General features: G+C 32.7%; 2 protein-coding genes across 3 annotated transcripts; one reads left to right on the top strand and one right to left on the bottom strand.

The window, feature by feature from the left end:
• Positions 1 to 481: 481 nt before the first annotated feature.
• Positions 482 to 46,781, top strand: LOC124540736. Of its 2 annotated transcripts, none has more exons than XM_047118423.1 (6): positions 482 to 810; positions 39,436 to 39,592; positions 40,246 to 40,783; positions 41,605 to 41,667; positions 43,688 to 43,846; positions 45,056 to 46,781. In XM_047118423.1, the coding sequence occupies exons 1-6, from the start codon at positions 615 to 617 to the stop codon at positions 45,170 to 45,172; spliced, it is 1,230 nt and encodes a 409-aa protein (XP_046974379.1). In that variant the 5' UTR covers positions 482 to 614; the 3' UTR covers positions 45,173 to 46,781. The 2 variants fall into 2 exon arrangements, with proteins under 2 accessions (XP_046974379.1, XP_046974380.1); XM_047118424.1 differs by lacking the exon at positions 482 to 810 and adding an exon at positions 9,768 to 10,401.
• Positions 46,782 to 47,375: 594 nt separating this feature from the next.
• On the bottom strand, positions 47,376 to 49,685 carry LOC124540740 (regulation of enolase protein 1-like). The gene is made up of 3 exons (XM_047118434.1): positions 49,441 to 49,685; positions 48,368 to 48,524; positions 47,376 to 47,630 (listed from the first exon to the last, which is right to left on the bottom strand). The coding sequence occupies exons 1-3, from the start codon at positions 49,657 to 49,659 to the stop codon at positions 47,389 to 47,391; spliced, it is 618 nt and encodes a 205-aa protein (XP_046974390.1). The 5' UTR covers positions 49,660 to 49,685; the 3' UTR covers positions 47,376 to 47,388.
• Positions 49,686 to 51,121: the final 1,436 nt, after the last annotated feature.

Consider the following 51,121-nt stretch of genomic DNA (forward strand, 5'->3'; position numbering starts at 1 on the left):
TAATATTCAATGCGTTTTAGAATATTTATTTTTGTGAAAATTGTAACGTCCATCATTTAACAGCTCAGCGCTATCAGCCAAGATTACATTCTATGTGATTGTGCGCTTATTGCGTAATACTTAAATAATCACGAACTAAAACTACCAAATCTAACGAATAAGTAATAAAAATAAAATATAAAAACTTCTTAAAATTCAATACTTTTTTAGTATATATATTTTTTTTTAATTTACAGTGCTTATGTACAAGGTATGATGGTATCAAGACGTCGTATTACGCTAACTTGCACTGGTTACAAGTGCGTCTAAACAATATTCCTCTTGACTAAAATGTTATATATTAAAGCCATGGGACTCTGGTCTTTTAAATTGGATACATGCATGCATCTTATTTATTTATTAGCGCGAGGAAGATATCGCAACGAGCTAACACCTATACGTTTCCCCGCCGACGGGCGGCCATGTTGCGCCGCACCGCGCTCAACCCGCCAGTTTCACGCGGGCATTCGGACGCGTGTCGCGTACCGCGCTCGCGGTCAACTATACGCACGAAATTCGAAATTTGAATAATTTTTTTTAAATTTAAACTTTTATTTTCTTTTAATTTTCTAACAATGGTCCGCAATAAGGTCAGCGACGGGATCAAGAGTGATCAGATCGTCTCTGAAGTTCAGAAACGACCATGTCTCTACGACACGAACCACATGAATTACGGTGATCGAGCGGAGAAGATGAGGAGTTGGGAAGAAGTCTGCGAGAGCGTAGTTCCCGGCTGGTACACGCTCGGGCTGACGGAGAAGTTTGCGGCCGGTATGTTCAGATTACCTTACCGTTTTGCGGAGACGGCGATGAAGGCGGGCGCGTGCGGCGCTCAGTCACTCTACAACCGGTCGGATTGCAATTGTCGCGTTCGACTTGCGTGCTCTTTGTTCGGTCGGTCGGATGCTTTCGAAATGTACCCGGTTCGAAATAACGTTTGCGTTAACATACCAAGGCACGTGGTATTTGATATTATTGAAAATTATTCGTAATTACAAATTTCTATTTAATTAAAATCAAAGTTAACACTTTTATAAGAAATACGGAAGGAGACGGTGCGTTCGTGCGGAAATTTTCGTTCCCAGACGTATATTTCTCACAGCTCACGACTTTAACGAGTTTCAATAAAATATTTTTTTTTTTCAATTAACTCGGTAATCTAATATGTACATTACATTGTTAGATATATCTAATAGGGTTCGTTATTATATGTCAATGGCGTTGGTAGCCATTAATCTGGCGATAAGAACATAATAACAGTCCGCTATACGTATATGTATATATCCTTGCGTTTGTAACAGGGCGTCATCTTGCAGTGATAATGTAATTTGACTCTATTTAATTATTTTGCTATCATCTTAATATTTAATTTCAAGTAGGTACCTATCTGCAGTGACGTCATCTTTGTATGCAGATGATTTAAGTAGTTACCAAGTTTATGTAACTAAATATGTACATTGTTTTGTTAAGTTATTTTTTTTTTTATAATACAAATTTATTTTTTAAACATGGCCGCTAACGACACGTAAGTATGGAAATTGAGCGATAATTATTATCTTTTAAAATGAAAATTGTTTTAAAAATTTACGATGTGATATTATTTCTGTAAAACAATACTAATTTCGGTTCGAGTAATTAACGTAGACTGTTTAAAGAATTGTTTTGTGTTCAAGGACGAAAAAAATATCTATTTGCAGATCACGTTGAACTTCAGATAAGTTTAGATTTTAGAATGTATTCATTATGTAGCTTCATCGCTATATATTTCATAATCAATAATTATTCGTTTTCATACAATATTTATCAGGTTCAGGTAAAGGGAAATTTGAAATATTATTCTTTAATTAATAATTACGCAATACCACAATTATTTGTACGTTCGACGCTAAATTACAAGTAATTTAAAAATAAATTAACTTAAATTCTTTTTTTGCATCGTTCGCTCTGGCTTATAAGTCAATAATAAAAAAAACGAGGCTTAATTGAATAAAGAACATAAGTATCTGCGTCATTTGTGCTGCTTATAAACGTATCTAAATATCACTGATTCCATTTTTGAATTTAAAAAAAAATCACTAATTTCGATTTCCCAGGAAAATATTGCTTCATCATCACAAATACTTATTTTCATATCAATAATCTGCGCTCTGACAAAAACTCGACCAAGTGTAGTTACGTGTCGCGTCAACCGCTTCGCGAACAAAGTTAGCGAGTGCACTATTTACAAAGTGTACATTACTCGCTCGACTCCTTACCTTTCGAGACTTTTGTAAAGTAATCGAGCGTTGTATATTGTTAATAATGAAAATACCGCGTTTTGAATTATCGTCGAAGAATGCAGTGGTGGGTACGGTGCGGCGTTCGTGACTCAATCGACGCGAGGGGCCGGCCCATTGCCGTCCGTAGCCTCTCTTACACTTGTGCTCGACTGTATTATACATTGCAGATACAATACGAGCTGTAGCTAGAAATCCACTACAATAAGCGCCAATGTAAGATATAAATTAATTAACATCTCTTTAAATTATCATTCGCGAACCCGTTTCGTTGTCTTGTTACAAAGCAATATGGATGCCGTTGAAATTGATAATCATTTGTTTTTATGAACTATATTAATGTGTCTAAATTTTATTATTTTAGTTTTTAGCGAAATTCCGTTAACTTTGAAATTATTATGTATTTTCTATTTTGAATCTTAATTTATCTAAGCCGGATAATTTATTTTAGTTTGTAAATACATTTAGTTTAAGGTGCGGTCCGTCATTGCTATTATAAATAAAGTTAATCAAACGGCTGCAAACAGCACGCTATTACTTCCACAAAATGGCCGCAAGTCCGCAACTCACTTTACTTATCTAATAGGCGCGGATATTTGACATTTAATATTAATTTAAAATAAGAATTTACAATTATTTTTTTAAATTATTGTTATTGTAAATTAAGTTAAGGTACAAATATCAATTGCCGCATTTTTAAACGTTTGTGGTTTAAGTAATATTTTAAAGTACATTGCTAAATTATATTTTCTCTTGGAAAAAAACAAGTATTACGAAAATTTCTGACTTTTTCTTTGTTTACGTACGTAACGTACGTGCTTTAGAAACAAAGGTCTTTATTAAAAATAGGCAATTAAATAAATTAGCTTTGTTCTGTTGAATGGGATAATTTAAATGAATGTGTTATTTATTTAATTTTGATCATTATTATAACTAATTTTGCAGAAACATAGACAAATGGATTTTTCTAAATATGGTTTTGATTCACACTCGTCATAGCGATTTTTCTTTTTTTTTGTAATAGGCAAATAACAAGCGTCTTCAGTTTTTTTTTTTGCCTTGTGTTTGCTTTTGTTTTTTAATTTAATAATTTATTTATTAATTATTTATCTTTACATATCCCCCTATGCATGTTTTAATGTCTAGTTTGACATAATATTGTTTACCTAATAACTGTATATAACCTAATAACCTTAATGACATCGTTGTGGTAATTTCAACCATAATTTCAAATTTAGAACAACTTCTTTCGATCGTTTAATTTTTTTCGTCATTTGAACTACTAATAGAACTATTAGTAATTACCTGTTCGAACATAATTTTAAATTTCGAATAACTTTAACGATCGAATTGTTATTATTATTTTTTTAAATAAAAATTCGTCTTGGCAAAAGTTTTTCGAATAATGCCAATTTTTCAGTTATATTATAACGTAATTTTTTAAAAGAAGTTTGTTTTTTTTTATATTCCGCACCTATCCGATACATATATATATAGTCATACAGTCGCGAGAACGTGCGGAGGTACGCGTAGCTTGACGCACACATAAACACAAACACATCTTAGTTATATCAGTAGTGTGTGTATGAGTGTATTGTTTGAGTATCAATTAATATATAAACTAGTATCATAAATATTAGATTTTTGATGTAAAGTAAGTGTAATATTCTGAGGTCGTTGGTGCAACGTTTTTGATGCAAATATGTTTTGTTTGCGTTACGACTCACACCTGCTACACGCTGTTGTCGCATAAAGTCAATAAACACTTAATTTTTTTGCATTAATATTTTAACGTACTTATTCTGTTTTATTTATTTCTTTTTCTTGTATTGAAAATAGTTTAAGGTACAGATACACTATTTCATTAAATTAATATAATTAAATATATATCCCTTCTCACTCTTCAACTTGTTACTCAAAATCTTTTACAATTAACGCAGCACGCTTATGGAACTCCTTGCCCTTAGCGGTACGTCGAGCTAAATCGCTTGAAATATTTAAACGTCGCATTTTCGAATATTATATTGATACTTGAAATCGTATTTTCATCCCTTACCTTTCTCCTCCTCCAATCCTCATTTATTTTAAAATTGTGTGTATGTTTTTCTTACTAGTTATGTGTGTATTTTCTCAGTATATATGTATGTATTATTTTTACTACTTTATTATGTTTGTATTATAGTACACCTCCACCCTAAATTTATTTATTTATTATAATGTCCTATGCCAACCGGTTGCCTGGAAGAGATCGCTCTTCTAGCGATAAGGCCGCCGATTGTATACTGTATAACATTGTTTATTTTATTCTGTTTTAAAATTTTATGTACTTTGCTTGGTGTACAATAAAGTATATTTCATTCATTTCATTCATTCATTAAATCATTCAGAATATCAGTGTATACTTTGTTTTTCTAGTTTATTTTTTAATTCTTATTATATGTAATTTGGTAAAGGTATAATAAAAAGTATAATTTTATTATTAAATAATCGGTATTTCGTATTCTGATGCAATTGTCACTTTAACTTTTGTAATCCGTTACACTCCGATTCTTATAGCTTTTATGACGAAATATCATAGTTTTTTTATATATAGTATTATATTATAATCAATTGTGAATTACATAGTATTAAACAAAGTCGCTTACCGCAGTCTGTCCATATGTATGCTTAGATCTTTAAAATTACGCAACGGATTTTGATACGGTTTTTTTAATAGATAAAGTGAATCGAGAGGAAGGTTTTTGTATAGTACATGGAAAATATAGTAAATAAACAAATTCTGTAGTATATTTTGTATCAGCATTACACCCGTGCAAAGCTCGGTCGGGTCGCTAGTTTAACAATAAATGTTGCCAGTTACAATCATACAACAACAACAACAACAGCCTGTAAATCCCACTGCTGGGCTAAAGGCCTCCTCTTCCTTTGAGGAGAATGTTTGGAACATATTCCACCACGCTGTTCCAATGCGAGTTGGTGAAATACACATGGCAGAATTTCTATGAAATTTGTCACATGCAGGTTTCCTCACGATGTTTTCCTTCACCACTGAGCACGAGATGAATTATAGAGACAAATTAAGCACATGAATCAGCGGTGCTTGCCTGGGTTTGAATCCGCAATTATCGGTTAAGATGCACGCGTTCTAACAACTGGGCCATTTCGACTCAATCGTACAGATAAAAAAAACACAGATTTGATAGCTCTGCTATATTAGTACTTGATTCATATATTACTTATAGCTACACTGTTCCACTTAACTACTTATATCCACTTTTAATTTTACTTCCGAAGTTCCGATAACAACTTCGACAATATTATGAAGGGATTTTCTTGGATATATAATTAGTATAATAGATAATTCAAGATCTCGACCGATGATACCATGTCAAATCAATGTCTGAGTTTCTCATTTGTCTATAATCTTGTGATTGAAATAAGCTATTTGACAATGCGAAAAATAAATTGTGAATTATTGTAATCAATGTATATTATGAGTTTAAAAATGGTTATTTACTAACGAAAGTTGAAAATAATACTTAATATATTCAAAAATCCATAAAAAAAATGCAAATTTTCAAACGTTTTGTCACGTGACACAAAACGGTCTTGATTAGCCGGTCTTATGATGAAGTCACTTTCTTGTAAATTTTGCTTTTCTCCTATATATACCACAGATTAAAATACAGGAAAGTGACGTCCAAAACCTTCTCAAAGTTTTTAACATTTTTATTTATAATATTAAGCTAAGTTTACACCCATTGCACATTATCAACTCAAGTATTCCTTTGTTTGAAGTTATTTGTTTATTAATATTGTATAATTTATTAACAAAGAACATTGTATAACTAGGACAAAAGAGTCGATACGAAAACGCGTAGATTTCTCGGCGTTTCGTCATAATGGGATATGAGCTATGACTAATACGGCTTGGTCGTCGTAAGTTAACATTTTGATGTGAAATATCCATTGGGGCCCCTTGGCGGTATACTGACTTTTATAGTCTGCTGGATAGACTGAGAAAGAGGTGGAATGACCATCACATTCCACCACACTGTTCGAATTTAGGGTGGATACACATGTGGAATTTTCATTGAATGAACTTAATCGCTGAGCTCGAGATGAATTCTAAATACAAATTAAGCACATTTATTATTTTTGTTACTTGGATTTGAACCAGCAATCACAGGTTACAATGCACGCGGTTTAACCACTGGGCAATCTCGGTTTTTATATCATGACGCTAACGCCGCCTCTCTCTACATTGTGCGTGGCTCGTATACTTTGTTGCTTAATATTATTTTTAGTTTATAAAAACTAGCCAGATGGATAGTAGGTCCATATAGTAGACAACTATTTTTTTTTTTTTCGTACGCATCGGACCTTCAGAAAGGTATTCCGGGCCTTTAGGGAGGGATCTTGCTCCGCTGGTGGTGGTAATGTGAATCTTTACCGTTAAAATATTTACGATGGCCGATTTTCTGTAGCTCGAATGCTGGATTGTATTGACATTACACATCCACGGAACCTCTCGTGCTACTCTCTATTAGTGGCGGAGTGGAGTACTACAGGGGCAAAGGTGATCTCGTCCCACACTTAGACTGAGATCATCTCAGCTATTCTCAAATACATAGTTTAATTAGTCAAACAGTTATATATTCCCTGTAGCTGTTCTTACACTGGCTCACTCACCCTTCAAATCCCGACACAATGACAACACGGGAAACCATAGTGCTGCCGTCATTTAAGGTATTGATATATTAATAAAAAACCGATCAAGTGCGAGTCGGATTCGTGTGGAGTTTTTTTTCAACCGACTTCAAAAATAACAATAATTATAACTACATTATATAATCGTAAAACGACTTTTAAGTAGTCTAATATTTTTCATGTCATTTTACCTAGGAGGACTTTAAAAAATATTTTATGCAATTATTTTTATTACTTTTTAGTGCATTTTTATTTGTTTTAAAATAGTGTTTTGTTTGAAGTCGGTTTTTCTTTTTGTTAAAATTTTTATTTATTTTTGTTTCGGTATTATGTTTCTCTAAGTAGTTCTAACTAAGGTTTCTAAAAATAATATATAAAATAAATTATTTTACAGCGTACTAGTCGACGCTCGCGGTCGCTCGTGTCCTTAGCAACAGAGAGACACGAGTTACTTTCGCGTTTATAATATTTTATAGATTAAATTGGTAAATTTGAATATTTTTATGGTATAGGTAGATGGACGAGTATATGGGCCACCCGATGGTTATTGGTCATCAATGGTTATAGATATTGATAACAAAAAAAAATGTCCATCACTGATAGTGCCAGTATGCTAAGGAGCTGATAGGTATGAGGTGTTATGTGCCGTGTGCCAGACTCATTGACTCATTCGAACAAAACAAGTGTTTATATAAACGTCAACTAGATAATACAAGATAGTAACCGTAAAACGAAACGTTTTTTGAATAAGCAGCGTTGCTTAAGTTAATGACTTTTCGTATTACTTAATTATACGTTTATTAGTAATAAAAATGTATGATTTATATTATGAACAATTAGGAATATCATATTCTATATTTAAAGTTAGTTTTGATGACCAATCATGGAACATAAATGATTTTTTTTCCTTATTAGAAAATAAAATTGCAACGCAAAATATTGTTTTTTTTTATTATCTGATGGGATTTTGTCTCGGTTCTAGTAATACTTGTCTTTGGTAGATTTTTTTTTTTATATTGTTAAAATAGGCAAGAGTATTTGCACATACAGTCGAGTTCTTTATAATATATTAAATGCTGGATGATGTTTATCTCGTATGAGGCACGAGATATAAGCTTATTTCATTAAAAAATCATTGGGTGCTTTCCATGTGATGCATTACATAAATAGATTTTCCCTCTTTTAAATATGCGTATTTATGTATGTGTAATTTTATTTAATATTTTATTATATGCAATTAGTTCTAAACTCACTTAAAATTTATATTAAAATATATTAGGCATTAAATAATCTTCCTTTTGCTTAATTACAAATCATTAAGAAAAAAAAATTACCTCATTAAGTGTTGTCGTCTATATAAGATTGCTAAATTAAATTAAATGTAAAATAATTAAGCGATTTATATTATGTACTAATTGCTGCGAGTGTTGATTTCGTCGCTTTCGATCGCAGCGATTGCTTCGATCTTACAACCTATACCTAACCTGTGGGAACAATTCAAATACTACTTGAATCTAGTGCAAGGAGTTTTTATATACAAAAAAAATAAGAGAAAGTTACGTTTTTTGTCTGTGTACATATAGAAAATTAAAGGATATGATTATTAACATATAAATAATGAGGAGTTGACATAAACTCGTTATCAGATATGATGATATTCAAAATATAAGTCTTGTCGTTCACGATCGTAACACCTTTCCTTCGATATGACGTATGATCTTTCCCTGAAATATGACGTTTTAGCTATCATGTATTCTACGTCATACTGACGTCGCAAACATGTACGATCAAAAAATATATAAATCCTAACCAAACATTTTGATGCTTCGATATACATATATGTACACGATAATTGAATAGTTTTCGTCCGCGTTTGGTTTAGTAATAGGGGTGGGTCCGGTGGGGAGGGGTGCGATCATATTTTAAGATTTAAAAGGATTTATCCTTAGGGTTCAAGATTGCTTCAGAGGTAAAGCGTAGCAAACAGACGGACAAAAATACAGATAGATTTACTTTACCGTATATAATATGTTTTTTTTTTATGAATAAATTCATCGAGTTATTTCAATCATGGCTTAATGCTCGTTAATAATTAAATTGTATGTAAAATAATCAGGTTGTGTAAGTGAGCAAAATATATTTAACCCAGAAATAAATGTCGTTTTACCTTCGAATATGTTTGTATCGTGTTCGAGATTATATTTTAATTTCATATAATTTACTGAGGTATAATTTTTTTTAATAAATTTACTAAAAGTTAAAATTATAGTCTGCAAATGTCTCACTGTTGGGTTTTAGGTCTGTCTCCTTTTGCGAAGTAGCGTGTACTCTATTCCACCACGCTGCTCTAAATTGGCTCGGTGGTGGATTTTTGTCTGATAAATTCCATGAGTTTAATTTAATTATAAAACACAGTCGGTCTAATAAAGTTGGTTGCCCGGACTTGAACCTCCAACCATCAGTAAATATTTACGTATTCTAACCACTGAGTCGTCGCGACTTAGTAACAGATATACAAAAATTAATGAGTTGCATATTTTTTGTAAAAAGATAAAATTATTGTAAAAAGACAAAATTATTATTAATAAAATAAACAAATACAAATTAAACGAAAATAACAAAGCTGTTTTCAAAACAAAATTATTAAAAGCTTATTTATTAGACGACGCGTTTCGCGATCTATTTATAACTTTATAAAATTTATTCGATCATCTGGCGACTGGCGCACAGAGAGAAACCTCATTCGGCGAGATCGCTTCGCTGAGACCGTTCCGTTCCGTGCAACGTTATACGAAATAAATATACGTTATAAAATCGAAACGTGTTTAAATTTTAATGTTCTTTACATTATCTGTGCTCAATTTTTAATCTGTGTTGTATTGGCGGGTTTATAAATTAAATTGAAAATATTTTTGTTTTTTTCATTATCTGTGCTCAATTTTTAATCTGTGTCGTGTTCGCGGGTTAATATGTTAGATTGAATTGAAATTAAATGCGCGTTTAACGTGTCCGTAGCGTTGGTTTCTTAAAAATTAACGAATTTGTGTGATTATTTTCGCTTGGTGCTTTTTTTTTAAATATGTTAAATTATTATAATGTGACAGTTAATATTTTTATTGAATGTACGTTTGTCAGATTTTGTTGGTATTTTTAAATTTGGAATTTGGATTTATTATGTATCGATTGCTAACGATGTTGTAATTATCGTACAGATAATATAATATTGATAAGTTAATAACATATTTGTGTCGTGTAGTTTATTTATGTATTGGTTGATTAATACGAACGTTTGCTTGAGACAATGAATGTTTAATTAAAAAGTGCATTTGACACCGTGAGGAGATTACACGTAGCAGGATAAATAATTCTAAAATGGGTAGGTATTTATTTCAATTACTAGTATCGATATTAAGACTAAATCAATAAATAAATCATATTATTCATTAAAAGAGTATAGTATATATAGTATCATAGGACACTGATTACCGTAAATAACAGCACTTTTAATCTGTTTATTTGAAAAGAGCAAGTTTCTTGCCGTTTCTTCTCGCTAGAAGCTGCTTTCCGAAACGGTGGTAGTATTTAATTATTGACGATTCAAAAACGCTTCATTGTGAAGTTTACTTGAATAAAATTGATTTGATTTGATTTGATAGATTTAACTGATGATTTGTAATAGTGACGTTCGTTTTAATTGTGATTGAAATAAATCGCTAAAAAAATTTTCTTTTATTTTAAAATTATTGTGTGTGTTATCGACACCAATATGCGTTGTTTGTGTGTATTGTTTTATATGTATGTGTACGGTTACATTGTAATCGATGTGTGCGTTCTGAGTATGTAACAATATAAATGTATATGTCGCGAGAAAATTGTTTATACGAATACAATGTATTACTTTTTTTGATTGAAAGTTTTTATTTTTGATAGGTGATTGGAACACCCGATAAGTGGTCACCATCACCATTCCTTACATCAATGATTTGCTACCAACCTTGGTAACTAATGATCTATGTCCCTTGTATACTGCCTCATTCAGCCTTTCAATCGTATACAATAACTAAATATTTCTTTGGCGGTAAAGTATATATTATGAGTAGATGATACAACCAAGAATTTAGGTATTTAGTGACAATTAGGCTTTAAATTATTCTATTATTTTTTATCTACATATTTTATAAAGTCAATAAAATTATAGAAAACCTTTTAAATTTATGTTTATACTATGTTATACTTTTTAATAACAGTTTGGAAACTAAGTAACCGTTGCTTTATAATTTTTCGACGCATTAACTGACTTTCTATGTAATAAATAAAAGATTCTGACGACATAACATGTATGCTATATGTAGTTTATTTTAAAACGAATTAACCTTGATATTTCATTGTAATTGTTTCTGCAAACGTGTTAATATATATTTTTTCATATATGCTACAGTTTAAATAAGGAAATACTGGTTTTACATACACGAGAATCGATCGAGAAACGATAAATGTAATTAAATAAATAAAAAATGCGTTCTTTTCAAACGTATTCAGTTTTATGTTTTTTAATTAAAAAATATATCTAATGTTGAGTAATTAGTATATAAGTGTATATGACCCACTGCTGGGCTTAAAACCTCTTTATTGGTGCAAGATGTTACTCCAAAACGGATTGATGGAAGGTTTTTCTACCAGCGTATGTACGCTTCCTTAATATTTTTCCTTTACCTCTGTATTAAAAAAAAACTAATTAATTATACGATAATTCCTATAATCTGTGGATTCGATTCAAGCATTCTCTTTTTAAAATGTATTTCATTTGGTATTTAGGTTACTTAAGTAGGTTTATATGTATAAGTAGGTAAATAATATGACCTTAGCTGAGAAGCGGTATAGACGCCATTTTGTTTTTGTAATACAATAACCGAAAATGCTTTGTCAGTTAGAGGATCTCATTTCTTAAGTACTTTATTTTAAAAAAAAAACCTTTATTTAATATGATATAATTAGTAATAACTTTACTTCGTAATAATATTAAAAATAAGTAAGTAAGTAAGCGTAAGTGTTGATCATTGGATGTTTGTTGCCTGTTGTTGATGTATATATTGAATAAAGTAAGGAAAGTAACAGCCTGTAAAATTCCCACTGCTGGGATAAGACCTCCTGTTCCAATGCGGGTTGGTGGAATGCACATGTGGCAGAATGTCGATGAAATTAGACAAATGCAGGTTATCTCACGATGTTTTCCTTCACCGCCAAGCTCGAGATGAATTATAAATACAAATTAAGCAAATATATATAGTGGTGCTTGCCTGGGTTTGAACCCGCAATCATTAGGTTTAGATGCACGCGTTCTAAACTTCTAACCACTGGGCCATCTCAGCTCATTTGATTTATTGAATATTGTATATATGTTTTATTTATATATGTTTGTATATGTTTTATTATTTCATCATGATTTCATCCTTTTTATTCAAATATGGAAGTGAAGGTGTAGTTGTTATTTAAAACGTCTTGTGATGTTTTTTTACTTTTTTGTATGATATCACGAGGTTTGTCCTTGTCGCTAAAATAATTGTCTGAGAATTAAAAATTATTTGTACAAATAAATATAACTTTTTTAAATGTATAAATAAATGTTGTGCAAAACCGTCAGAGTTGATGATATCTTTTGTGAGTTTTTCTATTTGTATAAATAATATTTTATATTTTCAGTGATATACACCACACAATAGAGTCTGAAATTAATAACTATATATATATATTATAAATAAAAATAAAAAAAAATAATTACTATTATCAATAGGATATGTCAATTATTTGAGAGTGACAGAATATGTCAAATTTTACAGAGACCATACTGTCTATGGCTGAATGAACAGTTTTCATAGACGACTTAATCATAGTTGCAATTATTTTTAAAATAAAAACAGTCTGTCATTCTTGGGTTACCATAATACATGAACCACAAAATCTTAGACAATTATCCGAACGTACGTGCTAATTAAATTTTATCACGACACTTTGTTATAGTTTGTCCAGACTGTCTATGCAGAATACATACAGCTAAAATAACTGATACTAGAAAGTTGTAATTTGCAACATAGTTTATGTATAACGTGAGCATCCACCAAGGAAATTTCAAATTTACGGGGAGGAAAGGGAGAGTTATTTTTAGCTAGGGTTGCTAGTTATAAAAATTCCTATATCCTAATACTATTATGAAATTGTAACACAATATATCCTTGATATTTCTTATCATTATAACAGATATAAGTGAGTGTTTTTAGTAGCTTTAGTAATGCATCGATATTGCTTACAATGATTCATTTAATTAAGTATTTCCATGTGTGAGTAATATTCTTTTTTTTTTTAAATATTATTCTCGCTAAACAGACCTGCGTCCGTGCCTTTTTGTTTTGTTAGTTCTTATTTTATTGCGTTACATTTTTATAATTATTTTATATAATTTTGTAGAATTATTACTTTTATTTATCGCATTAAAACAATAAGTTAAACATAATAGATATTGAATAATTCGGTGATTCGAATTTTTAATGTTGATCTTGATATAGACTATGATGAGTATGTTTTTTCGCATATGTTTTCATCTATAATAATATATAAAGTTAAAGAGTTTGTTCACCAGTGTCAGTATTTCTGTCCGATTTACATTAAATTTATATTTGAATAGACCAACGCAGTTTACGCAGTGGTTACCCTATTTAAAATCGAATACTAGTAATGATGACTGAGATTTATAAATAATATAAGTCACTTGATGGTAGGGCCTGTAAGCATCTTTGCCACCTATTTATCCTATATGTTGTACCGCCAAACAGTACCTTGTAGTGTTTTGTTCCAACGAGTAAGCTAGTGTAACAAAAGGCACAAAATACGTCTTAGTTCCCATATTTCTGACGGTAATAATGTCATTGGTGCCCAGTTACCATCAGATTGTATCCGTTTACCAGTCATATATAAATACATATACCCATGCCCTGCGATTAGGTTAGAATTATTCGTTATTCGATTATTTCCAAGAGCCTTCATAAATAACGTCAATGCTTCTGATAGAAGTTAAGTTATATGAGTTTTATATTTCCTGGAAGCTGCATAGTTTCATGAAATATATTTCATATTGTTTTTCCTGGAATAAAGGTGTTGATTTTATTGATGTCAGTGCAAATTCACCCATCGCACCTTGGAAGCCTCTTCAACGAATTGAGCAAATGTTTTAGTTGCCTATATATATTTATATGCCTAATAATTCTATTGAAATACTTACTTGAATTTTATTAAGTCTAATCATAAATACTTTTACAAAAGTAAAATTCGAATATATGCTCATAATCATATTTTAAATAACTAACTGATATACAGCGCACAGTCCAAACCGGTGGTTTAACGAGATGTAATTTTTCACAGGTATTTCATATGGAATGTTAGTTAGAAAGGATTTTTCAATTAATTTCCTCTGGGGATTCCATATGGTGTAATGTTTACTTGATGGTAATTAGGTTTTTGGTTAGGACTGACGGGATCGATATTCATAATGTATAGGTATATAATCAGATATTTTTTCACCAAACAGAAATACTTAGTATTGTTTTGTTTTGGTTTAAGGGGTGATCGAGCCAGTGTAACCATATAAACAAGGATAGTTAATATCTTGTTTCCAATTTAGTAACGCACTATGATATGAGGTATAATTAGTATTTATTACAGAGCTGTCTTATGGTTAGTTACGAATACTTACCATAAGATAACTACTTACCCATGTGTCTAACCATATTATAAAAACAAATGAAAATTCGTTTGAAATGACGGTAGACATAAGTTTTTAAAAGGATGATTAGTAAACGAGTGCTGTCTCCCTCTGTCATATGTCAAATCAAATACAACAGAATGAGCATATAAATAAAGTCAAATATGTTTGTTAAATATAGCATATTGTGTTTTAAAAAAAATAAATAAAAGAAATTCATTTAATTAATTTAATAATGCACATATCCCAATCCACTTTCCAGACCTCCTACACGTCTAGCCGCATGGCTGCGTGTGACGTAAATATATACCCGCAGACTTTGTTGTAGTGCTTTAAGGGATCTGCCAGTAGATATTTACTTTTTTTTCTCATTACCATGTAACTCTATAAGTATAACATCCAACAACAAACAAAACAACAACAGCCTGTAAATTTCCCACTGCTGGGCTAAGTTTTGGAACATATTACATCAACCCGCATTGGAAAGCTTGGGTTTGTGGAATACAAATTTTGTAGAATTCCTATGAAATTAGACACATGCTGGTTTACTCACGATGTTTTCTTTCACCGCCGAGTACGAGATGTATTATGAACACAAATTATGCACATGAAAGTGGTGCTTGCTGGGTCTGAACCTGCAGTCATCGGTTAAGATGCAAGCGTTCTAACCACTGTGCCATCTCGGCCCACCGTTCAAATGAAAACATAATATTCAAGGAGGTATTTCAAAGCAATTTTGCGTCGACATTTTCCAGAATTATCATAAATGTCACTTACCCGGTTCGAGAAGTAGATTTTAAGGAAACTAACTATATATATATATATATATATATATATATATATATATATATATATATATATATATATATATATAATTAAATGTAAGCATCCTACAAGTCAAAGTAATTTAGCGAGTAATAAATTTAAATAATAAATAGTATTAATTTTAATTAGTCTGTTTCCTAGGATTGCATGGAAAACATTAATTCTTTAGATTTAGCGAAAATTCCTGCATGCGAAGCATTATTAAATGCACTTTGAAGTTTCGTTTAGCATTTCGATTCTCGCTAAGTTTACGTAAAGCTTTAAACAACAGGTAGTGAGAATATTGACGTATTATTGCTTTGATGTCGAGGACTTGAAATTAGATTTATTTGTGGTTACTTTAAGTCTTTGTATTCTACGTTTCGGTTAGACGTGCGGGCCATATTCTATATCAACATCATCAGCCTGTAAATTTTCCACTGCTGGGTTAAGACCTCCTCTCCCTTCTAGGAGAAGGTTCGGAACATATGCGGGTTGGGTTGGAATACACATGTGGCAGAATTTCTGAGGAATTAGACACATGCAGATCCTCACGATATTTTCCTTCATCGCCGAGTAGGGGATGAATTATAAACACGTTCTAACCACTGGGCCATCTCGGGCCATATTATTTGACCTTTAAGTCTATCCTTAGTCAAAGTGAAAATCAGTTCAACATTGAAGCGTTAGACTTGATTATTGTCATAAATCTACCATTGGTTCTGAAGTAAACACTGCATACCTAAAAAGAAGGAAAAAACGATTATATTTATCTCAATAATACTTCCCGTCAAGAACATGATCCGGGCCCATACATAAGTTAAGATTTAAATTGAATCGAAACAAAATTATTAACCTGTAATTGATTGAAATGTTGCTAAACCAGATTTATGCCTAAAGTATTCCGGTTTCCGTTGTACCTATTTTATTTGCTCGATTTTTTACATATATGTTGTAGGCATATGAGCAAATACTTGCTGGTAGACTGCAAGCTTGTCTGGGTATCCGTTCATCACAAAATCTGTGCAAACAGCAACTGTTAGCATAACAACTGTTTATTGTGCAGACGAAGCCCTTGAGGCTTAACTTCTTAGCTCCCAAGGTTGTGATGCAAGTGTAGGTTAACATTAATATAGAGAATGGTGACCACTTACCATCATTTGGGATATTTTCTCGTCCGCTACCTATTACATAAAAATATATATACATGTTAGGTATCGCCCGCGTCTTCGTTCGCCTTTTAGGGTTTTGGTTGTCTTGAGTTAGGTAAAAAGTACCTTAAACCTTCCTTGGAGTTCATGCTTGCTGTACAACAAATTTCATAAAATTCGGTTCATTGGTTTGGTCGTGAAAGAGCTACAGACAGACATACAGACAGAGAGAGTTACTTTCATGTTTATAATATTAGTATACAGAGTATAGATAACATCGGCTATACTATAGAGATATTATTTCTTGTTCCTGTAGTTACGGCTTTTAGCCAGAAACGGAACACTGCAGTGTAATTGATTTTTGGTGGTGGATTAATGAGTGGTTTGTACCCTCCTTGACGGTCTACTAATACAAGTAAATGAGTACTGTAAATTTTTTGTTTCATTTAGATTTGCCAACTAAACATAGATTTTAATTTTAAAAGTTAAACTTAAATGCATTTCGTTTTAATATAGAATGCTACACAAAAGGAGAAATTACTTGTAATTAAGAAAATGACGTAACGTTTAATGACCAGATATACAATCTAATAAAACTAATTATTTTTTAATTAAATTATAGTAACAAAAACACTTAAAATACAAATGATTTAGTGTTGTTTGTCGAAAATTAGAACTATATCTAAATAATAACTATTTCTCATAAATAATTTTAACATTAGAATTAATGGTCTTGAAACTAAAAAAAAGTATCGAGGTATGACTACTAATTTTTAAATTAGTTGCTTATAAAAGGAAGATAAGATCGTATCACACGTACCTGTTTTTAACAGACCCTATTTTAATCATTTTAATAAGTGGCAGATACAAATAACAATACACTATTTTATCACATGTCTATTGAAACTAAAAGTAACTATAAATACTATAAATCAGTTAAAAATCAGGTGAAAATTCCAAATAAAGATCACGATCATGTATCGTCTTGTATTATTAAAATTAGCTAAAGATAAGCTTTCCAATCAATTCCTCTTGATTAGCTTATCTTTAGCTCCATCTTTAACTCTATAATATTCGTGAAATTCGCATTAAAATCCGACGTGTACTTTAAAAGATCTAAGAAGCGAATTTGTTTTACTCTATGAAGTTAGGCACCATACATATAGTTTTTATCTATATCAATGGTTGTAGTATTTGTAGGTTGCAAGCTCAACAATCATTACATACTCAGAAAAGCAATCATGATCAAAACTTGACGCCTTACTCGCAAATTTCTCACGACTTCCGTTGAACGATTGAATGAATTTATAATATCGCCTAGCCTCTACTCGCTCCACTACGACCTGTTTAAGATTTCGTTACCTCATAACAAAAAGAGAGAAAATAGGATCGGAACATTGTACACTGCTTATAATAATAACGAAAAGTCGTACCTTTTTATAATGTCATACAGTTGAGTAACAACGCGACGAAAAAGGATTTAATGGATTTTCCGAAAAAAAAAATACAACCAACATGTTTCTGAGTCATATAGCCAGCGTTGTGCGGTCTAAATTATAATCGATAATACCTTAGCCTAATTCGTCAGGGACCTTGGATTTGTGGGCAGTTCGCCATCATTCTATGGAAAGTAGGCGATACATCTACGTCAAATCTGTCGTGTATGTCTCGGGTAAGTTAGGGTAAATTTAAAGTAAATATATTCACGATCTGCAACTCGAGATCCTCAATGTGTGCTTAATGATAATGTTATGGCGGCGATACACGGAGAGAGTTTTTATTTACATTTGTTTACCGAACACTGAAATGTGTAAATTACCAATTTCTTATTCGTTTCATTTGCACAAATATGCCAAATGACGTTTTTCCGCTTCATTTGATATTTTGACACTTGAAATAATTCAAATGCAGCTATGGCAAATATTTGCCCTATATTTGCTCTGATCACATTAATTTGATTAGCGATATACGAGAGCTAGCGCGCACTGGTGAGTTTTGTCACGGTGACGGTGACAAAGAGACCACTCTTTTCCACTTCTTCTATTAGAACATCATTATCAGTATCGTCTTCACGAATGTGTACGTTTTGAATAGATGGTGACGACATTTTGCGCGCGTCAAAGACAAATTTATGTAAAGACGCTGACAGTTTCGTCACGGGCTTGTTTGCCGGTCGGCGTACTCAAATGTCACCCAATTGTCACGTCGTAACATGCGCGCAACTCCATACATAATCACGGACTTGACAAGAGTGACGAAACAGTCACCGTGACAAAAATCACTAGTGCGCGCTAGTTCTAAAAATACAAGAATATGAAAATCACTCTTGTCACGTCACGTCTAAATTTCAAGTGATATTTTTTGTATCTTCTACTAAAAGCATTATGTATATCGACCTTCTTGGTCGGATAGTGTGTACACCGGTTTTCATGGGTACGCCACTACCAGGTCCCGTGTTATTTCCCGGCCGAGTCGATGATGAAAAAGTTCATTAATTTTCTATGTTATCTTGAGTCTGGGTGTTTGTGATACCGTCGTTACTTCTTATTTTTCATAACACGAGTTAGCTACTTACAGTCAAAGTAATGTATGTGATATTGTCCAATGTTTATTTATTATTATTCTTTATTTGTTCTTCCAGTTAGATATTACAAAAAAAAACTTCTCATATAAATATTTGTATAGAGTCTACGTTTGCGCAAAGGGCCGCCATTATGTAACTTATACGTATGTGAATATAATATGGTGTGTCATAATATGATATACCGTTTCACGGTTTACGACGTTATTCGGAAACATGGGCACAGGTTGGTTTGAACTTGATCTTGCCTCGGCCGGCTGGATTTATGAGTTGTGTGGTTAGTTAGGTGTTCCACAGAAACACATCCACATTAAATGTTGTAAAAGAGTAAATATTGGAGTTTTTTGCCGGTTCTTCTCGGTAGAATCTTCTTTGCGAATCGATGGTAGCTTCACTTAATATAGTTGTTGTCATTTAACAAATTCAAAATTCCTTGTAAATACAGTATATTTTGATTGTTTTTTGAGTACCACAGATTTTTCATGTTGTTCAGAACTAAAGAATTAAAACAAAATTATCAGCATTGTAGAATGAGTCTATGTGAGATGACATGTCCATTGTCCAACCAGCTACACTTGTTGACTTTCAGGCAGACTATGTATCTTAAATATTGGAAAAAAATAGTTATTGAGTGTTTTACCGGTTCTTGTCCATTGAATCTACATTTCGAACTCGACTATTGATATAGCTTTAGAATTGATATAAATTGATTGATGATTTAAGCAACATTTTTGGCGTTTATTGATCTTGAATCATGCATTCGTTGAAAACAGTTGCTCCTCCAGACTGATCGGTCTGGTGGTACAGTGTCCAATTTCGCTCGGAGCTTTGTTTTCGATACACGAGTCACAGCCCACATGGACTCACTAGTGAAAAGATTATTCGACCACGCACGTGGTTTATTGCCCAAGGTCGGAAGGACGTTTCTAGATTATGCCAATTTTTTTTTTGACGAATTCTATTTGTTTTTATTGTAATTACTAGTTTCTGGGCGATGGTAAGAGGGGGGGGGGGCTTAATTCGGGATTCAAATAGCCTTTGTTCCATTTTTATAATGATCGATATTTTAATTTAGGCTTAAAAGCATAGCAAACAAACAAATAGACTGACTTTCTATTTATATTTATATAGGAGGGTAACTAGAGGCGACCTCCTCGATTACTGTTGAATAAAAAGAGGGCGAACGGATTCATTGGAATTCAAAAAGTTAATAGTGTATAACCATATACGGTGGATTCCGCGTCGATTGGTCATAGTTTCAAACCGATGTGTAGTTTTCACGTGGATGACGCACAAAGGAAAAAGCAATAAATATATATTATACTAGCTGTGCCCGTTACCTTGTACGCGTCTGAATTTACCAAAAAAAAAATTAACAAAGTCAGTCCATCCGTTCCAGAGATCAGCTTGAACAAACAGACAGACAGACTGACAATAATGGTAAAAAATGTTATTTTGGTAATGTACCTTTTATAAAAAATACATATGCATTGATTAAAAAAGGGGTGTTTTAATATTATAAACAGACACTCCAATTGTATTATATTTATAGATATCTATATTAATATTATAAATGTAACTTTGGTCTGTCGCTCTTTCACGACCAAACCGCTGAACCGAGTTTGATGAAATTTGGTGTGAAGCAAACTTGAACTCCAAGACCCAAAACGGGAGCAAAACCGCGCGTGACTAGTATCATATAAGTTAAGATTACGATTAATTTTCTTGTTAATTTTATTCTGAATTTATATTTTGACGCTTAGGTATATCTTAATGTTTTTATTTTAATTAAATCAAAATGATTTTAATTTAAATGCTATTTCAGCTCGCTTTTAATTTTGTTTCGGAATAAATATTGAGATAGCAGTTATGACTATGAACTCGCCTTGTTGTTACACGTCGATGACGTCACATTGTACTAAAATCAATGGCCTTCTAAGAATGTTTTGCCTTTTAATGATATAGGTAGGCGTGCCAATGGGGCACCTGATGATAAATGGTTGCATAACAAGCAAAGGAATGGCGCTGAAAGGAATATTAACAGTCTCTTAAGTCAACACCAAAACTTCGGGAACAAAGATGTTATCTACTATATGATTGTTGTTATACTGAGTCACTCACTCTTCAAAACAGAACACGACATTAATAACATCTTGGCAGCGGCATATTTTTTGTAATTGTCTGCTACGGGGTTTATTAGACCCCGTAACGTTTTTGAAACTAAAACTCGATGTGATGTGCGTGGTCAAAGAGACCCCATATAAAAATAGGTACAGCATAACATACAGTTTTCAATAGGCAACATATAAATATATTTTGCACTTTCCTAAAATATATCAAATAGATGTTACGAATTCTGCACGACAGAGAAATCTATGCTTTACTTAGCCGCACCGCAATGGAGACACACGGGGCGCATTAGACCTCGCTTAGCATTGAACGTGTTAAGTTACCGTTGGAAGTATATTTGAGTGGTCGTTCCTACCCAGATGGGTACAAAGATACCTGGGTACAAAAGATACATAGTAAAAATCTAAAATGAAACATTTAAATATGAAAAAGATAAACAAAGATATTAAAAGTTCTTGTATAGATCATTAACCTTATTAAGTAAATTATTGATTGTTTGTAAAGATTAATTATGAAGATATACGCAAATGTATTTACCTACAAAATATTATTTAGCAGTGCTCTGTAGGAAATATACACTTTAATTAAAGTAAATATAAAATTAAAAAAGTCTGCATACAAATAGCTCATTAGCGAAACTTGTATCTACGATTTTGTATATTAAAATCGTTTTAGTAGCTGCAATAATTTTCTGCTTATTTTTTTTACCTAGAATGTTTTTATGATACGTAAAGTCAGAGTAAGAAAACCTTCGTCAGTTTTCAAAGTTATTCCTTTATCAAGTCTTAAACTCTTAGTACCTTTTGAATCTAAACATCGAATCATTGGGACGCAATACGTCATTCTCGAGCATGAAGAACCTTTTTCTTACCCCGACTGTACAAATTATGGTTATGAGGTGGACTATTGCAGTGTTTCCTGTAATCAAAATCAAAATATACTTTATTCAAGTAGGCTTTTACAAGCACTTTTGAATCGTCATTTAACAATTAAGTGAAGCTACTATACTAGTTCAGAAAGTATGTTCTACCAAGAAGAACCGTTTAGAAAATCAGTAGCTCTTTTTCACCATTTAAAAATACAGTAAAGAACAAATAAACTACTTGGACGAAAAGGAGAAGACCAAGAACACACACTGTAAGAAATATACCCATCTTTTATATCGCCAATGCACCAACTATCACCAATTTTGGGTCCAATTATTTTATGTACCATGATCTTGTAAATGCATTGGCTTTATCACCCTTTTAAACCAGAAAACTAAGTATTTCTGTTTGATTGAATTTATGATGAGTGGGATTGAGCCTTACAATCACGTTAAATATAAACATTCTCTCTCCTATTTTTATAAATAAAATATGAAGGGCGTACGTATACATTAGCTGTGTGCCCGATGGGATATCGCTTCAAAAAACAAAGGAACATCGGTCTTGAATAAGGAAAAGTGTTTTTATAAACATAATAGACCCAGCTTCAGATAAAAAGGAACGTCAAATAATTAACAATATTTAATAAGGTTTACAATATTTATTTTTACAGTTTTCTTTACAATCATCCATTATCTTCCGCATTTACATATAACATTACATTACATAAGACAAATTAAGAATTCCTATGTCAAATTTAATAAAATTCTATTTCTACTTTTATTTATAAAAATGTCAAGCCAAAAAGTAATCATTACATTCATATAATACTGTGACTGTATATAGCTCAACAGCGAGAAGTTATACAACAAAGATTATTTATAAATATTATATTTAAAATACTTTATAGGTTTGCAATAAGATATAACAATAGTTTCCATATTCATAACTTAAACGAATTTGACTTAAATTTGAGAAACTTCCATGCAAACTTTAAATCCTCATTTAACACTCCTTGAAGAAAAACTTTGAAGTATCATCTCTTAGTGCTCACTTACATTTCAAAAGGAATTCCTGTGCGAAATGCAGGCACTCACTTTCAAATGTCATTAAGTAGAGAAAATAATCTATAAAGATTCTTCGTCATTACAATAACAACAACAACAACAGCCTGTAAATTCCCACTGCTGGGCTAAAGGACTCCTCTCCCTTTTGAGAAGAAGGTTTGGAACATATTCCACCACGCTGTTCCAATGAGGGTTGGTGGAATACACATGTGGCAGAATTTCTATGAAATTTGTCACATGCAGGTTTCCTCACGATGTTTTCCTTAGCCGCTGTATACGAGATGAATTACAAAGACAAATTAAGCACATGAATCAGCGGTGCTTGCGTTAAGATGCACGCATTCTAACCACTGGGCCATCTCGACTCATGTGGATTACTATAAATTTGAATATAATTGAAGCGTCTGACTGTGAAAGTTTAAAGTATATATGGCTGTTTGCACAATAGTAGAACTAAAACAAACATTATTTTTGTTTTTCTATCTGTCTCTAGTAATCTTCAACATGACTGTTCATCCGATAAAGAGTTTCATCATCACGTTATAATAAAGTTTTCGTACATAACGTTATTTTTTTTTACATATTTATATGTAATAGGCGTTTGTCTGCCATCTCACCTGATGGAAAGTGTAGATAAAGACGAAGGTGGTACACGCCTATTCACTCTACTCTTAAAGGCACCGGAGTTATACTTATCAGGAAAGTCGAGACGCAGGCAGGTCGTTCCAAATCTTGGCGACTCTTACCAAAAACGAGCTGACAAATCGTTTAGTTCGACTTTTGGGTATGTCAACAATGAATGCATGAAACTTTTGTCTGTCTTGTCTGTTTATTTAACGACATCCGTGGTCGAGTAGTGTGTGCACCTGTTTTTATGGGTACGCTACTCCGAGGTCCTGGGTTCGTCCGGCCGAGTCGATGCAGAAAAAGTTAAATAGTTTTCTATGTTGTCTTGGGTCTGAGTGTTTCTGGTATCGTCGTTACATCTCATTTTCCATAACACAAGTGCTTTAGCTACTTACTACTTAGAGTAATGTATGTGATGTTGACCAATATGTATTTATTGACTAAACAATTTTTGACGTAGGTATATACAGTACAACATATTTTGTGTTGTGCATAAAATGTAAGTTAAATTAATAATCATTTGTCGAGTCCAATTTTCCTCTATGGTTGGAAAATGTTGCATGTTACAAAAGCACTAATCGAATCAAAACCATGAACCCATGAATAGTGTATCGATTCATAACTCGCTTTTGCGCCCTTCGTTTGTTATTAATCACCATAGACTATAATTTATGTCTATGGATAAAGGAAATGCTATCATATTTAGCTTTTATTATAATTATGATATCGATTGTAAACGAAATCAAATTACAGCTAATGTTTGATTTATCAATAGTAAAGTAAAGTAACAGCCTGTAAATTTCCCACTGCTGGGATAAGGCCTCCTCTTCAATTTAAGGAGAGGGTTTAGAACATATTCACCACGCTGTTCCAATGCTGGTTGGTGGAATGCCCATGTGGCAGAATTTCGATGAAATTAGACACATGCAGGTTTCCTCACGATGTTTCCTTCACCGCCGAGCACGAGATGAATTATAAACACAAATTAAGCACATATATGTAGTCGTGCTTGCCTGGGTTTGAACCCGCAATCATCGGTTAAGATGCTCTCGTTCTAACCACTGGGCGATCTCAAGTCAGATTTATCAATAGTTCTTTAGAAAATATGATAAGGAACAGAGAATAGAAATTCAATTTCTGACGATAATCACTTAGTACTCTTAAGAGGTAATTGATAAGGTTTGAATTAACTGTTGTGTATTCACCATTTGCTTTGGTAACAGAGTGGTGGAAGAAGCTCTATCTTTACCTTAAGGGAGGATTCGTCCCAGCTGCTTTATCAAGCTGTTACTTTATATTTCAACTAGCGATACACCCCGGCTTCGTACGGGTTCAAAGCTGATACTAAATATACTTCAAATTTTTTCTCAACTTTCTTTACACTATTGTCCATGCATTATATACAAAAATCTCACTCTCGAATCACTCTATCTATTAAAAAAACCGCATCAAAATCCGTTGCGTAGTTTTAAAGATCTAAGCATACATAGAGACCAGACAGCGGTAAGCGACTTAATAATATGTAATGATTAAATTGACCAAGTAAGAGCCTTCTTTCGTCGTACAAATCATTTTCTTCTGGTGGTAATTTTTTGGATGATGATGGAACATGTCGATACGAAGCTTACCTAGTGCCCAAATGTTATGATTTCCGCATGATACACATTACCTTTACCTATAAGGAAGTTACGTTTGGCACGCAGTCGGCCATTCAGATGGCAATCGTCCGCAAGAGAAGACGATCTCAATTAATAGACTAACTCAGGCGAAATAAACAATATAGTAACAACTTTGAGAAGTGAGATCGCCCAGTGGTTAGAACGCGTGCATATATATATGCTTAATTTGTGTTTATAATTCATCTCGTGCTGGTGAAGGAAAACATCGTGAGGAAACCTGTGTGTGTCTAATTTAATGGAAATTCTGCCACATGTGCATTCCACCAACCTGCATGGGAACAGCGTGTTGGAATATGTTCCAAATCCTCTCCTTAATGGAAGAGGAGGCCTTATCTCAGTAGTGGGAAATGTACAGGCTGTTACTTTACTTTACTTTAAGAACTTTGATTGAAAAGCTATATAATTGACGTTTTGTAATTACTTATTGAAAGTAACGTTTCACACAAATATAAATTTATGAATATAATTAAAGTTTAACATCTGTGTAGTTACTTAATTTTAGCTTCATCTATAATAATGTTTAAATTAATTTATTACGTTGTCGCCTGCGGCTTTGCTTACGTTTGTCAGTTCAGTGATTTGACCGTGAAACAAAGTTACCTTTGCATTTATAATGTTAGTATATATATTTCATTTAACGTGTATCATAAAATACTTTACTACGAAAATCTGTCGCAGATACATCATTTACTTTCAATGAAGAAACTGAATAATAAATATAATTAATGAAGGTACCTACACACAACTCGTAAATCATTAAAAACTAATAAAATAATAAATAAATGACGTTTCAATTACAATAGAAAATAATAAACCGTGTTACAGCTAATATTGCTTTTAAGATTTTATTATAATTTATGTTAAAAATTCTGTCAATTTCATTTTAAGAATTTTAAGCTGTATGACGCTTTCCATAGTCTATGACTGTTTATTTACATATAAAAGTATTTCCTTCCTTCCGTTTTGGCAACCGAGCAGGTTTTATTTATAAATCCTAAATAAATTGTACCGATGAACTAAAATTCGAATTTCGAACATTATCTAATCAGAATGTTATTAAAAAAATGATTTCATATTGTAAGTCTACAATTATTTTTATGTGAATCGTATAATAAACAAATTACCTATAATATAACCCGTGCGATAACACTATTGGCTATATACACCCCACGCATCCGCTATCTACAATAGCAGTTACATTTCTATTATCTGAAACGTTAATAGATAATGTATCGTATTGAAAACTTGTGATTATTCTATTTTTTTATATATATAAGTAATTATGGCTTTTATTCTTATTGTCATAATGACTAATCTTGCACGGTCAGCTTAATACACCTGGTTGTAATGTAACTATTTACATTGAGAGGGTTATTTACGGGAAAGGATATCTTGATCAAACAGAGGGTTGTGTTTATAGTTTACTTCACTAATATTAACAGGACCGGATTTTGATGATCCAGGTTTCAGCACGAGATAGATATTTCTTAAAAATAATAAAAAAAAAACAAATTCTAAGATTAAAACACATTGAATGACGAATATAAGTATAATTCTGACATTTTGCTAAAGCAACATATATTTGATTAGATATTTTTATAAAGAAGTTCAAGCTTACTTAATACCGAACATCATCAAAATCAGTTCAGCGGCTTAGCCGTGAATGTACAGCCAATATTACTTTTGATATTATTTTATAATATTATTATAGATAAGAAGAATGATAAATAAAACGTTGAAATATTTTTAATCTGTTTTAATTGTTTAATCATTCTTTGATGCCTTAGGGCGTCTGGACCTCTTAATCCGGCTCTGAATAATAATACTAGCTTGTGTTGTTATATAAATTTACTCTTTTTAGAAAAGTAAAAAAGATGAGTCTTAAATAAAGAATATTTTACATGGAAGCATTTGGATCGTCATGTAACAGTATTAAATGTTAAAAACCTCCAATTCGATTATAAATATACTTTTTATATTTACTTAGAGGGATAAATAATGCACACACAAGTGCTTAAATAAAGTTTTCGATTGTTTAAAGGAGGTTATAGCAAACTGCTTGCCAGCAAAATGTTATTATTAAGATCACCTATATTTAAATAGATTGATAAATTGATTGAATCTTTTTAGGGTACAACAGTACAGTAAATTTATTATTAGATTTAAAATTATTTGTTATCATTGTTGCCACCATTTAACGCGGTCAAGATTTCTACAGTAACTATTTTTAATTCAGATTACCCTTATTTATTTTATTTAGATCTAAATGAGCCCATTTACATCTTAATACAATAAAAGAGTTTTGTATCGGTTACCGTATCGTATTTAAATATATTAATAAGGGACATGAATTAGTGATTTATTCCTTATTATAAAATCGTTATGCCTTATCCCTAGCCAATGGCCTAGATTATACATAAAGTAATGGACGAATGCAGGTGAGTATTTAATTGAGAACGGTCGCTACGATCGGAACGCATGATTGTGACACTTGGTTTTTTTTTTTTTTTAATTTATTATCTATAGATTCGGAAGCAGAGGTCTTACCACAGCCGTAATATATTTATAGGTTGTTACTGTTTACACAATATTATGTTATTTAAATATCCTATATGGAATTTTAGACTATTAATAATAGTTGTCTGAATATCTTGCAATGCGTTTTCATTGGAATTCAGTTTTGCTGTCTTATTGATAATCTCATGGCTCGAGTTACCCTTCAAGATGTTTTTATTAATAGCGACATCACAGTGCATTAACAACGATATTGTATTTATCCATAATAGCGTTGTTTATTTTGATAAGAACAGTAATAAGAGAGATACGAGTAAAACTGGTGGCGACGGGTTTCCGTCCTCGCAAAGTCAATTCATCCGGCAAGGTGTTCGCCTCTAGAATAAAATACCTTAAATACTTTTAGCTTTGCCAATATAGTTCTCATATCGATTCGAATCGATAATTAGGCGAGTTACTCGATAAATCGATAAAAGATTAAAACAACAAAAGCATGTAAATTTCCGACTGCTGGGCTAAGGCCTTTGAGGAGAAAGTTTGTAGCATACTAGTGTGGATTCATATGTGGCAGAATTTCGTTAAAATAAGACACATGCAGGTTTCCTCACGATGTTTTCCTTCACTGAGCTCGAGATGAGTTATAAGCACAAATTAAGCACATGAATGAATTCAGTGATGCCTGGGTTTGAACCTGAAATCATCGGTTAAGATGCTTGTTCTAACCACTGGGCTATATCGGCTCACGATTACATTATTTCAATCCAAATGAAGTCCAGTTATCAATGTTTAATTTTTGTTTTGTTAGATGAGGCAACATTTTGAGTTGCGAAATCTCATATAACAACAAACTCATGATAAGTTATTACCCTCAGGGTTGATCCGTAGAAACTCATCTCGCATCTCACTCAAATGTTTTAAATCGACTTACTGAGATATTTTGTTGCGCGTTTCCGTTTACTAAACGCTGCTGGCATTCTTGCCACCATTCCAGACATAAATTGTACACAAGCTATTCTTAATTTTTTTTTAATACTCTATAGAAGCGATTAATTTAAATAATTTCGATGTGAACAAAAAAGGTTTCTTTATTTTATTTGTGGAGATGGCTCAGTGGTAAGAACGCGGGCATCTTAACCGATTATTGCGGGGTCAAAACAAAGCACCACTAAATATTCATAAGCTTAATTCGTGTTTCATCTCGTGCTCGACGGGGAAACATCGTGAGGAACCTGCATGTGTCTAATTTCATAGAAATACTGTCACATGTGTATTCCACCAAGCCGCATTGGAACAGCGCGATGGAATATGTTCCAAAACCTTTTCCATAAAGGAGGCCTTATCTCAGTAGTGGGAAATTTACAGGCTTTTGTTGGTTGTGTCAGTGACACAGATTATTTTGCCAATGTATATATGTATGAAAAAAAAAATTATAGTGGTCTGATAGTCGGTATATATATTACTTTTGATATTTTACGATAGTTTTCTGCGTCGTCTCGAGATTGTTCTTACAGAATATCACTGTTCCTACGGTTTAAAGATCAAAACTTACTTAACGCAGTAACCTTGTATCGACGTATACTTGTTTAAATACACAAATAACATAGGTACCTATTGTATATAAATATACATTGAAATACCTAAGAGACAATATTCTGTTTATATAAACTGTACACCTTTGAATAATATGTGGCTTTGTGTTTTAGTCCTAACTGGTATTATAAAATACGAATGCGAGTTAAAAATCATCCCCATATTATACAACCCTGCCCCACCCGAAGAAAACAAATAGTATTATAGTTATGATCTCATAATTGTTGACTTCCAAGCGGGATATATTACTTATGCATGTAATTGTATTTAACTAATATGATTGTATTTTTTAAATGTTGAAAAAGTGAAGGAAAACATCGTGAGGAAACCTGCATGTGTCTAACTTAATGGAAACATGTCACATGTCTGCATTCCATCAACCTGCATTGGAACAGCGTGGTGGAATTTGTTCCAAGCCCTCTCCTTAATAGGTTAGGAGGCTTTAGCCCAGCTGTGGGAAATTTACGGTCTGTTACCTTTACTTTACTTTAGTTATATGCAGATATACTGTGAAATTTGCGAACGCATACAAAGAAAAACTGGCCAACGATTGGCCTCTAAGTACACTCACACTAGTAAAGTAGCATGATGTGTGGCAAGTGTCAAGCGTAGCTGTCACTCACACCAAGATAACAAAGTTGGCCCGTTTGTTTCAGTACTTTTGCGACACTAACTATACAAGATAATTATACATATATAATTTCATTCTGTATTTAAATATTTTGATTAGATTGTTATTAGTTATTATTCGCGAACTTTAAATGATTGCGTAATATTTTGTTGCGAATTCTTTTAATTCGATTTGTCTCAAGGTCGAAATTCAGTGCAACGTTTCTAATTGTAACGTTTTCATCGCAATTAGTTGTCATTTACGTCTTGTTAATTGTTTTTTTGTTAATTGTAATTAAATGTATTGATTTTCATTAATTATTATTAAGGATAATGTATTTTCTAATGGTCTATTCAAATCAGTTAGTATTTATTTGACTTTTGTATATGTATGTACAGATAAGAAATATGTCATAGTAGTACATATAATATACATATATGATATTATTCTCGATAGTACAAACCAATTTTGAAAAAAATAGTACCAGGCATTCATAAATAGTACGGAGGTGTGATGACCTCAATCTATATCCATCTCTCTCTAAACCGAGGTTTTTAATATTCCTTCTCTCTCGTATCCTAACTAGTATAAGCAAGAATTGCTTGTATAAAGTTAAGTAATTTCCACTGAGCATTCGTTTTGGCTCGACGCAAACCGCTGAATGGAATATATTTTTTTAATTCGTCTGGGTGAATATATTGCTGGATCACGGCCAATGTTTAAACGTCGAGCGAGTTGAAAATTTTTGTACTAGACTGCACTCCAGTCATCTATGAGGGTCAAGATATAATATATCTATTCTTATAGATAAAATAATCTTTATTTAGTATGTCGTAGGGATATATGCAAGCATATCTGGGCACATTGACGACCTTCGGGGTCGAGTGGGGTGTACACCGGTTTTCATGTTTACGCCACTCCGAGGTCCTGGGTTCGATTCCCGGCTGAGATGTAGATTATTGTTACTTTTTTGTTGTCTGTTTGGGTTTGTGGTACCGTCGTTACTTCTGATTTTCCACAACACAAGTGCTTTAGCTACTTTACATTGGGATCGGAGTAATGTATGTTATGTTGTCTCATATTTATATAAAAAAATAAATTTGGGTACGCTTACTCATGAGATATTATACCGCCTAACTGAGCCAGTGTAAGTCATAAGTGACATTATATCTAAAGTTGGTGTTGCATTGGCTATGGAAGGAAGGAATGGTTAGTATTTCTTACAGTGCTGGTGCAAAAGATTACCAATGTAAAGGCTACTAAATAAAATTTAAAAAATATATATTCTTAATTCTAAATACTGTTGAAACGTCATCTTACAAGATGATTTGATCTAAAGTTACCATCTGTTCGGAATTTGAATTCTTCCGAGGTCCAGTAAGAAAACGAATATACTACCGATTTATACAACCAATAGAAATAGCTCCCTATCGCGCCATTCGACGCTATTCGTCGCTATACATAGATTCTCGCGTTCAACCTGAGAAAGCAAGTGCATGTAAATCGACGTGTCAAATTGACGAATATATTAGGTCATATGATATTACAAGTTATTACGTTTATATAAAGATCATATTCACACAAGAAATAAATATTGATAATTTGGAATAGCGTTCTTAATTCGAATGTAACACCTAAGATGTGAACATCTAGGTTGTGCCGTACTATAGTTACTCTTTTCCACTAGTTAAATAAAACAGCTGTTGGCATGTAAATAAAATGCCAGTATATTTATAAATCCCTTTTCATATTCATTTGTATCGGATTTGAATACTCGCTCTATTCACTGATACTGGTAAAGATGTTTTTAAAATCTTGTTTTATTCAATATTCTATTTATCTAATTTAAATATTCTATTAAATTAAAAAAAAATAAAATTTGTAAAAAAAGTTTTATATATAATGATTGTTTTTTAAATCTATCAGTTTTATACATTCAAACAACTGTATGCTTGAATAAATATCGTTAAATTTATTCTTTATTGGCGACATTAATTTTATGAAACACGTCGAAATAAAATAAAAACATTGTATAAGAATTAATTAAATGAATAAGTAAAGTAGGTAATTAATTGTTCTCTTGATTTCTAAAAGTCAATCAACTTTACTAACGCTTCTTTGAAGTATTTTCGATAATCTTAAATACCGGAGATAATCGCGAGAAAATATAACGGCAGATAATCTGTGAGTGTGTATTTTAAATTTTTTTTTTATTTTAATTTGTTAATAGTTCAGCTTCAAATATATTTTTGTAGCAAACATACAACCCAATAAAATCTATAATTTTGCCCTTTAAGAGTTTTCGAGAGTATAAGACAGCGTTCACCTGTATTGTAAATAAATAATAAATATTGGACAACATCACAAACATTACTCTGATCCCATGTAAGTAGCTAAAGCACTTGTGTTATTAACGACGGTGCCACAAACACCCAGACCCAAGACAACATAGAAAACTAATGGTAATCTACGTCGACTCGGCCGGGATCTCGGAGTGGCCAGCGGAGTACCAATGAAGACCGGTGTACACACTGGTCGCCAGATAGTAATAGTTCTTCGAACATAACATAAGTAAGAGAACTGTGAATTACAGTGCGCAACCTGTAATGATACATTTTGTAACATTACATCAGTGAGGTGGAATAATCGAAAATTACAATGTAATACTGACTCGACTGCAGGCGAATGACAAAAATCGATTAATTAACATTAGAAGCGAATAATCGTCAGTCAATCGTCAGCGTTATGTAGTGTTATAACGGAATGATCAAAATCGAATCTTAGAATCTCAGGCGAATTCTGCCAGTTAGGGATCACTAATGTATTTTTGTATCTAGAATACTATAGTCCCAGAGTCGGATTTAAAGGTGTGGAGGCCCCGGGGCCACAAAGCCGTGAGGGCCCTAGACAAACAGAAGCGTGAACACCCTAATAATTATATTATTATGAATTATTTACTTTTTTTTTATTTCAATCAGTAAGCTATGAATTGTTTCGTATTAGATTGGTATCTTTTAAAATATTAAATAGTAATATTATTATAATTTTTTGAAAAAAATTGACTATATCTCAGTATTTGTTAACTTGCTGAAAACTGTGGCCCCCTCTCATGTGGAGGCCCCAGGGCAGTTGCCCCGGTTGCCCTCCCCTAAATACGGCCCTGTATAGTCCATATGCCAATGTTATACGTGAGATTTAAATTGTCATTATTTGTTCAGCAGTACGATTTTGTAAGAATTCACTTTGTATCTCACTTTTGAACTTTTGACAACCGACTAACGATGACACGCCATTTTGAAAATTTATGAATTTATGATTAATAAGTTCAATGTCGTTTATAACACATCACATTATTCGATCGAGTTTTCTAGTGAGTTAAGATTTTCGTCATACACAATGTTCCGATTTAGTTGTGTGAGGTTATGGAAAAGTTTAATTATTTCTTTATTGACAACTCCATACCTCTCCCGAGTTTGTTGCAAAATACATACCAAAATATCCCTGCCATTTCAGACCTTAGAATTGAAGAAAAATGTTTCTAAATAGATCGTTACAAAATAAATATATGCTCCAATTTCTAGATTCCTTGATTCATTAGTTCTTGGTTGGGTTTTTAGTTAGTCGGGAAAACAAACTTTATCAATGTGAATTGATAGGTATACTTGGTTTATATTATACTAGCGGTCGCCCGCGGCTTCGCCCGCGGCTTCGCCCGCGTAGATAACGGGTCATAATCAGTCTTCTAATATCCCTACTGCTGAGGCACGGTCACATTTGAAGAATTACTGCAACCGGCGCTTGGATCTATTGTGATAAACCTCAAATTCGTGATCACAACACCTCAGCCAGACCAACATCAGCCACGAATCTGATGAGGTTCTTAGGGTCGGAGGCCATTATGCCCTCTAAGGACCGGAGTTAGAACATTTTATAGTTCTATCTTTTATAGTTTAGGCATCATACGTAAAAAATCAACTTTTTTGGTAGATTTTTTCCTTTTTTGTCCGAAAAACCCAAAATATCTTACGGAACCCTATTTTTTTTAAAATAAAATTTAGCCTGTGTTATGCGGGATTAATTTAGCTTTCGAATGGTGAAAGAATTTTTAAAATCGATCCAGTAGTTTTTGAGCCTATTCATTACAACCAAACAAACAAAGTTTTCCTCTTTATAATATTAATGTAGATGTTAAGATCACCTCACCGTAATATAAAGAGAACATATACATGGCACTATAACATTAACTATCTTTTTTATCGACTATGCGCCATCGTCCCATCGACCTTGGGGTTCGAGATGTTATGTCCCTTGTGCCCGTACACTGTGTAAATATGTTATGATTGAAATTCGAAAACAATACGATCTACGTGACTTATCCACTGATTAATCTCACATAACATAGTAACATATACAATAAAAAATATGACCTATGATGATATGAGTCATTCGGAATCTTATATCTTAAATGTACAGGGAAATTCTATTATTTAAACAATTTATCCTCAATAATAATAGCAATTGGATTGTGTTTCTAATTGATTTAAAGATTGATGTTTTCCAGCGGTTTATTGTTATATGGGCCAAGCATGGCTATTCTCAAGAGATACTATTATAGTGCAAAAGTGTGTACGTAAAGGCAAGTGCATGTTCCAATATGGGAAATCAAATACAATGGCAAAGAGTTAAGGCACAGGACAGATTTACGTATGTACTGAACGCACGGCAAGCACAACTATATATATATGCTTAATTTGCGTTTATAATTCATCTCGTGCTCGGCGGTGAGGGAAAACATCGTGAGGAAACCGGCATGTGTCTTATTTCATCGTAACTCTGCCACATGTTCATTCCAAAAACCCACATTGGAACAGCGCGGTGGAATAGGTTCCAAACCCTTGCTTTAATAGGAGGAGGAGGCCTTAGCCCGGCAGTGGAAAAATTTACAGGCTGTTACTTACTTACCTACTTACCAGACGGGAATGACACCTATTGACAAAATATATATAGTTCACTCTAAGATCTAACCTAAGCCAAAAATGACAATTTGTATTTAATTAGACATAAAAAGGGTTATTGGTAACTCGAAAATGGTTCACTTTTGCATATGGGGGTTAAAATTATCGTAAATAGTCACCTCTATACCACCTAACGGGAATACGTCGAATTACCAATAACCCTGTATAATACTTTCGAACAAAATTGCTTGATGCACCCATTACGAGTAATATTGGTGAATAATTGTTAAACTCCACCCGAAAAGCATTGATAATAAAAGGCTATTTGACAATGCGAAAAATAAATTGCGAATAATTGTAATCAGTGTATATCATGAGTTTAAAATGGTTATTTACCAACGAAAGTTGAAAATAATACTTAATTTATTCAAAAATCCATAAATAAAAACGCAAATTTTCAAACGTTTGTCACGTGACACAAAACGGTCCTGATTGGCCGGGCTTATGATAAAGTCTCTTTCTTGTAAACTTTGCTTTTCTACTATAGTATACTATAGCGCCATATTGTCCAAGTAGCGTTTTTGCGCGCTATTTAAATATGGAATTTTTAATATGACATTTTTCGGCAAATATGTACTAGAAATAAAAAACACAACTTTTACTGGTTTCCTTAACTTCTACTAAATAATATAAAATGGATTTTAAAAACCAGTCAAATAGCCTATTATCAATGTACAAAGCTACCTATTGGTATTTTTTATTATTTCCCTCTCTTTCTTTCACATGTGAAATGTTTACATTAATTACTTTGTAAAATTATGGTGTTATAATTAAACGTCCGCAATACCTGTTCGCCCATAAACGTTTTTGTATTCTTATTGATACCGTGAACGCGAAAGGTTGTTACCCAATAACGGATCTTTATATTCTTCTAGAAGTTTCGCGTTTTTTAATTATTCTTAATTCAAATAAATTAGAGATACGTTATCGCTACATCGTATTATAAACTGAAGTTCTAACCGTGTCTGTATATTTGTTCGCGTTTAACTCCATAACTACTGAACGGATTTTCATGCGGTTTTCACTGATAGACAGGGGGATTAACAAGGAAGGTTTAGGTATATAATATACTAGCGGTCGCCCGCGGCTTCGCCCGCGTAGATAACAGTTCATAATCAGTCTTCTAATATCCCTACTGCTGAGGCACGGTCACATTTGAAGAATTACTGCAACCGGCGCTTGGATCTATTGTGATAAACCTCAAATTCGTGATCACAACACCTCAGCCAGACCAACATCAGCCACGAATCTGATGAGGTCCTTAGGGTCAGAGGCCATTATGCCCTCTAAGGACCGGAGTTAGAACATTTTATAGTTCTATCTTTTATAGTTTAGGCATCATACGCAAAAAATCAACTTTTTTTGTAGATTTTTTCCTTTTTTGTCCGAAAAACCCAATGTCTTACGGAACCCTATTTTTTTTTTCAAAATAAAATTTAGCCTATGTTATACGGGATTAATTTAGCTTTCGAATGGTGAAAGAATTTTTAAAATCGGTCCAGTAGTTTTTGAGCCTATTCATTACAACCAAACAAACAAAGTTTTCCTCTTTATAATATTAGTGTAGATTAAGATAGAATGATAATTGTGCACATCACAGAAATAAGCAACAAAAACTTATGTCCGTAGCACGAAGCCGGGATGGTAAACTAGTATAATATATTTAAACGAATATCAGCGTTGTACGTGAGAAGTAAGTTATAAGTATTCAAATAACGAATTAAATGTTTTTTTCCGTTGATTCGCTGGCCTTCAACTTGACTCGTCGCGTCGTGACCTCGAACTGCATAAGTCGGCTGGCGATTTTTTTTTTTAAATAAAGCCTTTTCCTGCTGATACTAGATGTATATTATACTAATTTCCACCAAACCGCATTGGAATAGCGTGGTGGATTATTCCAAACCTTCTCCTCAAAGGGTGTGCCTTAGCAGTGGGAAGTTTACAGGCTGTTGTTGTTGTTGCTTTATCTGTTTGTAATGTGTCCGCCTTTTATGAATCGCAGATAACGTCTAAAATTTCGATTGCATTGGTATGAGGTGAAAGCATAATCATAATATTAATAGAAGGATACAAACAATTTCTTATCTAAATAGAAGATCGAAGCGGTGGTAGAATAATTTCCAAACCCTGCCAAGAGAAGGATACATACCTCAACTAAGTAATCGAACATTTACGCCGATTATTTTTAATTTTTTGGAAATTCGTAAAGGTTTCTGGGGTACCATCAAACGGGTAATAAGTAAATTGCCCTCCCAATAGATAATGAGAATGTTTTTACATTTTCACAGACACTTGGGCACATAATAATATCCTGTGTATTTAGTGTCTTATAATGTTTCCACAGGTTTTGTTGCTTTGAATTTTCTTTTACATTTTGTTTTAATTGAAAAGGTATATTTTTGGCTAGCAGTTTAATTTAAATTACAAACTATCTGTACTGTATTTTTTATTGTTTTTGCTTTTAGTTGTTTTATTAGATTATTAATCGTTAAATATTGGTTAAAACAACAAAATCAATAACCTCATTTATCCTCATAATAACCCTGTTATAATATTATGATTATAATCTAAAAATTATAGAATTGCGGAAATATTAAGGCGGATGCCGTCTTAACATAACGTACGTTTTTTTTGCATTAGGAATTAATTATTAATAAATTCTGTCAAAACTTGTAAATGGCTGTGTTTTAAGTTTTAAAAAGATATTGACCATGAATTGTTACATAAGTTATTTGTTTTATGTCGTTGAAATTGGCGGTCAAATGCACCGACGAGACACAAAGAAAAGATTTTAAATATTGCATTAAATCAACAGGATATATTTGAGTATGATAATTGATATTGAATATAACTATACTAAAGTGATCACCATCACCCATAGACGATGACGCTGAAAGAAATATTAACTATTCCTTACATCGTCAATGCGCCACCAACCTTGGGAACTAAGATGCTATGTCCCTTGTGCCTGTAGTTACACTGGCTCACTCACCCTTCAAACCGGAAAAGTTTACTTCCAAGCTAAACAAAAAACCGAAGAATAAGAATACATCTATGTACAAAGTACATCTAAACAGTAAATGTTGTATTATAAAAATTATAATCTGTTATATTTGTTTATCTATCAGCAATATTACTCTAACTAAAATATGTAATTATAAAAATAATTTGTTGCTTCTATCTGCCTTATCAGCGTATATTAATTATACATTATCTTGAACGCATTACACATTAATTAAAAACGAAATGATAACGCGTTCTAATGTACAGGTAACGCCATCTAGTTAAAGTGCCGTGAACTTATTGTTTAAATCTTAACCGATGATTGCGGGTTCAAACCCAGGCAAGCACCACTATATCTATGTGCTTAATTTGTGTTTATAATTCATCTCGTGTTTGGCGGTGAAGGAAAACATCGTGAGGAAACCTGCATGTGTCTAATTTGATCAAAATTCAGCCACATGTGCATTGCACCAACCCGCATTGGAACAGCGTGGTGAAATATGTTCCTAATCCTCTCCTTAATGGAAGAGGAGGCCTTATCTCAGCAGTGGGAATTTTCAGGCCATTATACATACTGTTTGTTTACTTATTCAACTGATCGTAGTCTAACTTAACACCCCTTTCCCCCATACGTTTACTTGGTGGTAGGACTTTATACAAACCCGTCTGGGTAGGTGCCACCCACTCATCAGATATTCTACCGCCAAACGCACGCAGTATTGTTGTGTTCCGGTTTGAAGGGTGAGTGAGCCAGTGTAACTACAGGCACAAGGGACATATCATCTTAGTTCCCAAGGTTGGTGACACATTGACGATGTAAGGAATAGTTAATATTTCTTACTACGTCATTCTCATTGTCTATGGATGATGGTGACCACTTTCCATCAGGTGGCCCATATGCTCGTTCGCCAACTAAGTTTCGGTCCTAGTCAATACATATGAATTTCACCTCAAAAACCTCTAAAGGCCAAATCACTGATAAGAATTTAATGAATAACGTTATTTGTATTTTGTTTACAGGTAAAGAGGTGCAGAAAAGATGGCGTTCGATACGCGATTCGTATACCAAGGCGTTTCGTCAGGGGAAATGTCAACCGCCCGAGCAGTGCCCTCCGGGCAGTCGGAGATACCAGTACCACAGGCAGATGTCCTTCTTGTTACGAGCTTTGCAAAACAAGTGAGTATTTCGACTAGTGTTAGTTTTGTGGGAAAGTTTCTTATATATGTAACAGCCTGTAAATAACCCACTGCTGGGCTAGCCTTCGCTTCCATTAAAGAGAGGGTTTGGAACATATTCCACCACGCTGTTCCAATGCGAGTTGGGGAAATGCACATGTGGCAGAATTTCGATGAAATTAAACACATTCAGGTTTCCTCACGATGTTTTCCTTCACCGCCGAGCACGAGATGAATTATAAACACAAATTAAGCACATATATGTAGTGGTGCTTGCCTGGGTTTGAACCCGAAATCATCGATTATGATGCACGCGTTCTAACCACTGGGCCATCTCATCTCATATACTTTATTCAAGTAGGCTTTTAGAAGTACTTTTGAATCGTCATTTAACAACTATATCAAGTGATGCTACCACCGGTTCAGAAAGTAGATCGTAAAGAACCGGCAAGAAAATCGGTAGTTACTCTTTTTGAAAATTTAAAAATACGGTAATGTTTGTTAATTACGATTATGTATGTATGTATGTAATTTATCCTGGAAGTCAACAAGTATTAATTCCACGCTTTTTTATCGTCTGCATAATCCTGTACTGAATATACCATCTTGAAATGATTTAAATTCATGAAACGGAACCAAATTAACTTGTTCCAGAAAACCGCGATACTCCCAAGACAAGTACGAATCGTTCTCCGAGGTATCGAACTCGCCCCAACACCCGCCCCCAGAAGACATACCACGGATCAAGCACGAGATCACAGAGAGACCGCTCGATCTGAAAACCAAACCGGATATCCAAGACAGACCAGAAACTTTAGACAAGTGCAACCAAGCAACCATAGACAAGAAGTTGGAGATAAAAATCGACGCGAATACGATATTACCTGACGACCACTTCGATGATGACAAATTATTCATGAACTCCCTACTTCCATTATTTAAGAAGATGGACGATGATACGAGACTGCTCTGCAGGATTGAGGTTTTGAAGATCATAAGGTACGCGTTGCAAGGTCACAAGTGTTTCGAAGCATTAAAGATGGCGGAGGACAGCTTCTTCAAGAATAGAATGAGCGGGATTCTGGCCAAGCAAGAAATTGTTGATAATTCTCTGAATTCGAAGTCAAATGAATCCAAGTTGTCGATGACGACGCGCTCGGCTGATGGAAGCAGACCGATTAGGAAACGGAGGGTAGGTTGATAAAATTTGTACTAATTATATATAACATAAGGGGTTTTTTATGGTACAGGTTGGCGGATGAGCATATTGCCAGAGGCGTAGCTACTGCCGTATCTGCCGTATCAATTATACGGGGCCCCCGGCTACGAGGGCCCCAAACGGCCGTAAGTAACAACACATGATAGATGACAGACAGATATAATTAACACACACAGATAATCATAATGATGACAGAAGATAGATTATTATGATAAATAAATATTTATTTTAATTTTATGACATTACTTTTGTGAGAAATCTCTGCCGTGGGCCCCCAAACAATTATTTATAGGGGGCCCCACCACGGCAGGCTACGATTCTGCATATTGCCCACTTGTAAGTGGTCACTATCACCCATAGACAATGGCGCTGTAAGAATTGTAACCATTTCTTAGATAGCTAATGCGCCACCAATCTTGGGAACTAAGATGTTATTTCCCCTGTGCCTGTAGTTACATTGGCTTACTCACTCTTTAAAAGGGTAACATCAATAATGAGTACTGTTGTTTGGCGGTAGAATATTTGATGAGTGGGTGGTACCTAACCGGGCTTGCACAAAGCCCTACCACCTATATATACTTGTTAAGCTACATTGTCAAGAATCTAACTCGTCCTTATTCCAATACGGATTGGATCATCGCTCGCAGCGCTAATGATTACAGAATGCATCAAGTGCGACTATAATAATAATAAAAAAATGTATTAGTACTGCATAGCGGAAATATATTTATTTTATAAAATTAAAACAGTAATATATATGATCTGTTTAAATATTTGTACGTATTTTCTTTCAGGCACGTTCGCCATCACCGCTACCGTTACCACCCAAGAGACGCGGTCCAGGGCGACCCAGAAAGGTAAGCTGAATAATTAAACTATTATAGAGTAGGGTTAGGTTAGGGTTGGTAGAGTTAGGTAACCACAATGATATTCTAATAAACAGATATGTTATACCCATACTAAGCAACAGAAAAAAGTGTGCCGCGCCGGGGACCGTTTATTTTTGTTTATTTTACATTTCGTTACAAGTAAAAAGGATAGCTTGATAAAAACAATAAGTAAAAGGGATAACTAGATGTTTTAATTACACATAACGTATTACTACGTAATTATGATGTATTATAACGTATTACTGGCATAATTAGGATGAAAACGACTAAAGGCAAACGTCTCAATTAGGACGTTTTCTAGTCTTCACTTTTTGCGCGTTAATGACATATCTGTTTATTAGAACATCTTTGGGTAACTATGTAATAAGTAATTATGTCCCTAACTAGCTACTACATGTATAAACCTTTAGTTAAACTGGCTAAACCTATACAAACCTCTAAACCAACACAACAATACAAAGTATTGGCGGTAGAATATTTGATGAAAGGGTGATGATAGATTAATGAGGAAAAGCAAACAATATGTAACGATGTCAAAGGATTTTATTGTCGTACTAACTTATTCGAGACTATTCTAGAATACAAGTAAACTGTTTGACACACACACGAAAAAAGAACAAAAATCTATATAGCCAGTAAACATTATTAAAGACCTATTTATCGATAAGTCACTTTGTAAGACCCAATGCCTTATGACATTGTTTATATTAGACAGCTCTAATACTACCCCTGAAACCGATGTCATAAGAAATAACTATAAATAGTTACCTATCAGTTAGGGTTATAATCAACATACATGTATTATGTAACTTAAATACAATATCAACAAAAAAACATAAACAAAAGCTTTAACATATATTATTAACTAGCTTCAACATAGTTATGTAAACCTATATAAACCTTTTAAAAATTTATCAAATGAAACCTACCCAGACACAGTTACTCAAAATCCAAACAGCACCTGACTGTTTTAAGTCCGCTCTGTTCAAAGGGCTTGGAGTGTACACAGATCTGTAATAATATAATAAATATTATTGGACTTATATTGTATATGGATATATATATTATCTGTGTATTTAAGTATCTGTCCCCTCGAGTGACACACATCGTGGAAAGCGCGGGAATATAAAATATATGATTTGGGCGCGGGTGAAGACGGTGTGTGTGCACGGCGAGTGGATATTTAAATATAATATAAATTTATATGTAACTTGTAAAACGATCTTACAATTATATATATGTGAACATTACAGGGCTTATATTACAAACCTCTAACTAGTTGGACGCTTGATCAATCAACGTTCGGCCCTATCTATCCACCAGCGTCTTTTCTGATCATTTTATTTCGATTGCTTTGAAATAAATTCCTACTTTTTAAACATATTTGGAAAGTTAAGAAAACGGTTAAGTTTTTAAAATAATCTGCAGTGCAAATTTCATGATTTTTTTGTTTGTTTTTAAGGCGTTTTTGAGGAAAAATAATAAAAAATAAAAAAATTGAAATAATTGTTTTTCGTCTCGCATTTTTAAATTTGGTCCGACTATTACCGTTTCAATATTGACAAATATCCAGAGTTTAATTTAATCGTTTTTTATTAATAAGAAGAAAAAATAGATTTTAATTGATACTTTTTTTTAAATATAAATTAGTTGTTGCATTTTTGACAAATTTAAATAAAAGCTAAAAAAACGTGATAACTCAAATATGGTTAATTATCGCGCTATACATATGGGGATACAAAAATTATTTACAACAAAATACATATTAATTGATGGCTTACACAACATCCAAAAAAAACAAAAACAAATTTGACCTATGCTATCGTCGTTTATAAACATAATAAATTATATATAAAATTATACATAAAATTATTGCAAATAGTCACCCCTATCACTAACGGGAATACGTCATTACCAATAACTCTATATATATATATATAATAATCTCTTTCTTCTTTGGGTATTAACGGTATTTATGATTTTCCAGGTCCGCCCCCCTCCATCGGACTCGGACGAGGAACAACTGTTCAAGAAACAGTTCCCAAAGCTGAAGGTTTCCCCTGTCGAGGTCTCTCTCGCGTCAGAGGAGGATTCGTACAACAAGGCCACGAGTGTCGCACAGTTGTCAACGCCACTGTTTATGAAGGTAGTAAAAAAAGTAAAGTAACAGCCTGTATTATATGCATTTCCCACTGCTGGGATAAGGCCTCCTCTTCCATTAAGGAGAGGGTATGTAACATATTCCACCACGCTGTTCCAATTCGGGTGGAATACACATGTGGCAGAATTTCAATGAAATTAGACACATGCAGGTTTCCTTTCGTTTTCCTTCACCGCTGAGCACGAAATAATTATAAACGCAAATTAAGCACATATATAGTGGTGATTGCCTGGGTTCGAACCCGTAATCATCGGTTAAGATGCGCGCGTTCTAACCACTGGGCTATCTCGGCTCTTCTGAAGGTAGTCATACTTTTATTAAAAAAATTAAAAGTATAAAACAAAGTCGCTTTCTCTGTCCCTATGTATGCTTAAATCTTTAAAACTACGCAACGGATTTTGATGCGGTTTTTTTTAATAGATAGAGTGATTCGAGAGGAAGGTTATCGTATATAATACATGGACAATATAGTAAAGAAACACTGATAATTTTAGAAGTTTGTAATGTGATGTCGTAAATAAATAAATTCTGTAGTATATTTAGTATCAGTATTGCACCCGTGCGAAGCCGAGACTGGTCGCTACTCAGCGTATAAAAATAATAAAATTACACAAATATTTTTAACTTTGCCGTTTCATAAATTCAAATTATATGTAAAAAATACATTGTTTAAGAAGGCATATTATTTCATACAAGATTATACAGACGATGAAAAAATGTGGAATTAATACTTGGTGACTTTCAGGCAGGATATATACATATATGCAATGATATTCTAATAAACAGATATGTTATACCCATACTAAACAACTGAAAAAAGTGTGCCGCGCCGGGGACCGTTTATTTTAGATTTCGTTAAAAGTAAAAAGGATAGCTTGATAAAAACAATAAGTAAAAGTGATAACTAGATGTTTTAATTACGCAAAACGTATCACTACGTAATTATGATGTATTTTAACATATTACTACGTAAACCAACTAAAGGCAAACGTCCCAATTAGGACGTTTTCTAGTCTTCACTTTTTGCGCGTTTATAACATATCCGTTTACTACAACATCATTGCATATATGTATATATTTGTAATTAACTAAATGTTGAAAAGGAGTAACTACTGAGATTGTTGCTGGTTTTTCGCGGTAGAAGTCTTCAAGTTAAACTAAGACATTGATAACAATTTTTTTCTTTTCTTCTAGATGTACAATCTGGAACGTTCGAAAATTGCACCTGTGACGTCACCGCAGTCCATGCAAGTCTCCATCAAGACGGAACCACTCGATAACAGTCCAACGTCAGCTTTAAGTACAATGTAAAAAGGTCCAAATTCGATTAAACGAAAATTGAGATATTTTAACATTAGTAATATAAGTTTCGTCCGAATAAATTCATGCCTTATTTGCTCCATTGAAAAAAAAACATATTCGATTTTTAAATGTTTTTTTTTTTTTTTAATTATGATTTAAAGCTTAAGAAGTTATAAAATAACATTTTTTTATAAATTATTTCCTTGCTCATAAATGTCAAAGATGTTTAGTTATAAGATCGTAGTAGGATTTGAAGTTGCTATCTCATTTGACAGTATTATAAATACTCCATGGATAGCATTTTTCGAATTCTATTTTCGAATTCCGTTCCCTGATTGGTCATTCGTAATTTTATTATCTATATATCAAATATTGTTTGGTTGTAGAAATGAAAATGTGATATTTAGTTTAGAATAAGGTTTTAGTAGTTATATATTTGTCTTTTATTTTATTAATATGGCAACACTAGATTATTGTGTTTAAAGAATTGTATATAATAGAATTGTGTATGTATATCTAAATAAGCTGTGCATTATGATAAATAATATTTACAATAAAGTACTGTATATAGTTAGTTTATTGATAAATTAAGTAAAGTCGTTATATACCGGTTATAATATATAAAACCTTTTTTTTATTTCTTTATGTGTCAACGTGAATATAAATTTGAAGTCGAATCGTTATTGGTGTATTCTTGTATTATTGTATTTCGTACATTCTTCCTTTAATGTCCATCGAAGTGGGCTTGTAATAGTATTATAGATTATATATGCAATTAAAGTTTTTTAAATGAAACAGTTGTCAGTTTAGGGTTGACATCAAAAAGATTATCAGTTCCATTTTTTTGGGTTTCGTTGTAGTTTTTGTGTGGGTGTTATCAGCACTGAAAATTAAAATCTATTATAATTTCCTTAAAAGAATTTTCTTTTACATTTGCCGAAATATTTTAGTTATGGCAACCTCATAAATAATATATTTACTAGTCTTTTATATATAATTATACATTGAATTATCAAACCGTTTTGGTGATTTTATATTAAAAAGCTATCATTTATGTATGTTTCCATATAATTAATTTTATGTAAATTATGTATGTTATTAATAGTTAAGAAACAAATTTGAAGCATTTTTAGTTAGTATCATTAGTAAGTAATTTAGTTAAGTAAACACATACAGGTATAAGACACGTGCGAGCTTATTAGTAGATATAAAAAGACGTTATTGATGCGAAGTATTATCGATATCGACTAGTGATGTGCACGTAACCTTTTAATCGATAATTGTTAGTTGTTAGCAAATTTTTTTTTTCGTTCTTTCGTCGTTATTTTCTTCTAAATCAATAGCTAAATCCTATACAGTCTTTACTGAAGCGTTGACACGTCGACCCAATATTCGTGCTGTTAGTTTACATATCGATAAATGTGTAAACAGCTTAGCATTCTGGGGATTCCCCGCAAATGTGGTTTTACGAATAAACTCGCTCGTGTGCATACAATATTTATTTGGTCAATTGAATATTTTTCTCAAATCGCACGTTGAGTTTATAAATCGAAGTCCATGTTCGTATTATTTCAATGGAATTTGTACAAAATATGAACAATAAAACCAATTAAAATGATCTCTTGTTTTTAATTACGCCTTGTTATTTAATTTGATTTATTTCTTACTGCATAATAATCTAGTCGTAATTAACTAAGCAGTTATAATACAAATAACATTATACGAACGCATTGTTTCTATTACTAATTAATAATACAATTCTTCAATTTTGTAGGTTTTTTTTTTAATGTAGATTAAATAGACATGCTGGCCAATGATCACTGCCTGTTTTTTTTTTTATTATACAAATATGATACTATCCTTATTTCACCTTTCATATATGAAAAAACTCGTGTCTCTTCCCAATGTATAAACAATAGGGTATTCTAATATGTTTGAAAAACTAGAAAAGCAAAGCTATAATTATTTGGTGTTTTTTGACATAATAATGGATTACAATCGCTATCGTTGAAACGTAATATATAAAAATATAAAACCTCCAGAATAGTTGTTCATCAAACTGCCAGATGATAATGAAATTACATTCATTGCCTATCTGACGCCAGACCATGGCGGCTCCTGTTTTAGGTCACTGGTATACGATCAAAAAATTACAACTTATTTCAATATAATAAAGTAATAAAGCAAATAATAAAACAATATTATGCAAAATGTCTTTATTGCCATTAATTGGAGTGTATAATATCTTTAACTGGCTTACTGAACGTAACCCCGCTAAATTTAGCTGTCAAGCCCTCCCGTTGTGGAGTACAGCTCATCAGACCTACGAAATATTTCTCGGACACAGGGAATGCTGATAATCTTAATAGAATCCATGTTTTATTATCTGTGGAGTACTTGACACAGACGACATTGCCGACTTTCGATAGTCTCAGCCAGAATTTCCTTGGATTCCCATTGAATACTCCTGCAAATAGTTTCTATTATAAGTAATGAGGATTGATTTTTTATCTGTGACGACACTGAATAGGACTTAGCATTCCGCCTATGTTTGTTGGTAATATTAATTTATTTAACACAGAATAATGTGTGCAAAAAATTATCATTATTCCAGATTTCGGACAACAAACCCAGTCTCAGACCCAACGGTTTATTCTACAGCACTAATAGAATCGAGAGTTCATCTTAACATAATAAAGTTAACATTTTTATAACTATTATCCTACCGTCTATCACTTCATATATAAAAAAATATTGTTAGTGTCATTGTATTACTTAGACACCAGAGTCCGAACTCAAATAATCCGAACTTAATTAAACAAAAAATTGCTTTAAAACTAGTTTAATCTTGATATTATTGCAATATAAATAAATTTAGATGTTTACATAATATATGTAGATATAATTAAGAAAATAATCGCAGGCGCGACAGTTAGGTACTAGATAGAGATCAAAGACATTCTTCACGAGATATTTCAATAGATTACTGCTCCAAATCACAAAATGACAAAAGCCAAGTAAAGAATATTTGAAAGTTAATCGAAGTGATATTATTAGTCGACCTTAAATTTTCTAGCCTAATCAAATGGACGTAGGAAAACAGGTAAACAAGTCTTAAATTTACTTTGTTCGGAATAGACTAACTCCAACTATAAGACACATTCCTAACAATGCCTTATGAAAGTCTTATAAACATATTAATACCTGTCGCCCAATCGGAGACTCCATTAGTGAGTACACTGCCTATCATAGGCTGGCCGTCGTTGTATTCGATTCCCGTTTTAAGCCAGTGCTTTTCATCCAAGTAAATCATCAAACCGGCCTGATCGTACAATGTGTGGAAATCTGCTTCAACGCATACCTTAAATTAAATGAAAAATTTTAAATAAAAAAACATTTAACACCTATTTATACAGCATGTTGACTCCTTGGCCGGTCCAGCTTATAAATCAAGAAATTCTAGTTTCAAACATTTGATCGGATCAATTAAACATTTTACATCCCGAAGATGTTAGCGCAAACTGACAACATCTTTCTTCGAATGATTTATTATGAGGATTTGCGTTCCATAAGAATATACAAATGGAAGAATTTGAGTTTTACAATATTTCCCGCGCAATTGGCTATTCACCAATGATAATCCTGACCAAAATCCCTCAGTAGGATATAATAATACGTAAATTATATGGAACGGCGTGGCAGCTCCAAAATGTTACATGAATACTGGCGTTGCATAGCCGCCAAAAATTTTTGTCAAAATTATTTCTTTTCGAGAAAAAAAATCCTGAAGTTCATGTATTAATTTTTAAGAGTTATTTACGTCATTTTGACGTTGCGTTACGTTACTCTAAAGTCTTATATTAACCAGAATTATTTTGAATCAATTAACATTCAGAAGTGATATTAATATTGCAGATTCTTCTTTGGCATATAACTCTTATTATACGCCGAAAACGGGCCACTGAACTGACTGACTGACTCACTATTCGATATACCAGTTCGCCAAATTTAAAAAGGCTAAGTATTTTAAAACTTTTGTGAAATTCATATTTTGATGCCGCTTACTAATATTTTTTCCGGCGCCACTCCTTTTAAAGTTTCTCTTACTTCTCTGCGTGATTGGATGCACCACCCCAAACGTTTTGAACATTTCTATAACACTTCCTTAGTTTTACCCATAACATAAGACATACATTAAAATGAGGTCGTTGACAATATTTTGTCTGTGAAACCTTAATGGCGTGATGATTTTACGACTAAGTTAAATAAACACCAACCTCCAAGGTAAAGTCCTCAGAGATGCCGACTCCATAAACATGTCCGCTGTTAAATGTGAAATTGTACCAAGTACTTTGCCAGAAGTCTGTTTTCTTGTCTGTCGTCATATGCAGTTCATTATCCTTTAAGCTCCACTGGGCTGGTTCATTGAACCAAGTAAATTTGTCTAATGTAATGTCAGAAATTTCAAAAATGGAAATTACATTTAGAATATCCATTTTTCCAATTCTTGTTGAAATTCTGAAACAATAATTCAAAATTATCAATAGATAATAAAAAAAAGAAAATTAGAGGGATAAGATATTCAGTTTATGTGCTCTATTACTTATTTAATGATTATTTTCTAACTGAGCTTATCTACATATTATGTATGAGAAGTTTTATAATATGACTAGCGACCCGCCCCAGCGACGCACGAGTGCAATACTGATACTGATACTAAATATACTACGGAATTTGTTTATTTACGACATCACATTACAAACTTGTCCTTATATTACATACAAAATATTTTGCCTCGAATCACTATATCTATTAAAAAATAACCGCATCAAAATCCGTTGCGTAGTTTTAAAGATTCAAGCATACAAAGGGACATATATACTATGTAGTGATAGTGAAGACGATATGAATAAAGTTTATACCCTTTAACGCTCAGGTATAATCTAGCTTCCTACCATTGAAAAAAAATTAAGAATTGTCCGATTATTTATCCGCTACATACAAAAAAAAGCAAATTTTATCTTTTTATAATAAGTATAGATTAAAGTGCTAATCCTACGTTTAAGATTTCATGAATTACAATTATTCACTTGGTGGAACGCTTGTATACAAACCTCTTGTCGAGTTATCATTACTACGACCTTGAGATTAAGACAACTAGACGATTATACTCTACTCTATTGCAAGTCGTTTAGGAAAAAAGACAAATAAACAAGTTCCGTATAGTTAGATAAATTTAACAATTAATATTTTTATTTTTGTTATATTTAGGAAATTATTTACGCAATTTAATGCGACTATTAATAATTTATGACATTATATTTTGTTAATAACAAATCAAAATAGGTTCAGCAGAAAATTATTGGAAATTCAGGTTTTTTCGCCCAAATCAAAGGGGAATCATTTGGGAAAGGCATAATCTGTAATATTCACTAGGGATTTTCAAAAAATTGACGTTTCGATCGTCAAATAACTGCTATCGGAATTTCGGGAGTAAAATTAAAATATATATAAGTAGTTAAGTATACTAGTGTAGAATATAATAAATACATATTAATCATAAACTCTCAGTAAATAAAGCTGAGTTTTTTATAGCAAATCGTGAGAAATACATAAATTTAAGTTTTGTTTATCATTTATCCTACGTCCATTGTAAATAGACTATAAAACCAGTTGTGCACTCTTTGACAGTTGGCTTAGAACTGCCATAAAATGCGAGACACATGAAAAAAATATCTTAAAAATAAATATATAATAACCAAAAAAATACCCCACGCGATACAACACTAGTTTTTTTATGTATGTATTGAAAGATGTACTTCCGAATAGCGAAATTTTTAATTTTGATGATGATTATAATATTTGTTAAGATATCTTAATCCTCGTTTAGCAAAATAATGTAGGAGTTCCTAAAGCCAAAAGTTATCAGACAGTTGTTGACACTGAAATTTTTTTTTA

Source organism: Vanessa cardui, chromosome 26 (assembly GCF_905220365.1).
Source record: "Vanessa cardui chromosome 26, ilVanCard2.1, whole genome shotgun sequence".
In the NCBI taxonomy this organism is placed as follows: domain Eukaryota; kingdom Metazoa; phylum Arthropoda; class Insecta; order Lepidoptera; family Nymphalidae; genus Vanessa; species Vanessa cardui.

Excerpts from the sequence above, each read along its gene's own strand:
- LOC124540740 (XM_047118434.1), bottom strand. The coding sequence starts at position 49,659 with ATGGATATTCTAAATGTAATTTCCATTTTTGAAATTTCTGACATTACA. Across the intron at positions 48,525-49,440 it reads CTGAGGACTTTACCTTGGAG|GTATGCGTTGAAGCAGATTT; the intron begins GTTGGTGTTTAT and ends ATTTAATTTAAG. Across the intron at positions 47,631-48,367 it reads AGTCTCCGATTGGGCGACAG|GAGTATTCAATGGGAATCCA; the intron begins GTATTAATATGT and ends AACTATTTGCAG.
- LOC124540736 (XM_047118423.1), top strand. The coding sequence starts at position 615 with ATGGTCCGCAATAAGGTCAGCGACGGGATCAAGAGTGATCAGATCGTC. Across the intron at positions 39,593-40,245 it reads TTACGAGCTTTGCAAAACAA|AAAACCGCGATACTCCCAAG; the intron begins GTGAGTATTTCG and ends AACTTGTTCCAG. Across the intron at positions 40,784-41,604 it reads GACCGATTAGGAAACGGAGG|GCACGTTCGCCATCACCGCT; the intron begins GTAGGTTGATAA and ends ATTTTCTTTCAG.